The 72089-nt window shown below is 41.2% G+C and overlaps 1 long non-coding RNA gene across 1 annotated transcript; it reads left to right on the forward strand.

Annotated features, from left to right (window-relative positions):
- Positions 1-4508: 4508 nt before the first annotated feature.
- LOC309623232 lies at positions 4509-48120 on the forward strand. The gene is made up of 3 exons (XR_014241280.1): positions 4509-5020; positions 5084-7888; positions 38530-48120. It is a non-coding gene; the product is annotated as an uncharacterized lncRNA (long non-coding RNA).
- The last annotated feature ends 23969 nt before the right edge of the window (positions 48121-72089 follow it).

Raw genomic sequence — 72089 nt, forward strand, 5'->3', positions numbered from 1 at the left:
TAACAGATAAGGGATTGGAAGGTTCAGTTTCCAGTCCTTACCCTGTCATTTATTAGCCACGTGACCTTGGGCAAATGTCACTGGGAGGCTCAGTGCCTCATCTGTAGAATGGGGCCCATAATTCACACCCTGTTTACCTCACTGGGTCAGGAGGATCAAATGAGAAATAACTTTATAAAACATTACATATTAGAAGTCTTTTATAAAGAGGCAATGTTTTCCCCCTTCAATCTAATGATGGCATACTCACCCTCAGCATCCCCAGACCCAAGCACCTTTGCTCAGTGAACCAAAGGAAGCCTGGTGCATTGTAATGGCTGATGCCAAACACAGTTGTCACAAGCTGGAAGGCAGTGGTTTTCAGAATTGCCAGCTGCATGCATAAAAAGGGAAGATTCTGGAGCTCCATTCTGAATCAGAGTCTCCAGGATTGTGGGAGGGAGTCTGCCATTTTAATAATGCCAGAGATCATTTGTATTATATTAAAAGTAGGGGAGTCACTGGGCATGGTAATAATGGCAGTTGGGGGCCTGAGAGTTGAATGTGATCTTGCAGGCCTTTTCCTTACTTCCTGTGGCCCAAGAATGAACTGTGTCTCTGTGCCCTTATCCTCTCCTTTATCTCCCACCCTTCTCCTCTATCCCCCCGGCTCTTTTTACCTGGCCCCTGGCCGGTCTAGCTGCACACTGCCGCAGCCTTTGACCTCTGCTGCAGGATCATCACCCTCATCAAAACTGGTTCCCCTCCTGCCAGTTCTTAAGCTGCCTGACCCCAGGACGCTTTCCATGATGCTGTTGGTATGTTCCAGCACTCTTAAGGCTCAACTTCTGTTTTTAAACAGATTGTTTGCATTTTATCATTTTATCAAAGCATCTGTCAAGGCATTCCTAGAAAAATTCCAGTAGAGGAATATGAGTCATCAGCACCAGGTCAGCCAGGATAATATTGGGGAAAGGATCCCTGCCCCCCAGCCCGTGTAGCCATCACAAGCCAGGCCAGCAGGCCTTCATGCCGCTCAGCCTGATTCCTAGACTCCTTCACTCTCTCTCCTGTGCTCTCCCTTTACTTTTCAAAATAGGGCAACAGGGTGTTTCTGCAAGTGGAAGGTCTCCTTCCCCTGGCCTTTCGTCACTTTATTACGCAGCTCCAGAGAGTGTCGACCTCGACTCTGATCTGAGATGGCTGCCATAGATTTCCTAAATGCCGCCAGTTCCTTTTGCAGGGAGCCGGCAGCCTCCCTTCTGGGGAGGGCCTGGCCCAGGGAGCCCTGCTTTTCTGTTTACGGATTTCTGGTGTGACATGGGGCTCATCGTATCAGAATTCTCAAGGCAGATGTTTCCCTAAAGTAACATTAATGAAAACTCATTCATGCGTACTGTGTTTGATGAGGGCAGTGTGTCTTCACCCAACATTTTGAAAGATTGTTTTTGTTTGGTTTGAGGGAACGATATTTTTCTTTAACTTCCTTCTTTTAAATTGAGAGGAAAAATAAAATGGACAGTAGATCAGGAAGATAAATGGGGGTGGGCAGGGTTGAGAAAAAGACTAATGTTAGCAATCTTCAGTGGGGGATGGGAGGTGACAGACCCTCCAGTTGGTATGACAGCAAAGTCAGGCAGCTAAGGGTCAGAGAATGCTGGAAACTAGCAAAACTGAGGGGCCAGAACATAGTTACCCTTTTATGATAGCCTCTGTCTTATAGAAATACTTTCAGGAATAATCGGCTGAAAAGTCCTGCTGCATCTCGTCAACATCTTGAACAGGGGTCAACAAACTGCCATCTGCCTCCTGTTTTCGTAAATAAAGTTTTATTGGAACAGAGCCATGCCCATTCCTATTGTCTAAAGCTGCTTTTACTCTACATCAGCAGAGTCGTTAGAGCAGACCGTATGGTTCACAACACCCAAAATATGTGCTATTTGCTCCTTTGCAGAAAGTTTGCTGACCCCTGGTCTAGAATGTTGTATCCCCTAGAGGACTACTTTATAAACTTTTCACTTGGCGACAGAGTGCATTTTTGTAAAGAATGTTTTAAATGTAGACGCCCACGAGAAAGATAAGGGGTGATATGGGGAGGGATATGAGTCACGGAGTCCACGAGCTCAGCCTTTCCTGATTCCCCTCCCACAGTGGTGTCCCCAGAACCCAGGGTTCCATGGAATGGAGTTTGAAAATCACTCAGCACACATGCTTCTTGAGGGCAGGGTTCTGACTTAGTTTTTTGTGTGTCTATTTCTTTCTTTTTTTTTTTTAATTAATTTATTTTATTTTTGGCTGCGCTGGGTCTTCGTTGCTATGCACGGGCTTTTCTCTAGTTCTGGTGAGCAAGGGCTACTTTTCGTTGCGGTGTGCAGGCTTCTCATTGCCGTGGCTTCTCTTGTTGCAGAGCACAGGCTTTAGGCGCACAGGCTTCAGTAGTTGTGGCACACAGGCTCAGTAGTTGTGGCTCGCGGGCTCTAGAGCGCAGGCTTAGTAGTTGTGGCGCATGGACTTAGTTGCTATGCAGCACGTGGGATCTTCCCGGACCAGGGCTTGAACCTGTGTCCCCTGCATTGGCAGGTGGATTCTTAACCATTGCGCCACCAGGGAAGCCCTGTGTATCTGTTTCATGACTGACAAATAAAATATACTCAAGATAAGTGTGGTGAATGAGTGATGGAATTAAGTGCCTCCAACCCAGACCCCAAATCCCCATGGCCACTGTCAAATCTCTCTATGACCTCTGTTATCTAAACTACCCCCAAGAGTGATTTCTGCCCACTGTCTCTTTTTCCTATACTCTGATGTAGCTGGTTTCTGACTTCTGCCCCATCACTCTGCTGAAACTGTTGTCATTGAGGTGCCCAATGATATTCTTAATCACCATGGTCCTGGATGTTCTTCAGTTCCTATTTTCTAGTGACATGCTGGACGTTTGACAATCTGAATCTCCCTACACCCAGCTTCTTGTTATACCATAATCTCCTGGTTATTTTTGTCTCTCTCTGAACTTTGATTCCCTATGTCTGAAATGGGCTCTGTCTTCTCTGACTTTAAAAGATGGTGTACTTGTGGCGTTGACATCACCTCAATCTAAATCTAAATGTTGAGTACTCACAAGTCACCACTTCCTAAATTTCAGACATTTATCTAATCCTCTGCTGGATGGCTCCACCTGGCATCCCAAACACATCCTGTCTCAGTCTGAATTCCCTGTGGTTGTCATGAGCTGCTTCCTCTTTAGTATTCTCTCTTTCACTTGATAACACCATCACCTGCTTTTGTCAACTTCAACCCCATAACTGTGGCATTTCCAATCAAACACCAAACACCAAATAATACTCACTTCGTGATCTAAGGATTTCTTGACTCCATCCCCTTTCTCCATCTCTTATCATCCCTCCTTACTGGTCTGCCGAAGTTTATAGCATAACCCATTCTCCACCGTGCAGCTACAGGATTATGTCACTTATCCCTCCCTCAGCACTCACACACTTACATGCTCTGAATGGCTTCCCAGTGCACATGGGGTAAAGGTCAAAATCCATTAACATGGCTTACAAGGCACTACAAGGGCTGGTGCCTGTGTGTCTCTCCAGTCTCATCAGGCATACTTTTTTTCACTCACTGCCTCCTAGCCACTCTGGTCTTTCTTTTAGTCAAATATGTCGTGCTCCTTCCAACCAAAGAGCCTTTATTCATGCTATTTCCTTTGCCTGATACAGCGTTCCCTAAATAACTCCTTTTCATTCTATGAGTCTTATCTCAAACACCAGTTTCTTGGAGATGCTGCTTTCCCTGACCAAACCAAGTGCAGCCATCACAGGTTCCTAGGGCGTCACGAACATCTCCTTCCTAACTCTTGTCACAGCTGTAATTTTACACTTGTTCTTACAATTATTACTTGATGTATATCTCCACTCACTAGACCCTAACCTCCAAGAAGGCAGGAACCACGTCTGATTTTGCTCTTCCGCATATCCGGTGGCTATCCCGGTACTGCATATCTATAGCCTCTAGCACAGGGCTGGCACCTGAAATTGTTAAGTGAATGAAATTGCATCACTTCATCCAGAATTGTTTCCCTTAAATCTTACCTGAGCACATTCTACCTAAAAGACCCACCAGATCTATCCCTGCCTGCCCTTAAATGTGTCCTCATTGGCTGCAAGATAAAGTCAAGCCTCACACTGTGCAAACCCTGTCATGATCTTGACCTTTCTCTGGGCTCATCTCCTGCCCTCACTGCTGGGCATTTTATACTCCAGCAACCCTGGCCCGATTCCTGTCTTCAGCATACTGTGTCCTTCCTGGCCTATGTCATACCTACAGGCCTTTGCTCCTTGAATAGGCTTCATCAGGAATCACAGATTGTTAACATTTAAGCACATTTGAGCTCTCTCTCTCCCTCTCCCTCTCCCCCTCCCCCTCTCTCTCTCCCTCCCTCCCTCTCTCCCTCCCCTTTCCCTCTCCTTCTCCCTCCCCCTCTCCCTCTCCTTCTTCCTCTCCCTCTCCCTCTCTTTCTGTATGTGCACTTGGAGGAGCATTTGAGAGTAAGTTGAAGCCATCAATGGTACTTCACCCCTGAGTATTTTGGGAGCCACCATCTAAGAATAAGATCATTCTCCTCCATAACCACAACATAATTATCACACTTGGGAAATTTAGCATTAATATAATACTATTGTACAGGAAAAATTCATATTTCCCCAGTTTTCCCAGTAATGAACTTTACAGCTTCTTGTTTTATTTTCCCTGCTATCTCATTTCATCCCCCCACCCCCCCAATTATACATCTGGTTTGCTGACTCTACCTTCTCATTTCCACACTGATTTCAGGAAGGGTGGAGATTGCAGGCTGTACATCAAAACCTGTTTCTTTTTCCTGAGCAAATAGCTTGATCTCGTTTCTGAGTCTCCCTTGAAATTAGGTGTGTGATTATGTGGCCAAGTTCTAATGACAGTGATGGGTGCAATGTCAGGGTCAAGGTTTTTATGAAGTAGCGAGATCTCATCCATGCTCTTCTCTTTTGCTAGATGAGTGCAAACAATGAAGACAAAGCTTTAGGGAACAGTGAAGCCACAAGATAGAAGGAGTTCTGAGTCTTCAAATCACTGGATGGAAGAGCGTCTCATGACAAACAGGGATACCTGCCTTGGGTTGTTAAGTGAGCAGAAATACACGACTATTACGTTACAGCCGTTATGTAACATAATAAGCTGTGATCTATTTGTAATTAGGGTTCTATTTGTTAGAGCAGGTAGCATCATCAAATGAGGTTAATGATCCTTCTATGGAAAAGGGACTATAGCAATCTTCTTATTCAGAAACTCTTATCTCAAGAGAGAATGAGAAGTACAGGGGAAGGTTTGGACCTCACAGGCTGGAAAATAGGTGGTCTCAGGAGCTATTGCCCTGAGCCAGAGAAGCATGCAGGAGCTCAGAACATGGAGACTCGGATCCTAGATCTCTATCTTCCAACATGTGGGTGTGTGCTTATGTCTAATTATGCCTTCGTGCAATGAGGAGTCCATTGAAATCTTAAGTAGCATCAGAGAAAATAGTCAACACAGGGGCTTTTTATAAATGCAGAATAACTAACAAAATGGAAAGAGAAAATCCATGAAAGTTTGGTTTGACAATATGAAAGTAATATGACTAAATAATTACAGCCGTTATGTGAGCTTCTCATTTTGTCTAATTACTGCACAGCACAATAAAAAGATTTATCATTAAATATGTCAGATTCGCTTTTTATTGTTGATTTATCTGATCACAATTCCAAACTTTGTTCTTGAATGTACAGTCTACATCGTTTGTTCATGTTGCTGCTCACAGCTTAAAAAATTAGAGGGAAACTTTCTACTCTCCTGTCGTAAACAGCTTTATGGCTGAGTAAAATTTAAGAACATTTGTTGGTATCAAAATTTTATGGTTCTTATTAACTTGTTTTAATTTTCAGCTTTGTGAACTGGATTGGAAAGGTGCTGAGGAGTGAGAACTATTGCCGAGCCAGGGATCTGAGACTTTTGATGAATCCTCTGGTCCGGCCAAAGCCTGGCTGCTTCATGTAGCCAGTCAGACCACACTTGTGGTCACTTAGACCAGCTGGGGTTTAATCAATCTGACTTTGTTTCCAAGACATCAGCATCTCCAAACATTTAATTAATTGCATGTATTACTGTCAATATTACTTGTGTATATTAATTGCATAATAATATACCAGTGACATTAAAGTGTTCAGGCAGAGTTACTCCGTATGAGTAAAAATGGAAAATCTCACACTCAAATACCAGCTGATGCTATAAAATAATAACAGCATCTGACACTTACTGGGCAGATACTATGTGCCAGGCACTGTTCTAACTGTTTTACGTCTTAATGAATCTTTGCAACAATCCCATGAGGGAGGCAGAGTGCTTCACCACTTCCTCACCTAAACTTTGAGAGGATATGGAACTTGCCCCAAATCACAAAGCCCGGGTAACTGGGGCTGTCTTGTAGATGAGGTCAGTAAACTTGTCTACCTTTCCAGCTTCTCTCCATCACTTTTTCTCCTTGGTATATCCTGAGAGAATGCGAGTCCTGGCTTAGACAAAACTGTGAAATAGGGAAATTTGTGTTCACTGCTCCTCCACTGTGCCTTGAAGATTTGGGGCATATTGACCTTGATTTGGGTGAGGTAAGAGAGCTCTCATTACAACTATTTCAATAAATATATATTCAACAAGTATATAGTATACCCAGTGTATGTATGTATATAGAATATATATATTTTAAAAAATATATACCATGTGCGAGGTAGTGAGGACAACCCTATTTTCAAGAAGCTTATGATCTACTTGGGAAGGACTGAAGAGTGAACTAGATAATTGTAATGCAGTGGGATAAATGTTGTGATGGGAGAAGTATAGGATTTTGTGGGAGCTTCTAATCCAAATTTGGGGGGAATCAGAGAAGTCTTCCTGGAGGAAAAGGTATATATGCTGAGGTCTATAGTACAGGAGGGAATAAACCAGGAAAAGGGGGAAGGTAAGAAAAGAGGGTCCCAGGCAACAGAACCAGCAGTGCTGTGTGGGCCAGGAGAGACTGTTGCATACAGCCTGTTGATAGTACACAGGCTTCACCAGATAAGACTGAGTGATCCTTTCTAGAAAGTTTTCCCCTGTTTGCTACAGTGCCTGATTTTCTCAACGTTGTGCCATTAACAAATATTTCTATCAATAAATCAATCAGATTTATTAAGTATTTACTATAGAAGGCATTGGGTGAGGCATTGAGAAGAATTTGAAGAACTCTGAGACTCTACCTCTACCTTCAAAGAGTCTGCTGAGTGTGGAGTTGAAACATTGTCAGAGGAAAAAAGAGGAAATTTAAATAAAAATGCAGACATTTAAGTAGGAGGAAGAAAAATTTGAGGATGAAACACTCAGGCTCTGGATTCAGACCCTAACTCCACCACTTTCTAGCTGTGCAACCTTGCACAGATTACTTAACCTTTCTGAGGTTCATTTCACATCTATCAAATCAGAGTAATAAAAGGTCCCTTTCCGGACCATGCCAGGGATTAAACAAGTAATGCCTGTACAGCACTTAAATGCTGCTCAGCCCAGAGCAAGCTCTCAATAAATGTTTTAGCCATTAAAATATTGTTATAATTAATTCACTACATAAATTCTTGAGTGCCTCCTCTGTAATGCCTTTTATACTTTTCATTTCAGGCCTTCTGGCTTTGTGCCACACCAGCCATTGCCCTAGCATGACTCTCCTCGTTCCATTGGATTCTGCTCTCAAGTCAGCATCGTCTTGCCAAAGAAGCATAAACCACAAGCTCTGGGAAAGCTGGTTTGTCTGTCTCACAAGCAGGCCTCAAAGTCTCCTGGCTACCTTTCTAAATTTCCCTGGATGGTATGTCTCACCACACTGTCAGGGTGGGAGGGACCACTCTCTCCTGACCTCTCAGCTCTCTCTCTGCTTTCTTAGCCTTCTCTCCTTGCTCGCTTGGCAGCTAATTGCATACCATCCACTGACATCTTTTACCATGTTATGATATATTTTTATTTATTATTATTTCTATTAACACCTAGCATTTGTTGAGCCCTACTATGTGCTGACAGGACTTGGCAATGGCCTTGCTTAGGGGATAGAGGATTATTAAGTTGGGTTGAAACATCTAGTCCTAAACTATTATGGAGTGCATGCTCAAATAGAATCAGTAACCAAAAGCATATTTGTTTAAAAAAAAACAACACCACCAAGGTCTAATCTATTTACCCATTAAAGAACAAGTAAGGATTTGTTATGTGATGGTTTTGAAATAACAACACTAAAAGCAACTCCTATTTATTTATTTACTTATTTGATGGATGATGTTGAGGATGTCTGCTATGTTTCCCCCCCGCGCAGTGCCTGGGAAAATTGGGGCACCATTAGGAGAAACTGGGGAATGACAGGGGAGAGCAAGTTTGATGGTACTGGCAGGAAATGGTAGGTTTAGAATTGTAGGCAAGTTCATTTCAAGGCTGTGGCAGACCATGCAAATGAAAATTTTCAATCAAGCAGTTGACAGTTTTCGGAATGGAGTTGAAGGGAGAGGAAGAGGCAGAAGTAGATTTAGACATTCTTCCCAGGGGGGATGGCCACACTTTAAGTAAAAGTCTTCTGGTGTCAGAGGTCCTAGTGAGGGGACACACATTAACAATGGTGAGAAAGGCATCACCAGGACAACGTATGCTTCTTTGCCCAAGATGGAGGAAATTGACTGAGACCCAAGGGGCCTGGGGCTGCAGCCCCCAACAGGCTTACCTTTCAAGTCTCCTCTTCTGTCTTAATACATCGTGTGAATTTTCTAGTTTATTCTGCAGTATGCAAATAAGAGTTTAAATTATTTCTGAGTAAAACTGACTCTGTAGGATGACAGGGAGCGTTTAGTCTGTGGCTTCACATAGGACAAATTAACCCTGGGCACACCCACGTGGAAGGGAGCTCGCACTTTGGCTAATGCAGTAAGGAGCATTTTTTTTTTTTTAAGTTTTTGTTGTTGTTGCTTTTGTTGTTTGGGAAGAAATTTGATCATCAGATTGGCTAGTCAATTAATAGGAGAAGCCCTGGAGAGTGAGTGGGGCCTCACATAGGGATGTTTTGATGAGGGTGAGACCATCAGGAAGGGTCTGGCTGCCAAGTGGGTATATGGTGGAGGGGATTGTCTGAGGGATGTCAGGTCTTAGGGCCTTATAGGATGGAGTGAAGGACCCTGGAAAGGAGAAAGAAGGGTTGGGAAGTTGAGTCTTGGCAGGACTTTTGATCATAAGTGGAAGGAGGGGTAGAATGCCTTGGCCTGGGTGATCAGGGCACTGTTTGCTTTGGGGCTCTGTGAACTAAGGACACTCTAAAGTTCTCTGTAGGGCCACTAACAAGCTGAGATTTGTCTCCAGAGTGGAAACAGATTGCCAGAACTTCAGTCCCACAGCATATTTCACTGACAGATTGGGTGCGATTTTTCCCAAGATGGGGGTATTTCTTAAAGCAGAGGAGGAAAGGGAGGCTGAGAGGGGGGAGGTGGGTGGGGGAAGACAGCTGTCAGCTTCTTTGTGGCTTCAGGACAGCTCTTGCAGATGTGGGCAGAGCAACAATTGCCAATTCCCTGAGCCGCCTGCGATTCACCAATTCCCAGGATGCGGGAGGGTAAAGGCAATCCAGATTAGAGGGATCCCAAGAAGCTTCTGGACACAGAACCTAACCTCAGGACGGGTTCACTTTGCATGTGAAGGAACATCTCTCCCTGCACCAAATTAAATCAATTTGATCAAAATTTGTAATGCAGAAGAGCATAATTAAATTGAAGATTTTAATTAGGCACAGTTTTGATGAAACTTAACAGGAGCCAGCAGGAATACTCTTGCTGTCTATTAAACATAATCCTGCCTGGTGAAGAGCTCTTTAGTTGATGATCTTTAATGACTGCCCATCTCTCAGCTTCCTCGCTGGCATTCCAGTCAGCCTGGAGGAGGATGGGGAAGATGGGGAAGGGCATAGGGATTGGGGGGGGGGATGGAGAGGGAGGAGTGGGACATGCAACCCTCGGGTGGCATCTCTTTCAAAGCAGTGTTGGTGCTAAACTTTCAGGGTATCCAGTTATTCGCTTTTCATCTGTCAAAGTGGAGAAACAGTGAAGAGTTGTGTGGAGGGCTGTTTCAGGGTAATGAGTCAGGGTGGAGAGGGCAGGGCACCCTTCTGGTTGAGAGGCGACCCTGCTGGCCTTTTTTACTAATTGCTTTAGCCTCTCAATTTCACGTCACAAAGCTTGAATCTTGCACTGGCCTCCCAGCAGAAAAACCAGAAAGAAGGCTTCTGGGAGCAGAGATCTGGGAAGAGCCCTCAGCCTGCCATCTTGGATGTTAGTAAATGCTGCATTGCTGAAGAAATGACGGAATGAACAAAGCAATAAATGAATAAGTGATTCACCCAGGAACTCTGTTGAGAAAGGAGTTAAAAAGTACAGGCCAGACATGGCTGCTGCCTTTTTACAAAAAGTACTTGGGCTTCAAAGAGAAATTCTCCCTTCCTTCCTCAACTGTCCTTTTCTTCCTTTATCCAACCAGTGTTTACTGAGGCCGCACTGCGGCAGGCACTCTGCCAGGAACTATATATTTGATGTGGAATACATAAGAGCCTGAGCTTTCTGTCCTCATGGAGCTAAGAGACTAGTGGGAGACACAGGCAGTGGGCACATGTTTAGGACTTATGAGAAGCTCTGAGGAAGAATAGCAGAAGAGTCATACTTTGGTTTAGGTCAGGAATTAGCAAACCACAGCCGAGAGGCCAAATCTGCCTGTTCCCTTTTTTTGTAAATAAAGTTTTATTGAAACACAGTCACGCATATCATTTGCATATTGCCTATGGATGATTTGCTACAAAAACAGTTGAGTAGTCATGATAGAGACCACATGGCCTGCGTGGCTTAAGATATTTTCTATCTGGCTCCCTACAGAAAAGGTGTGCTGAATCTTAGCCTAGATGAAGAGGGCAAACCTCTTGGAATAGAGATTTAGCTCAGACTGGAGGACGAAAATTTAGCCTGGTGAGGAGTTGCATACATTGGGAGGAGCAGGAGTGATGGCTCTGCAATGGGGAGCAGTTGGGTGTGTTCAAGGACCTAGAGGAAGGTCCATTTGATTGGAGGGTAGTGATGGAAGGACACAGGGCCTGGATGAGATGGAAGAGAAAGGAAACCCTGAAAAGGGGTTTGGATATGATTCTGAGTGCACTGGAACACCACTCGGGGGTTGTAAGCAGGGGCATGAGGTGCTGTAATTTTTAAAGAGCCCTCTGGCCGCAGTGGTCAGAGTGGCTTGGAAGAGAAATTGTCCCAGCTTCTGTTAGATAAAGCAAAAGATGGTGGTGGCTCGGATCAAGGTCATAGAAGTAGAGGTGAAGAGTCATGGGCAGATTTGGAATACATTTGGGAGGTAAAATTCACAAGATTTAGAAATAGACGTGGAAGGGGGTGGTTAGGAAGAGGGAGGGATCAAAAATGATCTCCCCGAGGATTTTGGCTAGAGCCACTGGGTAAATGGTGGTACCATTTGCTGAGGTTGAGAAGATTGGAGATGGGGAAGAAAAGGTTAGGTGGAGTGATTTAAGAGTTCAGTACTTTTCAGCTTTCTTAAAATCGAGATTCATATGAGATGCCAACTAGAGGTGACAAGGAGACAGTTGGATATATGACCCTAAAGTACAGATGAGAGATTCAGGATGGAGGTAAAAATTTGTGAGTCGTCGGCATATAGATGCTATTTAAGCAACAGGACTGGATGAGTTCACCTAGGGTGGGAGGTAAAGAGAAAAAGAAATAGGACTTACATCTGAATATTTTCTGCAGACTGCTTAGCTTCAGCTTGGCCTGTTACTCATTGATATCTATCAAAACATTAGGCTGAGGGTAAACTACTGAAGAGACTAAATTAAGGAATATGCTGAAAGAAATGCAATGAGCTATTCTAAAGCATATGCAGTTACTTTGAGATGAGGCCCCCCCAAAAGTGGTATCAAATGGAGGGCCTTTTGTTTCCTTGTATAATGAAAATATTGGTAGTATATGCATTCTTGAATGTTGCATGAGAGATTTACTCTTCTGAGCATTTGTACATCCTTCTTCAAGTTGACTGATAGTTGAGTTGTTAAAAGTGGTTGTTCCCAATCACAGCTTCCCAGCAGAGTCATTTGACCAGATAGTTAAAAATATGAATTCCCTGGGCTCCCACCCAGAGTGATTTGTTAGATCTGTGGTAAGTTCCCAGGAATCTGTTTTTAATGAAGACCCCAGGGGATTCTAATATGGAAAACCCATTGTCTGGCATTTGGTAACCACTGTTTTCGTGGATATTTCAAAGGCAAACTTGAGATTGTGCTACTCAAATAACCATATCTTCTAAACTGGCAAGGATCTCAATATGTGAGGTTGGGATAAGATATAAATATTGTGCTTATACATACAATGAAATTACTGAGTTTCTTCCTCTTCCTTCCTCTTTCTCAATACCTCACCAAGCCTTGAAGATCTTAGTTCACAAAAATATTTCAACCGACACACATATATACAACACACACACAAATAATATCTCTCCTTCTCTTTCCTTCTCTCTTCTTCTTGCACATATGCATACCCACGTGCACATACACTCATATTTATCTTTGCCAACACTGCCTTGGTTCAGGTCCTCATCATTTTGCATCAGGCCATTATAATAGTTTCCTAACTGCTTGATTTGCCAGTCCAGTCAACACCAGCTCTAGTTCATCCTCCAAATTGCTGCTGGAGTTATCTTTCATAAATCTGATTCCTTCAAGCTCCTACCCTGTGAGAAAACCCTCTTAATGGCTCCTCATTGCCTATTGGGAAAAAAATCCAAATCCCCTGGTGTAATGTTCAAGGACTGCTATAGAATTACACTGATCTCCTTGTCAGCACGGCTTCCTCCATTCCTGATCCTAACTCATTCCTGCCCATCCACACATCACATCTGCACTCACCTGTGCACATCTGCCCCTCACACCTGCTTAGCCACCTCTGCCCATATTCACCTGCCTGTCCATACGTGCTCATATATATCTGTCCAAACTCCACTCCATGTCTCGGTCTGAAATTCATTCATCGCTATAACTACTTGGTCAATTCTGACTCATCCTTGTAGATTCAACTCTGTTATTCCCTTTACTCTCTTCCTAGGCTCTAAAGGCAAAGCCTGGTATTTCTTCTTTTGTTCTCAACGTAGCAGTTTGTACATATTTTTACTGAAACATTTACCATGATGCATTTTGATTATTTGTTTCTTTCTCACCAATCCCCAATTCCTAAATCAACCTGAAATTATTCATCTTTGTATCCCTAGCACCTAACTCAAAGGCAGGCTTAAAGTAGGCCCTTGACAACACATTGAGAATTTTTTCCCCCTCTATCCTTGCTGTCAGTTTCTCAATAAGTTGAGCTCTTGAGGCTGCCTGTCTATAGCAGCCCATTTTCCACTGTTTGATTTGCTGGTGGCTAGGAGAGCAGATAGTTAATCTTACTAGAATTTTGTGAAAAATAAAGAGTTAATGGGTTCCTGCAGGCACCAGAGTAACTCTTCAGCTTTAGTGCATGGTCTCCCTATAGTTTTGTATCCTCCTTCCTTTTGGGTTCTCAGTTGTGTTCTGGTAATTTAGGCTGCTACATACTAATCTTTGGACAATCCAGAAGTGTGTGTTACGTACACACACCATGCTGTTCATTTGTTCATTGTTCTCATACTGAAAATTAAAATGGAGAACAATGAAGAGGAGAGGCGATGAAAATTCATGGACAGTCGTAGGTGTCCTTATGGACATAGTAGGTATCCTTAACCTGGAGTCCACAGATGGGCTTAAAGCATTCCATGAGTCCTTGCTATGTTGTGTGTGAAATGTGTGCACGTGCATGTGGATTCTCCTGGCCATAGGTTCCATAGTTTTATAAGATTTTCAAAGGTGCCTGAGACCCGTAAGAGTTAAGACCCACCAATGTAGAATATGTTTTCATGCCTTTCTTTTTTAATGCCCATTTTAAAATTAGCACATGAATCTTAAAAGGCCTTGAGAATGTGAATGATGTCTGTACTATATGTTGACTTCCTTGTCCTCCAGTCTTGTCAAGAATCTCCAGACTTGCTCCGTGCACCCATTATTTTAGCCTCAAAGCCAAGGAGTGAGAAGGCGGAATCATTTCTAACAAGTCCTGTAAATAAACCCAGCTTCTGCTGTATTAGATCACTGTAAAACAATTCCCTGCAGCCCAAGGGATTAAATAATAGAAGAAAATGCTTTCCATGAAACCATGCAGATGATAGAAAATATTCTCGCTATGGTAATTTACACAGATTACTTCATGACAAATTGGTTGTTTGAGCTGATCATGCTGATCTCTGAAACCCTGCAGGTTTTCTCCTGAGTTTGGAAATGTTGCAAATGCATTGTGAGGCCCAGGGCCTTTGTTACTGACTCACCACCATGCAAATGAACTTTAAGAAGTACTTGGTGGTCTTATAGCCAGAGCGACCGTGTTTTGCTTACGAAACAGTGGTCTTTAGTCTTCCTTGTCAACATGTAGAAATTGCCAGGGTTCATTTAACATTTTTTCAGTGGTGCTGCCAACACAGTCTGCTGGGAAAGGGACATGTGATACCACTTGGTAGTGAATGGCCTTGGTGTCTTCATCTCTCTTCCATCTCCCACTGTCCCCAACCTGTTCTTCCCCATGTATTTACATCTCATTAAGTGATACTCATTCACCCACCTGACCAGAGAGGAAACCATGGGCACCATCTGGACTCCTCTCTCTCCTCATAGCCTACTCCTAAGTGCTGTTGAGCTTACTCCCTATCTTCTCATATCTGTCCACTTCCTTTGGTTCAGGACACCAAAATCTCTTGTCTGGATGACAGCTATGGCTCCTAACTGGTCTCCCTCACTCCAACCTGTAACACCTTAACTCCGAGAAGGTATCCTTTTCTGGCGTCTAGGTGCCACGTGCCCATAGGGTGGGATGGGTAGTATTTCACATATTTGTTCATTCCACCCCAGCCTGCATTTTATAATCCACCTGGGATAGAGCCCACTTTTCTGCTGCAAGTTATGGGCCTATGGAATCCAATTTGAGGCCATTATGTGAGGATTCAATCACTGGTTTCTGTGATTGATTGGCAAGAGGTTTAGAATACTCAATTCAAGAAAGTCCCTCTTGGATAGCAATAATTTTTTGATTGCCTATTCACAGTCTTCTTTTTTCTCTGGAGGAACTCTTTCATTCTCTGAGGCCCTGGTGTGGCTGTCAATTACGGTGTCCCAGCTCCACCATAGAAAACACCTGTGACCCAAACTGGCCAATCCACATGTCCCTGACCTCCTGGGCCACAGTGACAGGCTCATGTCTGGGCATAGAACCAGGCCAGGCCATTTAGAGTCTCCTGAGATTGACAATCGAACACAGACAAAGAGAAATCCTCTTTCCTTTGAGGATGCTATGCTCAGAGGATGTAGGTGTATGGCTGCTGGTAGCCGTTTTGCCATTGATAAGATTTTATCTGCAAAATGTAGTCAACAAAGGCAAGTGATGATGGTGGTGGCGGTGGTGGTGATGGATAACATTTACTGAGTGCCATCCATATGCCAAGAACTAATCTAAGTGCTTTACGTATATTAACTCATTTAATGTTCATAGACCTTATACTTAATGATCATTATTATCATTATTATTGCTATTATTATCCCTATTTCACAGATGAGAAAACTGTGACATTTAGGGGTTAAATAACTCCAGGTTAAAAAAAGCTCTTAAGTGGGGAAGGCACAATTTGAACCTAGGCAGTCTGGCTCCTGAGCCTGTGCTCTCAACCATTTCACTCTGTGGCCTCTAGCACTATTGACAGGGGTACAGGAGGAGGAGAGGGAGAGAGGGGAAGGGGGAGGAGGAGGGAGACATGGGTCCCTAGGACATTGCTGGAGTCCTTGGATCCTGAACCCAGGGTTCCTGGATTCCTAGTGGTAACCCAATATATTTAATTTTTTTTACTTAAGTCAGGTTGAATTAGGTTTCTGTTCCTTGCAGCTTGCCTAAAACATTCTGCCTCCCATCCTCTCTCATTCTGTCTCTTGTCTTACTGCCTTGCCTTAAATAATAATATCTTAAGAAAATAATATTCGAACATGGTAGAAATTTGGAGGATATAAAAAGATAATATAAAGAAGATATCTTAAATGAAGATGTCATAACATTTGTATGTGATACAACCAATTCAAGACTATTATTTTTGTTTTCTTCCAGTCTTTTTTCTAATCATTTATATATACATATATACACAATAAGGTTCTACATATATAAGGTTCTTTCCTTTTTCTCTTAACACTATATCAGGTGCATTCCCCCATGTTATATATTTTTGAAAGCAGGATCTTAATGGCAGCATAATGTGCATGTGTGTGTGTGGGTATGTCTTTCCACTGACTTCTCTGTGCTTCCTAGTGCTTGACATCTTTCCTGATTGAACCTTCTGCTCTGGAACCAGGAAGGATACCAAGGGCTGGGGCGGGGGGGGGGTCATGCTTGGCTTCTACCTGTATTCCTTGGCCTGTGTCTCAGTGTTCAGGGCCCTGGTGACCAGCCCTACACCCCACAGCTCAGCTTGCAGCCAGGAAGGAGACTGTGTCAGAGATGTTGGAAGCAGAGGCCATCTTGCCGATGCTCATCCCTCTGCCCATGAGCCAGGAAGGCTCTGCAGCCTGCAGAATGGGAATAAGATACACTCAGGAAAAGGTCTAAGCCTCTTCACAGATCAGCAAGCAGAAAACCAGGATGGCTTGGCAGTTCCAGGCATGATTTATTTTAAGACATGCAGAGTTACCAGTTAGCACAGTAAGAAACCTCTTGTTCCTGCCTTTTTAACTCTACACATCAATAACAATTTGCTTGGCAAAACCCTGGGTGCTGGACTTAAATATGCACACCACTGGGGGGAAACACAAGGATAACTTTGAGAAATTAGATTTAAAATACTGAATAAACTCTTTTCACCATATTCCTCTCAGTGAGTGCTGTATAAAGCCTCATAACATTTATGAGGCATTAAATGCCACATAAATGACTAGTTTTTGACGTGTAGATGAAAAAAAGAAGGTGAATGAAGGAGTAAAAATAGCACAACTGTATATAATGCATATGTCAGTCTCCTCTTTAATAAATCTCTGGATGTTACCCCAAGCCATGAGCAGTGGTGGATTAAGAAAATAGACTTTAAGCCCCCGAAAAAGGTACTGAAGTCAAAGGCTAGAGACAGAAGGGGTGTTAAGTAGTCAACAGCCAAGGAGAACATGAAGCCAGAGGAGTTCAGAACAGAACAGTCATTCCAAGTCAAGTACAATCACAAAAGCCGAAACATCTACCCATCCATCCATTCACCCATATTTCATTATCGATCAGCTGTACTATTGCTATCACAACTATTAATTGTTCAACTTCGGACTTACTATTAATTACTATCATTTATGGAGGGCTAAGTTTGTGTCAAGTATTTTACAAAGTGTTTTGCATGAATCATCTCATTTAATCCTCATAACCATCCTGTGAACTGGGTTTTTGTCTTTACCTTAAATTGATGAGAAAACTAGCTCAGAGAGCTTAAGTGATCTGTGGAAGGTCAAGCAGAGAGCATGTGTCAGACCCACAGACCCATTGATCCAATCTTCCTCTCCTCCATATTGTAGCTGTTGAGTTCCTGCCATGTATCATGCTTTGGATTAGGCATTGGGGCTACAAAGGAACCTTCAATAAGGCCCCTACAGCACTAATTCTGGGGTAGGTGAAGCTGAAATCGACTAGAAGCTTTGGAGTCAGAAACGCAGTGGTCTCAGAGGTTGTCACTGGAACACCCAAAAAACAGTGTGCAGAGGGTCATGGTGACCTCAGGAAGAGATACCTAACTTCACTTGGGTGGATTTGGTATAACAACCTGGATCTTGAAGAATAAGTCATGTTCATGAGATAGAGAAGAGGGAAACATAGTCTAGGTGGGGAAAACAGCATAGGAAGAGACAATAATAATGATAAAATACGTAGATTGAAACATTGTAGAAATTTGAAAAATAAACACACACACACAAAATCCACGAAGAAAATAAAATTTGCTGAGAAACGTGAGGAATATGGCTGTAGCAAGTGATTCAAAGACCACACAGCAGAAGTGAGCGGATTTGGGAACCAAGGCATCTCCTTTACTAAGCTGTGCATGTTGACGTACAACTTATTGCAGCTGAGAGCCTGAGGGTACAAATGTATCAGTGTCATTGTGAAGTTGACAACTGGACAACCAGACCTTCCCCCGCAACCTCTACCTAAGTCTCCACCTCTCACCCTGCACCCCAGCCCCATTGCTAGATCCCCTTATTTGCTTGACTTTTTCACAGCACTTAACACTGAAATATTATATGAAATTGTTTGCTTCTTTACCAGTTTATTGCCTTTCTTCCCACTAGAAGATAAACTTCAGGAAAGCAGAGATTATGTCCATCTTGTTCTATGCTCCTTCCTTAGTAGGTAGATTACTGTTTGGCACGTGGTATTTGTCAAGTAAATAAGTGAGCACAACAGAAAAAAAGAGCAAGATTCTTCCACTAATGAGAGGTGGGAGCAATGAAGACCTGTTATTGGCCAGGCTCCTGTCACTCACCTGGGACTCATGGTTTCTCCCTAATCACTTTTAAGTGGTTTGGAGTCAAAATCACTTCTATTGCCCTTGAATGACTTGGGGAACATCAGAAGCAATGGTCCTAGACCTGCTATCCAAATGCTTCCTTTTACCACCTTCAGATGCTGGCGGGCAAATTGCTTGCACTTGGTCAACACTTACCCCTCCTGTGCCCACAGCAGACATTGTAAATCAATCATGGCAATTTTTCTTGTAGCCTTAGAATCCTTGTCAATACCACACTCTAGCAGACGCTGCTAATCGATAGGGGGTGGCATTAGAGATGACACTTTTCATCCTGAGCATGAAAAAAACTAACAGATGTGAGAAGGGAGTAATGTAATTAGATATAAGGAGGAAGGGACAAATCTATATTCTAAGAAAATATTGTGAGCTTTATGTCTTCAGGCTTCCGCAGCAATGACAAATAGAACAGCTTAGGGACTATGTAGCACAGTGATTATGAACATGAACACTGATGTCAAGCTAGCTGGGTTGCAGTCCCTGTTTTACAGTTTTCTATCCATGTAGTTGTGAGCAAGTTACTTAACCTCTCTGAGCCTCAGTGTCATCATCTCTAAAATAGAACTAATAACCCTATCTAACTCATCAGATAGTTGCAGAGGATAACATAAAATAATCCATGAAAAGCACCTAGTCCACTGCCTAGGACACAGTAAGTGATCAATAAATATTAGTTATTGATTGTTTTCAAAATTGACAGATTTATAAGCATAAAATTAACCACGGGCTGGATCTTGAACTCTAGAAATATTTGAGCTGAAATTGGTCCCCTCCCTCTCAGGAATACAGAAGACAAGACCACTTTCCATGCAACTTCAGCAAGTTTTCTATTTCCTTTTTCCGATTTTTATTCATTCATATTTAAACCACCATTATAAAAACATTAAAGTAAATGTTTTAAACAATAGGCACTTCCACAACTCATTTCATTTTTCCCATTCTTTTCCAGCCTTTTCCCAAATGCAGGGTAATTTTTTAAAAAATGGTAATCTAGGTCTTCCTGTTTTTTTTTTTTCATTAATGCTCTGAGCCAGGAGATTTAGTTTTTGGGCCTTTCTCCACCACTTTGTTGCTCCATGCAAGTCACTTGGTCTCTCTCAGGCTTAGTGCTTCCATCTGTCGAATGAGATAATAACAGAAGCATTGCTCACCTCATAGATTTGTTGGATGGAGTAGATGAGAAAATGGATATAAAAATAAGGTTTAAGGAACAGTTGTCTTAACCACCTCAGAGGGGAATTATCTACAGGAGCAAATGAAATGATAAATGTGAAGGAACTTATATAAAATGGTTAAATTATTAAATGAGCAGGGCAGGAGGAAAAGTTGAAATGTGAAACTGAAAGGAAATTAGGAAATAATTCTGTAAATTGTGGAATAGAAGTCCTTTCAAAAATAATAGTAAATCTTATTTAAGTAATTTTCTTTGGTGATTATGGTAAATTGTTGGATTTTCTTGTTTGGTTTTATTTTTTTCTCTTTTCCACAAAACACTTTAGATTCAATGGCAGTTTTTCTTCATAAGTAATACAGTTTCCCCCAAGGTCCTCAAATATTTAGAGAACCTATTAAACAAAACGACCTATATTACACTAGGTGGAAAAGAAAAACTGTCAAACTGAAATCACAGGCAAAAGTAGATAAGCATACAAACTATGTATGAAATCCAGACATCAGCAGTTCCTTCATCTTTCTGGAGCTTCCCCAGAGGAATCCCCTCACAGCAAAGGGTTAGTGAACAATGTTGGATTAACTGAGGACCTCACAGGAGAGATGACAGAGAGAGTTTAACTACAGTGAACAAACTTGAAATCTTCATCAGTCAGGAAAATTGAGGTGATGTTGCAGTAACAAATAATCCCCACATCTCAGGGTCTTAGCACAGCCAAAGTTTATTTCTCACTCACATTGAATGCCCAAAATGGGTTGACAGGGAGATTCTGCTCAGTGTGCTTACTCAGGGAGAAAGACTGATAGAGATTCCATCTTGATATGTGCTTCCATGATCACCTCAGCAAGGGGAAAAAACAATGCCCATAAGTAACACGTGTCTCTTCTCCTCGCTTCTGCACATGTCGCGTTGACTGAAGTCAGTCGCATGTCACACCTGACTTTAAAGGATGTAGGGAAATGTGACTGTGTATGGCTGGGAAGAAAGGCAGAGATGTTTGGTACACAGTAGTAATGACCATCATTACTACTTAGATATTCTTCATCTCTGAGGTCCATTTATCTCTGTTCTTCCCAAGGAGGGTTGGGGAACAAGGGAAAATAAGGGAAGGGGTGGAGGGAATCTTTTTTTCCCTCCATTTCTTATTTGCGGTATTCAGTTTTCCTGGCTTCTCTTTCTTTCCAGATCATTCCTTGGCCTCTAAATTCCTCAACCTTTTACCATGAGGAGCAATTCCACTGTGGCTTATAGTGTTATTGCTCTCAAATTTTCATGTCAAATCCATCGCTGGCCTCAGCTAGTAAATAGAACTTCTGTTACCAGATCCCATCTTCTTCAGAAGAAAAACGTATTTTTTTCAAATACATATGTACTGGCAAGTGGATATTTCTCTGAATTTTACATTAGAAAAGTCTTAAGAGGACCAAGCAGTTCAGCTTTGAAGTCAGGAACATGGGATCTGGGGTCAGGCAGTCATGGATGCAAATTTGGCTCCTTCACTGACCAACTGTGTGACTTTAAGGAAATTTCTTAGCTTCTTTTTGAGGAAACAGCCTCAGTTTCCTAATCTGTAATATGAGGAATAATAATTCCTATTTCTACATAGAGTTGTAATGAAGAGCTAATGAGGACAGTACCTGGCACATAGTAAGCCTTCAGTAAATACTGGCTCCTGTTGTAATGCTCATCTCCTCCTACAACCAGGAATCCCTTTCTTTTTTTTTTAAATTTATTTATATTTATTTATTTATTTATTTATTTTTGGCTGCGTTGGGTCTTCGTTGCTGCGTGTGGGCTTTTCTCTAGTTGCAGCGAATGGGGGCTACTCTTCGTTGTGGTGCGCGGGCCTCTCACTGCGGAGGCTTCTCTTGCTGTGGAGCAAGAGCCTAGGCGTACGGGCTTCAGTAGTTGTGGTGCGCAGGCTCAGTAGCTGTGGTTCTAGGGCTCTAGGGTGCAGGTTCAGTAGTTGTGGTGTGCAGGCTCAGTAGTTGTGGCTCGAGGGCTCTAGAGTGCAGGTTCAGTAGTTGTGACGCATGGGTTTAGTTGCTCTGTGGCATGTGGGATCTTCCCAGACCAGGGCTTGAACCCATGTCCCCTGCACTGGCAGGCGGATTCTTAACCACTGTGCCACCAGGGAAGTCCAGGAATCCCTTTCTTAACCTTAAACTTTGTGACTAGCACAGAAAACAGTGGGACCATCACCTCCTTGAATGTGGTGTATTTACCTTTATTAAATCACAATATTAAGATTTCTTTGGTTAAAAGTGTCAGGAAACCAAACTCAAAATGTCTTAAAAGCAAAAAGAAACAAAAAGCCAGCTCATATGACTGAAAGATCAAGGATAGTAGGCTTCAGGCACAGTTGAATCCACTTGCTTAAATAATTTCATTAGAGGTCTCTCTTTTCTTTATTTTCTTCTTTTTGATTCTATTATCAGGCTGCTTTCTCCCTCATGGTGATAAAAAGACTGCCAAGCAGCTTCAGGGTCACTTCTTACTTTCCCCATAACCATGCTAAACAGAGAGATTTCCTTTTGCCCAACATTTTAAATAGAAACCTCAGAATTGCCTTTGATTCGTTCTGCTGGGAACCTGATTATGTTTGAAATAATCATTGTGGCCATGGGGATGTGATACACTGATGGGGCAAGCCTGGTATTCTCTATACCAGAACTGGGAGTAGAATCAGCGACACTGGAATCATTTGCACTGAGTGGTGGAGGGGTGTGTATCCAGAGAAAAACAGGTTTCACTTACCAGCAGAAAGGTGAATGGGTATTGGGCAAGGAAAAACAACAGGTAACTTTACACATTTTATGGATACACATCAATTTTGTCCCACTATTGACAAATAGGCAATATCTGTATCGGTGCCCTCCCATTCCTTGCCCACGGCCAACCATGGAAATCAGTCATAACCCCCTTGCCCAGTGAGCTCAGCATGTATTTCAGAATCCTGCTCAACACAGTGTTCCTGGAAGCTGGTACAAATCGACAGCAGTTTCCATGAAAGATGAAACTATTTTCTCTCTCCAGGTTATTTTCAGGTGAACTGTTAAACCATGTTATTCCTTCCTCATACATTCTAGTTGACTTTTTTTAAACTTCATAACATGATGTTTTTACTCATAACGTTTTATCTTGCCAGATTTGGCCTATCGTCCTAATCTGTTGGGATCTTATTCAGTCTTGGTTCTCTCATTCAAGTTTCTGTTATACTTCAAGTTTCATGCCATCCATAAGGGCAAGCCATGTCTGTTTTGATCAATGAAAAATGGAAGGGCCAAGAACTGAGTCCTTGGTATATCTCAAAACGTCACTCTCTAGTTGATTCCAGTTGTGAACAACAAAACTGATTCTGGAATGGGAAAATACCAAGTGCAATATAGTTACACACACATATACATTCAAGTGCTATTACATCTCCATTCTCTTTCTTTCTGTTTTTGATTGACCTGGTAAAATAAACCAGTCATACCTAAATTGATTGAACCTGCAGGGTTCAATCAGGACAAAAAGCAATTCTCTAACAAAGAAGAGAAAGAACTTTGATCTGTCTTAGCTAAGTCCATCATAGCTCCAAAATAAAATACTTTTCTTTTCCCAACATGACAAGTTGCAGGAAGCACCATGCCCTGGCCCTGGAAAACAATGTGCTTGGGTGAAGCAGAATCAGTTTGGCTTATGTCAACAGTTTGTTTAGCTTGATGTAGGAAGAATTTAGGGGCAAACATGGAGTGGGAGAGCTGTGTCCTGCGTCCCATGGGAATCCAGATCTGCAGGGTGGGAATATAACTCTACATGAGAATACAACCTCCTCCTGGTATTTGGGAATCTGCCTCTTGTGGCTTAACACGGACTCTGTTCTCACACCCCAGCCTGGAAGGTTCAACTGGGATGCCAAGGGACAAGGCCTCCATGGAACATTTGATTCCTATCGTAGAAGTTTAACCAAGAAAGGTCATTGGGTTTTGTTTTTTGTTTTAGTAATGGAAGAGCACACGGAACCAAGGGCTGGGCTGGTTGTTTGTACAATACAGACCCCATCAGTCTTTTTCTTTGGCCCCCTGCTGTTTGAAGAGGTCTTCCAGAGTATCATTGCTGGGACTCAAGAAGCCAGAAGCAGAAGTAACATCGCTTCTTGTTAGTTGGGCTTAAAGTATCCCTGTATCCCCCAGCTGATCCTGTAGTCTTGTTTCTTGAGCTAAGACTCTTTCTTACTTTTTCAACAACGTTATGTACCTTCTAGCCCTCTCCCTCATTTCTACCACTGAGATCGTCCTTTCCTACAGTGTGCAGAGGCCTCCAATATTGGAGAAGCTGTCCTAAGCACTTTACATCTATTATAGCTTATATAATATTCACTCGGGCCCTAAGAGAGAAGCAGTATTATGGATTTATTTTGCAAACGAGGACACTGAGGCTCAGAAATACCAAGGTCTGGGTGCACAGGAACAGAAGTGTGAATCTAAGCCAGGCCTTGCCTCAGAGCTAACTGGTACTCAAACGTTCGGCAGCCTTCCCTCCTAGTGGGTAATTCAACCATTGTTGAGTGAGCACCTACTGTAGCGTGCTGGCCTTGTGGGGATATCATGAGAGATATGCCTCTGTCAAGTCCTTCAAGAAGCTGTCTGTCATCACTTCAAGCACTGATCCAGAGCAAGCAGTGTGTAGCCAATTGGAAATTGTTTCATGGTCAAAAGTAAAGCTCCACCCCTGAGTGGGATCCAGAGACAGCCTTAGATGTGCGTGAATGCTGGTCACCACACACCTCCGAACTCCTCTCCAAAGGCCTGATGATCCTCTATTAGAGATATGGTCCTTCAGCCAAAGATGCCTGTGACAGCACTAGGCACAGGGCCTTGGGGAGGGCCTCTGGTTGCCTGAGTCAAGTCCAGAGATGCAAAGACTGTGTCTACACACTTGACATGATTGAGGGTTTGCAAGTAGGCTTGAAGAAGACACTAGTGAACCCTGGCTGTTATTTGGGTGGGGCTGGGCAACAGAAAGCCCCTATTAAAAGTATTGCCTCTGAGGAGGGCGGAATGGGAAGTGACTGTTTAATGGGTATAGAGTCTCCTTTGGGGTGATGAAAAAGTTTGCAGCTAGATTGAGCTGATAGTTGTATAGCATGGTGAATGTACTGAATACCACTAAATGTGTACTGTAAAGTGGTTAATTTTATATTACGTGAGTTTCTCCTCTATAAAAATAGTAAGAAAAGTAAAAAAATATTGCCTCTGCCAAGTGCCATAGTGCCTACAGTACTGTTGTTCATGGTAGGGCTAACCATCCTCTACCACCACCTTCCTCCAGCCCCTGTTCCCACCTCGACCCATTAAACAGGACCTTCTGCTTGTCTGAAGCATCGAGGAGGTAGCTTCCAGAACTTTTTTTCTCTCTTATTTTCTCTTCCCTGTGAGAAGAGGTGTGCCTTCCCAGATTGGTGGGGTTAGGGAAGGGAAGTAAATTGTCTCATGTCTTTGTCTTAAGGTTATCCACAGACCTAGTTAGCAGCTCCGGGTTTATAGTGTTACCAGTTTTACTGCACATACACAAAAGGACCTGAGGCCTTTCCAGTGCTGCCCAGAGCCACCTCCTTCCTCACCAGCTGCTCCCTGAGTCACTGCCGATCACCAGGTCAAAGTGTACCTCTCCATCTGTGTTCACGCTCTCGTCTGCAGGAATACATTGGCTTCATTTCTCTGGGAAGAGTTTTTCTATAGGGAACATCTTACCTGCTTTCTCATCTACCTTGAAGTTCTCAGTGTTCAACGACAACCACCAAAAAGTGACACGAAGCTATTTGTGTAGTAAAAAATGTAGTTACTGATTTCCTTTACATCAGTTTGCATTTTAAATTCAAGTCAAAGGGCCCTTTTCACAGTCAATCACCAGCTGCTTCAGTTCCATTTGCCCTTCTAGGCCGATAGACACGTGACTGAAGGTTTAGAAGGACAAGTTATCTCATTTTTGTGAAATCTGTCATGTTCAGAAATCTGGAACTTCAAAGGAAAACAAAAGGATCTTTTCATCCCTTTCCTTAGTTTGAGTTGCTTTTTCTTTGGAAGCTAATTTCTAACTGTAATCACAAGAGAAAGGAGGTTTGAGTAATTATGCTGTGAATCTGATCTACAGAGGCAGCCCACTGGGATGCTGTTTTCCTCAGGAGCTATAATTTTGGCCAAAATCATCTGGGAAACTTTCCTCTTCTTCTAATTTATTCTGCCTATGGAGACATTGTTAACCATGCCAAAAATGCTTCACATTTGTATAGCCACTTTAGATTTTTTTCGAAACCCTTTTCACATTAATCATCTCACTTGATCTTTACAAATCTCTTGAGAGGTGGATAGAGAAGGGATTGGGATTCATATATTACAGATGAGGAAAGTGAATCCCAGAGAGGTTAAGCAACTTGCCCAAGGTTACACAGCTTTCAGTCAGAGAGCACCAAGTCTAGAGACCATATTTCCAACCCTCCAGCTTTACGCGTAGAGTGAATCACAGACATGGATTGCTGCCCTGTTGGCCTACCTCAGAAACCCAACTGTAAAAGTTCTAAGAGGTGAAATTCCATCCTTGGACATATTTGGTTCTCCTTCCTCATTAATATCTGACTTGGGCATCACAGTTCTTCTTTCGGAGTTACGTTTATCATGAGGTGACGTGTTGTTCTCTTTGCTGTCTGCCTGATGCTTGCAGAACTCAGAGGGTGGGGGGAGTGATTTGGGTAAATCTTCCTTTGATCTGTTTTAAATGAAATCCTATTTACAAGATACACTTCACTTCTTTTGATGTGCAGCTCACTAATTAGCTCACATCTGAGAGCAGGTTCCCTGGGAGAAAAAAAAAAAATTAATTAGTTCATTCCATCTCGAAAAGACACAATTCTTGAACTAATTATGGTATCTGAATGATTAATCTCCTTTAAATACACGTATGTTCAGGAATTTTACAGTTAGGAGGAATGTGTAATGAGAAAGAAGACAGAAAGCAAAGGGGAAAGGAACAAGGTAGAGATTCAAGGCAAAAGTCCTATTGAGGGCCAGGGAGAAAGTTTGGGTATCGTTTATTATTCAGGTGGAATACAATTAATTTGCAAAATGATGCAGTAAGCAATATTTGTTCCAAAACCTTCTCAGGTCTCTAATTTTTTCTTCTTTACCAGCCCCTGGAGGCCAGCATCTTTAAGGTCAATCAAACTACTGTGAACCTGCTATCAGGGAGAAAAAAAAAAGAGAGAGTTATTTAACTTATACTGAATTGTTAATGGCTGATATCACTTTCCATCTAGCTTTACTCCTCCCACAATTATTTACTCTTTAATAAGAAGCTGAAATTGTATCACGATGACTGATCCTCTATTTGTGGATGTTAGGAGATGGCATATATTCCTTTTTGATAGTCAGTGGCTGTCTGATTCATGTCATATCCTGTATACAATAGGGTTGTGAAAAATAATGCTATGATACATTGTGATATCTGCCATGGGCACAGAAATTGGGAGTGGCCATATATAAATCATGTATATACCCTCCTGATTATAGCTCGTAGGAGAAAGCAGTATTATTTAGTGTAGCAGGGAGACTTCTTCACAGTTCATGATATCACATTGTAAAGGGTATCACCTACTCCACTCAACAGGCTGGCTGCCTCTATATATTTCCGGTGGGTAAGTGATTTTCTTCACTTTAACATTTATATTGTAAATTCCTTGAGAATAGAAACTATTTCTTTTTGTATTTCAAGGTTATGGCTCTTAGTTGGCCCTAAATAAATATTTGTTGAAAAAAGCACAAAGGAAGTAACAGTGAGTGTGGAAAGAAATGTGCTAGTAAATAAAAGTTGGGTGAGACTGAAGGAAGGGTATAATGTAATAGACCTATAGTAGTCAGGGTTCTCCAGAAAAACAGAAGCAATAGGATATATATATCCTACTTGACTCATTCAATTATGAAAGCTAAAAAGTCCCAAGATCTGCCACCTGCAAGCTGGAGACTCAGGAAAGCCGATGGTGTAGTTCAGTCCAAATCTAAAGGCCTGAGAACCAGGGCAACTGATGGTGTAAGTCTCAGTCCGAGGGCAGGAGACTGATGTCCCAGCCAACAAGGAACAAATTCTCCCTTCCTCCATCTTTTGTTCTATTCGGATTGGATTGTGCCCACACACATGGGGGAGGGCAATCTGCTTTACTGAGTCCACTGATTTCAAATGCTAATTTCATCTGGAAGCACTCTCATAGACACACCCAGATATAATGTTTAGCCAAATATCTAGACATGCCATGCACCAGTCAATTTGACACATAAAATTAACCATCACAAGACCCCTTGGATGAGCTAGTAACTGAAATTAAGCAGGTTTAGCTCCAGTCATCCTGGGAGCCCACACAAAATGAGCAACATATTGAGTTGTAGAATTCTCATTCTATTATTTAAAAACCTATGTGAGTCCATCTGGAGGGACAACATATTTCCTTTCTCTAAGTCCTAGGAGAAATATGTCATGTGGTTTATCCTTATTAAAGACCATTGAGTAATATAAGGGTCAGAGCTTTGAAAAGGGTTTTGTAAATAATTCAGCAATATTTTTTAAATGGAGTGGGATTTTTTTTTTTTTTTTTGGTATCAACTCTCTAAGATGTAGTGGAAATAGCAGTAAACTGTGACCCAGTGAAGATATTTCTGAAATAATATGAAACAAAGTAGTTGTATGGTAGGAGAGTTAGCCTTGGAACTCCCACCAGCCCCACAACCCCAAGGTGGGCTCTAGCCTTCTCTGTGAGCCTTTTCCTTGTGCCTTGCTTTTTTGTTCAGGGCCCTTCTGTGCCCTGGGATGGAACTGAGTCTCTCACTGTGAAGTGGAGGCTGAGTTCATCCTCCTACGCGGAATAACTTCCTCCACCTCAGCCCCATCAAGTAAGCTGAGGCACAGTGTAATGCAAGGAGGAGGAACAGGTGCAGCCCTGCCACTGCCTCACGTGTTCACGGGCCGTTGGGTTAGTCATTTTCTCTTTCTGGGCTTTGCTTTCTCCCTTGGAAAATATAGAGTTGGATTATCAGGACTCTGCAAATTTTTTCTATAAGGATCCAAATAATAAATATTTTAAGCTTTGCAGCCCGTACAGTCCCTTTGCAACAACTCAAATCTTATAGTATGAAAACACTCATACAGACGATATGCAAAGAAATGGCGTAACTGTGTTCCACTGTAACTTTATTGACAAAAACAGATAGTGGGCTGGATCCTGGCCCACAGGCCATAGTTTGCTGACCATTGAATTAGATCATCAAAAGACAGAGCTATGCAACTGCACTAGAATGCAAGCCACAAATACGAGCCATATATGTGATTTTAAATGTTCTGATAGCCACTGTTTTTTAAAGTTCTTTTTTTTAAAGTAAAATTAATATCAATAATATATTTTATTTAACTTAGTATATCCAAACATGACCATTTCAGCATATAATCAACATGAAAACTTATCCATGAGATAGTTTCCCTTCTTTTTTTTATACTAGTTCTTCAGAATCTAGGCTGTACTTTACATGCCAGCCCATCTAAGTTGGACTGGCCACATTACAAAGGGCTCAGCAGCCACGTGTGGTTAGAGACTACCATGCTGGACAGCACAGTTCTAAGAGGTTTTTTTCCTACTCTGTACCTGTTTCCCATATTCTGTCAAAAAACACAAAGCAACAGCCTATTGTTCTGTTTCCTCATCCCTGATAATTTAATATACAAGTCTGCAAAAAATGTGATAATGAATGTCGGTAGGCCAGTGCAGCTTCTGGGTGACTTGATTACTATCTCCACTACAATTAGTAAATAGCTGATAATGTCTTCATGCAGAGCTGCAAGGAGTGCCTCCTCCCACCCACCCTTAGCACCTAATAGGAGAGATGTGTGAACATTCATTCCTGGAGGTGGTGGAGAGTGGAGGTGGGCTGGAGGCTTTGCCTGCAAAAGCCACCACAAGTGAGACATTTCTTTGAAGTCTCAGGTTATACTTTAATGTGCATTCAACTTTGCTTTCTACTCCACAATATAATCTGGTTTAATTTTTAATTTGTATTTCTTAGCAGGTAAAGCAGTCAAACCCCTACCCTGCATAGCCCTCCTCCCTTCCCACCACAAATCTGTGACTAATATTTGTGCTCTGAGAAGACACACCACATTTACCATGGTGCCCTTGGGGATAGGTTTATGTAACAATGTGTTAAACTAGAAGTTTTAACTGAGACCTCAAATGCTACAGTCAGTTGAGGCAGATCATAATGCAGAAATTTTCTTTGGGAATTGGTTAGGTGACTCTTAAATCCCATAGTGAGGGTATAAAAGTGCTGGGAGAGAGGATTTGTGGTGAGCATTTTTTTGGAGAAAGCTGAGCTGCGAGTCTTTACTCTTCAGTCCACTTCCCTCTAACCTGAGGCCTTTACCTGGAGCTTGAAAGGTAGCCGGGGGCTTGACGGCACACAGGGACTGAATCTGAAGGGTGAGAGAAGGACTGGTTAGAACCATGGGTAAGCTGAGGAGAGATGGCTGTGCTGGGATCGTCTGGAACTCCCAGAATTTTCCAGAGTCAGGGATCCCTGTGGACCAGACATGGGCCATGAGTGAGGAAAACCAGGTGGGCGGTGGGGAAGATGGAGAAAGAAAGACACTGGTCCCTCTCCCACACCCCCAACCTAGTTGAGGGTGGTGACAAATACTAGTGAATGTCGGAGCTTTGATCTGTTGACCTTCTTAGGACCAAGTAAGACTGCACTCCAGGAGTTAAAGTCATCAGGGCACTTTGTATTGTCTAAGAGTAATCAGAAAAGCACTCCTCCCCCAATAAAAGAAAGAAAATAGAAAAAACATGACTGTGTAATGCAGGAATTAAGATTCTTGGCCTTAGGATACTATAGACTCTTAGATAATATATTTATATTAAGTGACAAACAGGTAATGGAGGAAGTTTCCTGCCCATTGGATTAACTCCAAAGATGGGAATTTCAGGCCCCATTCACCTGGCTGGTCAGGGAGTTATTTGGTGGGGGTGGGGGTGGTTTTTCTGGTTCCTCAAATTATACCAAATTATCACCTATAACAATAGTAGTGTCTGTGATGTGTAGCTAGCACTCAGTCTTAGAAAAGCAGGAAGATCCAATCTAGAGGAAGGGATAATCATAATAATAACAGGTAATAATTTACTAAGAGATCAGTCAGTATGTTTTATGCACTGCACTTTTCTTACAACAAAATAATATTTTTATATCTTTTTTTTTTTCTTTTTGGCTGTGTTGGGTCTTTGTTGCTGCATGCAGGCTTTCTCTAGTTGCGTTGAGCAGGGGCTACTCTTCGTTGTGGTGCACGGGCTTCTCATTGCGGTGGCTTCTATTGTTGTGGAGCACGGGCTCTAGGCACATGGGCTTCAGTAGTTGTGGCGCACAGGCTTAGTTGCTCCACAGCAAATGGGATCTTCCCGGACCAGGACTTGAACCCGTGTCCCCTGCATTGGCAGGCGGATTCTTAACCTCTGTGCCACCAGGGAGTCCCTTTTATATCATTTCATAGAAGAGGAAAGTGAAACTAAGCAACTTCCTCTAAGTCCCACAGGCAGGAAGGAACAGTGCTGGAATTTGAATGAGGTTTTGTTTACCTTAACCACTACCCCTTGCTGATGCTCTTTCCCAGCCCAACCATGGCCTTGGGGCTTTTACTTTGTTGGCTCTGTTCTCTTCTTCCTTCATCCTCCTCCCTCTCTCCCATGTGATGAGATTTCGTTCTCAGCTAAACACAAGTCCCTCTAATTTCCCCTCACCGGGACACTTGAAATGAACAGACTGGACAACATTGAGCCAGCAAATTCTCTGGCTCCAGGGAGTACACCAGGAATCTTAACCCAATCCTGCAAAATGCTGGCCAGGCAAGAAAACAAAGATGGAGAGAAGCAAGTTCTCACTACTTGGTAGAATCAGGTCAGAGTTCTGTTGATGTGGGATTGGGTTAAGGATGAAGAGGGATCTATCTGAGGATTCCAAGAAAATATCACAGTTGGAGCTTGTAGGATAAAAGCAAAAATGCCACCATCTCATTAATTTGTCCGCCCCTGCTGGCTATCCTGAGAAAGCATCTGTTTGGTGTCTCCCACAGTAAAGCGATTTGCCCTTGGAAAATGGGTCAGTAGTTTGGCCCTAGTGTCTTCCTTCCTTCTTTCAGGGCAATGCTAGAACACACCCATTCAAAACTGCAGGAGCACCCCACGGCAGTTGCTAGACACTCTCAGAATAGCTGAGCCCCATTAAAATTGTCTATGTGGGCATTGTCTCTTGCTTGCTCTTCCCTGACTCTGCTGAGTTATTTTTCTTAGGCTTCCCATAGTAGAACTGTAAAAGCTAGTTTTCAGACAGCCAATATAATCAACATTTCAGTAGGCCTCATGCTAAAGCAGCACTAGATTCAAATGATATTTTTTGACGGGTAGCATCAGATTTGAGATTTACATGGGACTCTTCCCAGAATGAGCTTCTTGACGTGGGAGGAAGCCAGAGGAGCATTTTTTGCCTGGGTCTTCTTGTGAACTCTGCCCTTGGATGTACATTTGAAAGAAGAGAATAGAAATTCCAGTCTGCAAGGAGCTGATCTGATCCCTGATTAAAATATGTTCAACTCTGAAATTAGTAGAGATCAGTGAAAAGAAGTGAATGATGGCTTGATCCCAAATGCTTTAGCTTCTTGACTGGGAAGGGACAAGACCCAGAGCAGGAAGAGGTAACAATTAATCATTGCTGAAACAGAACCAGGCAAGGAAGATGCAGAGAGATTCATCTGCAAAGTCTTTCATGGATCCACTGATTTTAAAACAAAAAGTTTATTTAGCACCTAGTAGGTTTGACATTGCTTAAAATAAGAAGATGGATGATAACAAAAACAGAAAATAGTTTCTGAGCATATATATACATCTCAGGCAATTTGGGCTGCTGTAATGAAATACCATAGACAGTGGCTTAAACAGCATTTATTTCTCTTGGTTTTGAAGGCTGGCAATCTGAGATCAGGGTACCAGCATGGTTAGGTTCTTGGTGAAGGCTCTCTTCGGGGTTATATTCTTATATGGCCTTTCCTTGGTGCATGCACAAGATCTCGTGTCTCTCCCTCTTTTTAAAAGAGAGCTCTTGTCTCTTTCTCTCTTTACTAATCCCATGATTCCCATTAAATTAAATGAAATATAAGCTCACAATTTAAAAAATCACCAAAAACACAAGAGATAAGCCACCATGAGGAAAAAGTAATCAAAATCACCAAATTTTATTTTAATTAGATTCCCAAGGACTTCAGATTTTGAAATTACCAAATATAGGTTATAAAATAACTATGTGTAAAATATATTTTAAATGAAATATTTTTATTTGATGAATTAGCTATCAGTGTGACCAAGCCATTATGAAAAAAGTGAACATTTTAGAGATTATAATTGCTATTAAGCCTGTGTTAGGGCTAAATAGCATAGTAAGTATAGCTTGAAAGACAATAAGTAAACTTATCTTACAGACGATGGAGCTGAAGAAATTACCTAGAATACACTGTAAAGAGACAAGGAGGGACTTCCCTGGTGGTCCAGTGGTAAAGAATCTGCTTTCCAATGCTGGGCACGCAGGTTCGATCCCTGGTCGGGGAACTAAGATCCCATGTGCCGTGGCGCAACTAAGCCCACGTACCACAACTACTGAGCCCGCAAGCCTTAACGAGAGAGCCCATGTGCTACAAACTACAGAGCCCACGTGCTCTGGAACCTGTGTGCCACAACTATGGAGCCCACGAGCCCTGGAGCCTGTGCTCCACTAGAGAGGGAAAACCCGCACGCCACAACTAGAGAGAAGCCCACACACTGCAACAAAGAGCCTGTGTGCCGCAATGAAGATCCTGTGAGCCACAACTAAGACCTGATGCAGCCAAAAATAAAATAAAAATAAATAAATAAATAAAATGGGACAAGGAGATGGGAAATATAAGTGATTAAGAGAAACGGAAAATAGAAAGAGAAAGTATCATTGCTTGCATTGTCTAACAGAGACCCAGGACAAGAGAATAGAGGAGGGGATTATTCATAGAGATAATGGCTGAGAATTTCCGAGAATTGATAACCAACCTGAGTCTACAGATGCAGGAAGCACAGTGTATAATAAGTAGGATAAATAAAAAGAAACCCATATCTACATGTACTACGGTGAAGCTGAAGAAAAATCAAAGACAAAGAAAAAATCTTAAAAATGGCCAGAGAGAGAAAATATGTGCCCCCCATAAAGACTGATGTTGATTTCTTAATAGTAACAGTGGGTATCAAATCACAGAGGAAAACAGTTTTCAAAGTGCTGAGAGTAAATACTATCAGACTAAAATTTTGTGCTAGTTAAAAACTATCTTTCAAGAATGAGGGATAAACAAAAAATATTTTCAGATAAACTGGGGAAATTTACCTCCAGCACATCCTCATCACAGAACTTCTGTTGTCTTTCAGGGGGGAAGAAAAATGACCCCATTCATAATAAAAACTTTCAGCATATGAGAGATAGAAGGGAATTCCCTTAAGCAATAAAGGATACCTCTCAAAACCCCTACTGCAATCTTATTCTTCGTGGTGATATACTAACATTCTCTTGCAAGTGAGGACCCAGGTGAGGAAGCTGTCACAGGCTGTGTTCCACAGGAAGCAGAACCTGAGAGAGAGATCAGCCTACAAAATGCTTGTTGAAGAGTTCTCCTGAGATCGATATATGTGGAAGGGAGAGGAAGAAAGCTGGCTTAGGCAGAGGGACAAATTGAGCTAGGAAACATTTCTAATGAAGACCTCAACCAAACTCACAGAGTTCTGGAGCCAGGATGGCCCTTTAGAAGTGTACCCAATTGGGACAAAGAGGCTAGGCCTTTATACCATCTTGTCAGTCAGTCATTGGATGAGGGTTGGTCCTAGGAGGAACCGTACCTTGAGTGTGACAGGTTTCTTCAACCAAGGCGGTCCCCAGAAAGGACTCACAACTGAGGGCCATTTTCCAGCAGCACTCCCAGCAGCTGTGAAAATGAATCTTTGATTCTCAAAGGGTTGTCTGGATAGTACATTACATCATCCACCACAGTCTACCTATTAACACAGTTTCTATTCAATATTGTCTGGAATTGTTCCAAAGAAGATATACAGATGGCCAATAGGCACATGAAAAAATGTTCAACATCTCTAATTATTAGTGAAAAACAAAACAACAAGATATCCTTATCTTACGCCCATGAGAATGGCTATTATCCAAAAGACAAGAAATAGCAAGTGTTGGTGAGGATGTGGAGAAAAAGGACCCCTCATACACTGTTGGTGGGAATGTACATTAGAGCAGCCACTATGGAAAACAGTATTAAGATTCCTCAAAAAATTAAGAATAGAACTACCATATGATTCAGGTATTCCACATCTTGGTATTTCCCTGGAGAATATGAAACACTAATTCGAAAAGATATATGCACCCTTATGTTCATCACAACATTACTTACAATAGCCAAGATATGAAAACAATATAAATGCCCATCAATAGATGAATGGATAAAGAAGATGTGGTATATACATATATAATATTCCTCAGCCATAAATAAGAATAAAATCTTGCTGTTTGCAACAACATGGTTGGACCCAGAGGGTATTATGCTAAGTGAAATAAGTCAGATGGAAAATGACAAATACCATATGATTTCATTTATATGTAAATTATAAAAAATAAACCAACCAAAAATAAATAAATAAATAAACAAACCAAACCAAACAAACAAACACATAGATACAGAGAACAGAGTAGTTGTTACCAGTGGGGAAGGGCGGCGGAGGGCAAAATGGGTAAAAGGGGTCAACTGCATGCTGATGGGTGAAAACTAAATTTTTGGTGGTGCACACGCTGTAGTGTATACAGAAGTTGAAATATAATGTTTTACACATGAAACTTACATATTCTATACATCTAAGCAAAGCCATAAGACATGAAGAAAACAGAGTTATAGGAAGATAATAACAAGTAAATAAGAAAGTGGCCGGACATGAGATTAAAATGTAAAAATCAATTGCATTCCTAAACACCAGCCAAAACAGAGAGAATTCTTACATCAGGTGGTAGGTTCATGGACTTTTTTTTTATAATTATGCTTTACAAGTTGCACATATATTACAAGTACTCTTTTTTGTATGTGTCAAACATTTTGAAATTTAAAAAATCTTTTTAAAGAAAGAAAATCCTGCATCATGAGAGATACTGGATAAGTGCTACAGTGGAAAGACTGGAAAGAGCTTCATGGAGAAGGTGGATGAGAACCTGGCCTTGAATTACAAATAGGATTTGAAGAACAATGAAACTAATCTGAGTAGCAAGTGACTGAAGGGGAGGTAGAGTCCCTCCTACCACCCAGTGTAGTGACAAGGCAGTACTTAAAACTTTCTTAGGGCAAATGTGCAACCTTTTCCAGAATGAGAGAAACCTGCCCTTGTTTCTGCCTGTGGGGGCTTTATGAAGCGCTGGCCGGAGGTGCAAAAGGAGGAACAATGGAGAGGCTGCCCAGGATGACAGTATTAATACATTACACCTGGGCCCAAGTTCCGGTACCAAGAGAAATTCTAAACTTCTAGAATTTGACCAGAACAAAGCTTCTAACTGCTGCTATATACAGCATGACCACAAGGCCAATTCTTTGGGAATATTGTGGTGTTGCATAGATACAAGTTTAGTGAGTGGACATCTAATGTTTTTGCCTGCTTGGTGATACCCATCCACTTTTCTTCAAGACACCATACCTGAAGTTTGCTTAGGAGAATATCCCCTCCGAATTTTTAGCCCCTGCAATTTGGAAGCGTTTTTCTCCCATTGCCTCCAGGGATGCACAGTTGACCCAGGTCTGGACAATCAAGTCATTTCTTTTCAGTTGGCGATAGTGATGCTTCAGAGGTAGGGACTCTGGAAGCCAGGCCAAAAAGACACAATCCCAGGTTTTTACTAAGACCAAGGAGAGAGAGAATCATTTCTCCTATTGGGGTTGCTGAAGGCATAGGATCTAGGTCTGGGCTGATGGTGGCCATCTTGCCACCATGAAGGGACAGATTGCCTAAGAATAGAGTGAAAGCAGAGCCAATAGATGAAGAAGAACAGTTTCCTGATACTGAATATTCTGTTATTTACACTGAACGAGACTTGACTAATGCACCTGAGGTGGTTTGAGAAAGTTCTTCGGTGTTGAATTGGGAGAGTCAGTGTGGTGTGATGGAAGAAGTCAGAGAGACCTGACTCAGATTTCCCTCTATAACAAAAACACTATAGCACCCTAGAAAAATTCATTAACACCCTGTGCCTAAATTTCCTCCTCTGTAAAATGGAGATTAATGATGGTACATATCTCCTAGGTTGTCAAGATTAAATGTGATAATGCAGCGCTTGACACACAGAAAGCATACAATAAATATTATGTATTATTCTTCCTATTAGCATTCTTACATACTGACTTTTCTACCCTCTGCTGCTCTGCCATTTGCCTTACTTTTCTTCATATAAAATTATTTCAGATCTACAAGCAGGGAGAGAGAGAGAGAGAGAGAGAGAGAGATTGAGATGATTGATCTAGTTTCCAGGACAAATACAAGCAATTTAAGGCTGAAACCAGACGAGAAAATGTAGTTTCTTGCCAAGGAAGATGCTAGCATTGACTGCTTAACAGGTGACAGCCCTGTGGGTTTTCTTTGACTCTGTCAGTCAAGCTTCACTTGAGCTTAATCTGATTGTTACGACTCCAGAGAACTTGTCTGGGAGTCGGGGAGGGTTAATAAACCATACTTCATGGCCCCTGCAGTTGTGTGGACACCTAACACTTGTCATGTTGGATGTGTCCAGATACAGTCCAGGTTGCCTAAATGCTACCATGTCATGGAGAAGCTGAGCTTTGGGATAGCAGTGTCACATAAATGCTCCTATTTTCCAAAAGAGATGAGAACTTCTAGAATCCCCACAACACAGAATGCTTGAATGGAGAGGACTAGGCAATTCTCCATTTACAAATCAGAGCCCAAAGTAAGGAACTTGCCCAAGGTCCCTTATTTAGTTGAAATTACAACCCTGTTTGTAGTACTTTTCTTTGCCAGGATAAGGAGGAAATTTGAGCCCAGGATGGCAAATAGATCTCAGCTGACATTCCAACTCCAAACAGTTGTTGGCGTTTGGAGCAGCACTGTGTTGTGAAAGATTCCCAGTCTGGTTTTAGGAGAAAATAGTACTGTAATCAATTAGCAGTGTCTGCCATGGACAACAGGCAGAGGAAGTTTGCTGACCTTGAAGACTGGGCCAACAGGTAGTTGCAGCAGCGGTAGGGGTGGGAAGGTCCAGTGTTAAGTTGGACCTATTGTACTTTCTCTCCTTCTTCCTAGACAGGCCCTGTATTTCTGTTTATTCCATGGTGTATTTGATTTTGCACATGGTCAGAATGACTGTGAATCATCACTCCAGATTACTCCCCATCCTACCTGTGATAAGAAGATAAGCTGCAAAGTCAGGTCCTGGGCTAGCCAGATAACATCTTTGTGTTTGTTTTTCCTCTTCCAGAGGGGTGATCACCTGGTCAAACAGATATCTCTCCAGTGCACGAGACCAGACTGCTGCAGAAGTCTATTGTTGCCTTTTCTTTGACTTCTTTGAGGTAAAGATATCATAGATTCTAGAACATAAGAGAGGCTTCTGGGATCATCTGGTGAAATCAGATTTTACAGATGAGGAAACTGAGGCCCAAAGGAGGGAAATGGCTTGTCCAAAGTTACAGAGGGAAAAGCAGGCTGCCAGTCTTTCCACAGCGCCATCCGTATTCATTTGCTTTATTCTTTCTCCAACCTTATCTCCCCAGTTATGGTCATCAAATTTCCCACATGGGAATCTTTTGAAAAATAACAAATAAATTAATGGCATGTGACATACTGCAACTTTAGCAGAGAAGAAGCAACGTAAATACAAAGTGACCATGACTAACTTATATTTCAAAGGCAAGTAGCAGAAAGTGACAGAAGACTTGAAATGGTGGTGATAGTATTATTCTACTAAGGAGTGTGTCCCATTTCCTAAGTCACATCAGAAATTTTTTCTAAGACAGAATGTAAAACATTCCTTTATTTGTAATATCTGCTAAAGACAATATATGAATATATTAATAATTGTACATTTTGGTAATTTTGAAAGTTTTGATAGTTTTCCATTTGAACAAAAAATGAGCCCCTGCTCTGTGCCAAGAATGTTGCTGAGTGTTAGGAAGACAGAGATGAATAAAGCACAGTCCCAGATTTGCAAAGCTCGTGGTCTGGTTGGGAAGACAAGTGGACCAAAAAAAAAAAAGTACAGTGCAATATGAAGGAAATTATAAATGTGTTCAGAGGGTAAAATAATGGCACAGAGGAGGGACAGATTAACTTTGGGAGGCAGCAGGAAGTTTTTACAGAGACAACATCTGAGCTAGGCTTTGAAGGATAAACAGGAGTTCTTTAGTAGCTCTTGTGCACTGATCCACTCAATAAACTTAATAGCTCAGGGCATGCCAATTACTGTGTTCGGCATTGGAGGGTGAGATACGTAAGAGAGAGTCCCTGGCCTCTCAGAACTCATAGACTAGACAAGAGGTAAATATATAAACAAAGAATTACATTGCAATATGTTGAGAGCAAGAGTCATTGAGAGAACCCAAGAGGGTCATAAGGAAAGGCCATGTTGAGGAAAGGACTCAGGGGGTGTTTTCTCTCTATGTTTGTAATGCTCCTTTTCAGCAAGTACTTATGGGTCATCATGACAGCAATGCAATATCCACAGGAAAATAACTATTTATAAGATAATTAATGAGAAGATAAGGAAACTGAAAAAGTGATAGAAACCTAGCTAACAACATCCATTTAACAAAAAAAATTTTAAGCCTCTACCATGTGTTAAGCACCATACTAATTTGTGGGCATACAAGAGAGAGAAATACCAGGTGGGCATAAAATCAAGGGGTTAATGGCATGGGTGATGGAGTCAGCCTGCCTGGGTTCAAATCCCAGTTTCCCAACCTGTTAGCTATGAGATTTTTGGACTAGTTGTTGAACCTCTCCGTACTTTAGTTTCCTCATCTGCAAAAAGTGGATGACAAAATAACTCTGGTTATTGTGTTATTAAAAACAATAAAGCAGGCAAAGGGCTCAACTTAGTGCTGGACACATGGTAAGTGTTCAATAAAAGTGTTACCATGAAGAAGATGATGAGGAGGAGGATGATAAACAGATGCTGAATATGAAGAGCGTTGTGATGAATTTGGACTTCCTCTTCAACTACCAAAGCCAATAAAAGGTTTTAATCAAAGAAGTGACATGATCAGGTTAAATTTTAAAAATATTTTTATTAAATAAATTTAAAATATACACAAAAGCAGAGAGCATACTTTAATATACTCTCATATACATACCACTTAGATTCCATAAATATCTAGATTTTGCCACATTTGCCTCATCTATCAATTTTTTCTCTGCTTAAGAATTTTAAAGTATTATAAAACAATCACAGACATAACTGAATCTTTACATGCCTATGAATGCATCTTGTAAAAATATGGATATTTTCTTAACAAGACTACCATGACATTATCATTCTTACCATTACTGATCCCTTGGTGTTATCTAACACTCACTCTATATTCAGATTTCTATAGTTGTCTCAAATGTCTTCTTAGTTGGTTGAAATCAGGACCTAAAAAATGCCTACATATTACATTCAATTTTAAGCCTCTTGGTCTTTTTAATCCTTTTTTTTTTCATACCACAGGTTTTCTGAAAAGAATTAGATTTGTCTTTTTGCTTATTTATGGTGTCATTTAACTTGTTCCTCTATACCACAGTTTTCCTATAAATTGGAATGTAACTCTAAAATTTTGATTAGATTTGGGTTCAGCAGATTTTGGCAGGAATATTTCATAGTAGTGTGCCAATTATAAGCACTTTTCACCAAAAATGTTCAGGTCTCCTTCCCGGTGTATGGTAGAATAGCACTTCCTTGCCACATTAAAATTAACTATGATCATGTGACTTGTTTTGGTTAATTAAATGAGTGGAAGCAAAACGTGTATGTTCCTGGGAAGAGCTCTAAGAGCCAGTATATGATTTGCCTTTTTCCTTTTCCTCTGCCAGTGTGATCATGGGAGGGCATGTTGAGATGCTCTTCTATCAGCCTGGGCCCTGATTAGGTAAGTAATCACTGAAATTTAGGTATATTTGTTATTGCAGCATAACCTTGTCCATTTTGACTAACATATTGCATCAGATCATAAGGTGCATAATGTCTAGTTGTCCCACTTGTAGTAATTGGTTGGTATATTCATGCTTTTCAAGCATACATGGAACATTCTCCAGAATAGATCATATACTAGGCCATAAAATGTCTCAATAAATTTAAAATAATTGAAATAACAGGAAGTATGTTCTCCAACCACAACAGAATTAAATTAGAAATCAACAGTGGAAGGAAATTTGAGAAACCACGAATGTTTGGAAATTAAACAACACATTTCTAAATAATTCATGGATCAAAGAAGAAACCACAAGGGAAATTTGAATTGATTTAAAATGAAAGCAAAATATATCAAAATTTATGGGATGCAACTAAAGCAGTGCTAAGAGGGAAATATATAGCTTTAAATACCTATGTTAAACAAAAATAATCTCAAATCAGTAACCAAATCTTCCACCTTAAGAATCTAGAAAGTGAAGAGCAAAGTAAACACAAAGTAAGGAGAAGAAAGTAAATAATAAAGATTAGAGGGCAAGTCAATGAAATACACAACAAAAAGTTAAGGAAATCAATGAAATCATAAGTTGAATGTCTGAAAAGATGATCAAAATTGACCAAACCTTTAGCTAGAGTAAGGAAAAGACACATATCATCAAATCAGGAATGAAATAGAGGATATCACCATTAACTCTACAGAAATTAAAAAGATAAGGGAAAACCATGAATAGCTTTATACCAAAAAATAGACCAAATGAAAAAATTTTAAATTCTTAGAAAGACACAAATTACCAAAACTGACCCAAGAAGAAATAAAAAATCTGAATAGATCTATAACAAGTAAAGAAATTGAATTAGTAATTAAAAATCTTCCTGGAAAATAAGCCTAAGCCTAGGTGGCTTCATTGGTGAATCCTATCAAACATTTAAAGATATAATAGCAATCCTTCACAAATTCTTCCAGAACATACTGGAGGAAGGAACACTTCCCAACTCACTTTATGAAACCAGTATTACTCGGATACCAAAGCCAAAGGCATAACACAAATAAAAAATTTAGGCCAATGTCCTCAATATAGACATAAAAATCCTCAAAATATTAGCAAACCAAGTCCAATGTCATAAAAGGTTAGACATTATGATCAAGTGAGAATTATCCCAGGAAAGCAAAATTGGTTTAACATTCAAGGGGGTAAAAGCCTACATCCCTCCATTGTAAATTTCCTCATCAATCTTTAATCCAATGATTTCATCCACTGATGATCATTGTCTGAATCAATTATTTCATTAAGAATTGCAGAATGATGAATTTCTAATGCTATCCTTCCTAACACATTTGTTAGTTAGAATCCCTCTGTAAAAGATAAAAAAATTTCCCGCATCAACTAGGACTATTATGCTACTCTGGAATACACTTCCTCCAGGAAAGGCAGGATATATATTTGTTTCTTTCCCTTTAATTGCAAGTTTGCAGAGTAAGGTGTTGGTGACCTAGTTACTGCTAATTGTGTCCAATGATGTCTTTTTCTCCTTCTTTCCTTTTTTATCCCCTTCCTTTTCTTTTCACTTTCTCTTTTTTTGAGTATCATTTTGAATGTATGGTTTTTATATATTCAATGTGTTTTAATCAATTTTAGTCATAATTCTATTGAGGCATAAAATGTCTTGTTTTAGCCAGTGCGAAGTCCCTCATGTCAGATCTTTGTTTTTTTAACTGGACCTCATTACTCTTTGATAGTTTCCTTGCTTCCTTATACAATAACATATCCCCAACTCAGTTGTTCTATTTCCTGCCATTTCTACATGCATTTCTGCTTCCTTTTAGTGGGAAGGTATTTAGAGCCCACAATCTGGGTCCTGGGCTTACTCATTATTCCTGGGTCACCATTGCTTCTAGGCCTTTTTAGTGGACAATTAGGAATAAGTATTTTTGAAAAAGAATCATGAGTTCACACTGATATTTGCAATTTATTTTTAGAGCATTATGATAAGTGAGATAGAAAGAGAAAGACAGGTACTGTATGCTATCACTTACATGTGCAACCTAAAAAAGTTGAATGTGTAAAAACAGAGTAGAATGATGGTTACCAGGGGTTGGGGGGTGGGGAAATTGGGAGATGTCATTTAAGGGTACAAATTTGCAACTAGTAGACAAGTAGGTTCTGGAGATCTAATGCACAGCGTAGTGATTGTAGTCAACAGTGCTTAGTGTAAACTTCAATATTGCTAATTAGACTAGATTTTTACTGTTCTCAGCACAAAGAAGAGATGATGATTACTATGTCACTGTAGTAATCATATTGCAATATATAAATGTACCAAACCAACACGTTGTACACCTCAAACTTACATAATGTTATATGTCAATTATATCTCTAAAAATTAAGGTATTTATTAACTTCTAAAATAATAGTTGTCTTATTTTGCTAAAAATCTTTGTTCTAACAACATTAATATGATTAATAATTTGTTTTATCCTACAATATATACAAAATATTTCTAAAAGTAATACCAATATTGCTATAACTTATACTATATTTAGAATATATTTATATGAATTATATTACATGTAAAATATGTTAGATTTATAGTGTAAAATAATATTACTATATTTATAATAACATATTAGTATATTTGCAATATAAGAAATTGTCATTTTATAGGTCAAAAATGGTAAAATATTGGCAATTTCATATGGTTCAACCTAATACTAACAATAAGACTACTGAATGAAGTTTAAGATTTATTTGCAACTTTTCTTGGTTCTTAAAATATATTTTATAAGAATGTAAAGTCAAAATACTTTTATGAAACTTACTTGAAATAATTATTTTCTTCGTGTGGTTAATAAACAGTTGTTTTTATTTTTTTCATTTTAATTTTTAGAAATCTCTTATTTTATTTTACTTTTACTTAATGTTATTTTTTGAATATGTAAACATTTACATGATTCCAAAGTCAAGATTTATAAGAGGACACATTCAGAGAAGTTTTGCTGCCAACCTGTGTCCTCAATTGTGCACTTCCTTCTCTTGTATTTTTATAAGTTTTTGGTTTATCTTCCAGAATTTACCTTTGCAAATATAAACAAATAGTATATACATATGTGTGTGTAGGCATGTATGTGGTTTCCCCTTTCTTACACAAAGTTATGTGTACTGTTCTGCATCTTGCTTGTTTCTCATGAGAATATCAGAGTAGCATTTTGAAAAGATCACTCCACCTCCTGTAGGCAGAAGAGATTGGAAACGGACATCCTACTGGAAATAGGGAGGCAAATTTGGAGGCCACAGCAGTTGTCTAAACAAGCAATGTTGGTGGTGGTCAGGACTAGGGTAGTGGCAGTGGAGACGGAGAGAAGTGGACAGATTGGAGATAAATTTTGGAGGTTGGAGGTACAGGACCTAGAGGTTGTTTGGATGTAGGTGGAACCCACAACTTTGTGCAGAAAATCCAGGCCATCACCCTGGTCACATTTATATTCCCAGTGGGATGCAATTTTCTATGGAATAGAATCCTAGACCATATCTATACTCTTTTCTTTTTTAAAAAAAGTTATAATAGAAAATTTCAAACATACATAAACTAGAAGAGTATACTGAACTCCAACATACTAATCACAGAGATCCAACAATGATCAACCTATGGCCTACCTAATTTTATCTATACTCCCAGCTACTCTTATCACCCTCCCCCACCCCTAACAATATTTTGAAGCAAATACTGGGAATCTTGTCATTTTATCTCTCTGTTCAGTATTTTCCAGCACCTTGGGGAGACATTGTTATCCAAATCCCTCTGTTCCTTTCTCTGATACCTGCCACTCTAACTGACTCATTAAAGTTCATTGCTTTATTGTAAGGCTTTGATCCCTTAAAAAATTCAACACAGCTTGTGTTTCACAGAGATACCCAATGCACAGTTTGACTTAAAAATGGAATCCCTTTGCTTGCTGGATGGTAGTAGTGGAGAAAAAGCTCAGGTATAAAGGTGACTTATTCATCCAGAAACGCTCCTCCTGACTTCCCCATGAAAACACTGCAGTGTGGTTGGCAGTAGAAGCCATAACCAAGTGCCCTTGTGCCGCAGGGCACGTGGCATGTCGTTTCTCCTAGAGAAGCTCCCTGACTCGTGGCAACCAGTCAGCCTCTCCTTTTTGACTTCCCACTGAGCTGTGACTCAGATATAACTTTCTGCTCATGCCACCAAATACTTGGACTGAGTGTGTTACAGCCTATTTACTTGCTGAAGTGGAAGGCCTTTCTTCCCACTTGGAGTCTTCATTGTCATTACTTGCAGCCTGAAGCTATCCTGACTTATCTCAATGTCCTTTGCACCAATATCTGTTTTATTGTACAAGCGTGTCTGTAGGAGTTACCATGCAATGCTCAGTTACTGGCAATTTTCCTAACCTCTCTCAGAACTCCATTTTCCCAGCTCTAAAATAGAGCCCATTTTACCACATACTTTCTAGCCTTGATGTGATGATTAAAGATGGTACCTAAAGATACCTAGCACTATGTCTCAGACACACTTGTTACTGCATTAACTCATCTCATGGATGCCAATTTTGTCTTCCACATTTACCCCGTGCTCTGAACCCTCTTTCCTGTCTGCTTTGGTTATTATTATTATAGGGAGTAGAACTGTCTGACAAAGGAAAGATTCTTGATCATTGTGAGTCTCAATATTCTCAGGTGTAAAATGGGATTTTAATATGTGTAAAACGTTTTGTGGGTTAAACCAAAAAATGGATATAAAAGTGACCAGCACTGTGCCTGGCACATAATAAGTATTTGACAAAGACTTGGGGGATTGTCAGAGCCTGGGCTGGGTCACCGATTGGGATGGTGTATGTCTCTCTGACAGATTCTTCTCCTCAGGTTGAAAAGATTTAGGTGTCATTCCTCAGGTGGGCAGAGAGAAACAAGCTTTTCCTGCCAGTCTAATAAGTCTCATGTCAGAGGGCTATAAACAGTAGTTGTTCTCCTTGGAAACTATTTGGGCCCCAAAGCAAGCTCAGCTCCAAACATAAAATTATTTGAACTAACCTGAATTGTTTAATAAATGCCACAAATTTCCAGAGTTCTACAGGTATCTTAAAATGAGCTTGTTTCATTATTTATCAGTTCTCTCCACATTATCAACTGTATGTAGTCAACTAATTTATCTTGTCCTAGAGCTAAGAAATCAGTCCATTTTAGGTAGATTATGACTATAGTTCTGGAACTCAGTAGCCTTTGTGCTACTAAACTCAGTTGAACAGGCCCCCAGGGATGAGGGGGTGGGAAGGAGACAGCACCATAGTGGAAAAAGTGGTTTTAATTTTAACTTTTATTCGGTATTAACCATTTTCCCACACTGCTTTGTAAATCATAGAGAGGGAAAAGAACAAAGCAATAAAAGCAAAATATGTTCAAATAAAGCCCCACAGTGTAGCATAGTAGTAGGTGGTGAAGCCCTTGGGGGCTTAATTTTTTTTAAATGCTTCATTTGCTTCTGAATTTGAAATTTCAGAAGGCAGAAGAAAACCTCAGTTTTGACTTTTTAAAAAAATAGCTTAGATTGCTTTTGAATCAAGACCAAAAAATGCCCCCTCAAAGCTCTCTTCCAGGACACGATTCTTGATTATTATCTCACCCAATTTTTTATTTTATTTTTTAAAAATTATTTGTTTATTTATTTTTTGGCTGCATTGGGTCTTTGTTGCTGCATGCAGGCTTTCTCTAGTTGTGGTGAGCTGGGGCTACTCTTCGTTGCGGTGCACGGGCTTCTCATTACAGTAGCTTCTCGTTGCAGAGCACGGGTTCTAGGTGCGCGGTCTTAAGTAGTTGCAGCACGCAGGCTCAGTAGTTGTGGCACGTGGGCTCAGTAGTTGCGGCACGCAGGCCCTAGAGTGTGCGGGCTTCAGTAGTTGTGGCGTGCAGGCTCAGTAGTTGTGGCTCGTGGACTCTAGAGTGCAGGCTCAGTAGTTGTGGCGCACGGGCTTAGTTGCTCTGCGGCATGTGGGATCTTCCCAGACTGGGGATCAAACCCGTGTCCCCTGCATTGGCAGGCGGATTCTTAACCACTGCGCCACCAGGGAAGTCCCTCACCAATTTTGTTTAACAAGGGGGATACTAGCCTCCTACTTCTAAGGTTTGTGTAGGGCTGTTTTATTGTTTAGGTCATTGTATTAGTCCATCTCTGGTGTACAGTGGAGTTGCATCAAATACACATTAAACTCTGTGAATTCAGCTGCCTGCATTTGGCAAAAGAGGAGAGAAGCAGACAGGATTTGAAAAGTGTGAGCAAGTCCACCCTCTATTCCATTGGCCCGTGAGCAAATGATTATTGGTTTCATGGGATGCACTAATTGCAAAAGTTCTTCTCCAGACTAAGTGTGAGTTTAGTTCTGGAAACTCAAATTTTTTTATAGTGTGGTCTTAAAACTTCTTTATTTGGTAATAAAAAGAAGAAAAAGCAATATCTTCCACTCCTAGAAAGAAACGTAATGGACTTTGAAGGGTAGTTACAGCTTTATGCACCAACTTCAAACCAACCCCCACAAAGGTGGGACTCTACTGCAAGCCAGATGTAGGAGACATGAATCAGTGTGGCTGCCCAGATTGTAGCAGTTTCCTCAGTAGCACCTTCTGTCCCGTCTTCCCTGGCTGAATAATCCTGGGGCAAAGACATGGCCTAAGCAAGGACAACCAGACTCACCATCCCAGGAACCTGAAATCTGAGTGAAGAGATGCAGACAGAGACATCTCCACAGCAGAGTTATTTGAGTGGCAGCTTCAGTGACTCCCAGGGGTGAAATCCCCCAAGCTGCCCTCGTCCCCGCTCCTTTCAAAGCCTAAGTGTTTGGCAACTCTTAGGATTCTGTGGGTTTTCCTAATATCTTAAAGGAAGTTAGCCAGAGTTGCTTTTTGTGTTTGCAACCAAAAGAACTTTAATTAATACACCAAGTTATCATCCCATTAATTAAAAGCTTCTTGGAATTAGAACTGAATCATTAACAAAAGCTCAAAGGGCCTGGAGGGTGCCCGCTACACAAACAGCTCTGGATGATGCAAAATGAAGATGCCAAAGGACAGAACCATTGCAGTTCAAGGCTGTAGGCCAGTATTTCTTAAACTGGGTTCCGTGGGACCCTAATCCAGCAAAATGATTTCTGATTTAAAAGATTCCATGGTCAAATCAGTTGGAGAAATGCAGTATACTCTATTCCTTACCTAGAAAGTCATGCAAATAAGCCCCTCAAACTCACTTAAAAGCCCAGCAGTAAAGGCATTTAATTTGCTTAAGCAGAATTTCTAAAATGTATTAAATAGCATCCAATCTTCTCCACCTCCATCCCTCTACCCACCTCTCAAAACACCTATTAACACATATTAATAGAAACTATGGGGAGACAACTGCTAGTGAGATGTTTCCTGGGAACTTTGACTTTACACTCACACCTCTCTGGTAAAGAGATCTGGCCTCTCCATCATTCCTCAGGTGTTTACTGAGAACTGTAATGTGCCCAGCCCTGTGCTGGGTGTTCTAGAGGCAGCCATGGTATGGTGGAAGGAGGCTTGTAGGAGGAGTGAGAAGACCTGGTTAGAGCCCCAGCTCTGATCTGGAACTCAGAACTGGCTTTGTTCACATGGGTAATCCTTGACCTCATTCTGAATCAATTTCTTTGTCTCCCAAATGGGGCTAGTAATATGGACCTCACCTTACAACTGGATTGTTAAAAAGATCTAATAGGGTAATGGATGTGAGGGCACTTTGTGAATTGCAAGGCATTATATGAATATTAGCTTTTAGAAGGAATAAATAACTTAGAAAATGATGTCAGATGTTTAGGAGAGAGAGCACGCAAGCCATAGGATCACAGGCTTATAGCCGTGATTTTTGGATACCATAAATATTTTAATATCACAGTTGAACATTAAGTGTGTCAAGACAATTTACTAATCTGATGAAATATGAATTTTTCATTTGTACCTGTATTTGTTATTTTATATAACAAATTACCCCAAAACCCAGTGGCATACAATAATCAATATTTATTTCTTGTTTGTGTGTCTGAAGATTGCCTGCGATTCAGCTGATCTGGGCTGGACTTGGCTGGGTTTGGCTCTAAGCTGTGAGTTGTTCCAGGTCTGCTCTACATGTCTCTTATCCTCCTTGGACACGTGACATTGATAATGGCAGAGTACAAAAGAGCACACCTAACCACACAAGTACATTTCAAGGCTAGCTTGGTCAAGTCCATTAACATCCCACTGGATGAAGCAAGTCACATGACAAATCCCAACATCAATGGGTAAGGGAAGAAGACTCCTCCAGTGGAGGTGGAATAGAGGTAGGGGAAGAGAATATTCACTGGGCAATAACCCATCTTGGACAGTCTCCATGTTCTTACCTTCTTCTATTTCAAGCAGGTATTCAGCCCCATAAGGGATTACTTCCTCAGGGATTATTTTGTGTCTAAGAGGCAGCAGGAGTAGAAATACTTGAAGACAGAAACTTTTCCTGTTCGTCATAAAAGCCTAAAAATTACTGAAGCAACTATATATATATGTTTGAGGTCAACCGGAAGTGAGAGAATGCCTTTGAAGTTAACCAGAGGAAAAAGGAAGAGAGTTCACAGAATTTAAGTAGAAGTCAGTGAGGATGGAAAAATCATTGGCCAAAACGTGGCTCCTAAGTACAGAGATGCTGTGCCTCAAAAAAAAAAAAAAAGTTCCCCTAGCCCCACAGGGAGCTCACAATAGAGCCCCCATACCTAAAGTGACCACTGAGCGACTGGACACCATGATAGCCTGGAGTTTGGAACACTACCCCTACTCTTTGGACACCACCTGAGGTTCTGGATTGACATGGGGCCCTGGAAAGGTGCAGGGTCCATAATGACTGAGGCTGAATTTCCTGCTGGCTTGGGCACTTGGAAGAAGAAAAGGTTGCTCTTTAAAAGATGAAAAAGATTATATAAGTTGCACAACTGTTTTTACAGCCTAAGATTCTTACCTACCACATGGGTTATTTTATTTGCTGTTATAAATGATGTTATGAACTTTTGGGGTGATTTGAAGTTTGTTGCCAGATTTAGTAAATCAAAATACAGATACCCAACTAAATTTGTGTTTCAGATGAACAACAAATAATTGTTTTTAGTATTAGTATATCCTAGGCAATATTTGAGACATACTAAAAATTATTCTTTATTTCTCTAAAGTACAAATATAATTGGGTGTGCTATATTTTATTCAATACCAGTATGTAGGGCTCTGTAAGCATAAAGCATATTTGGACCAGTAAAGGGTGACTTTTGGATGACCTGGCCATTTCTGACCTGTTGTACAGCCATCCAACATACTCTTTGAGAGCTGGGGTTACTCTGAAGTAGAAGGTGGGCTTCCCACTGGGGACACTCAAAGGGTGCTGAGCTCTCCTGTCCCTGATATATCGAGTGCTTTGCCCACGACTTGCCTCTCTATTCGGAAGACATGTCAGGCAAGAGCAGCAGGAATTCTCACATCCAGCCTGCTTCTTCCCTGCCCTTACTAATTTAGGATGGTTTCCACAATTTTGTGGACATAACTGTGTAATCTAATAAAGGTAGATTAAATTACAGTTGAGTATTTTCAGATCTGAACGTGGGAAAAATGTATCCTGTTTCAAAAAAATGATCAACTGCCCCGCACTTGTTTTGTTTTTCTTTTATCTGGGAACTGGGCAAGCAGGAACTATCTTGGGTTATTGTATGTGAAAGTCTTGAAGCTGTGTTGGTTTTGTAACAAAAAAAACAACAACAAGAAAACCCTCAAATCCACAAAATTTTGTTCTACCACATACCAAAGATAGGAGGAACCTGAACTACAGCTTTGGAAATAGATATTTCACGTTAAGAAAAATAAAAGCACTCATCCTGGTCACGACCACATAGCACACACACACACACGCATGCACGCACCATTTCTGAAGACTCTTCAAGTGAGAAATGCTGGCTACTAAATCACTTTGGTAATTCTGTGAGCAGAAAAAAGAACATGAATTTGAACCAGATGAAATATTGGCTCTGTTCAGGTTCAGCTGGCAGCATATTTAGATACAGAGATTTTGATCTGGTTCAATAGGTTTAGAGTGTTAGGGTGGTGAACTCTGGTTTTTGGTTCACAGTGGAGGTTGAGTCCCAAGAGAGAGAAAATGATGTTCTCCCCCACTTCACATCTTTAAAAAAAGACCTCTTGTTTCCATTGATTGATTGACTGATTGTTTGGCACTGGTAGCTTTGCCCTGTGGTCTAATGCATAATAGCACATCTCCAGTGAAGTAGAGTTTGTTTGCTAAAAACTTATGGGTGTTTCTTGGCCATTTCCTCATTAGTAGAGTGTGATGGGCAGGAACCACAGCAAGTCAAAAAGGCTAGCGTTGAACATAAGACCACTGGAAATGCAGTCTAATTCTATTTTGGATACCCTCCAAGCAATTTTTTCTTCTTCTTGCCTCAGCAAATGGATTTGGAGCTTTCCAGAACTCAGAAGATTCAACATGAGATGCTCAAAGCTCCAGAAAGAATAAGAAGCTTTCCTTAATTCATGCAGTACACATATATAATCTGTTGGCTGAGGTTGACCTCTCCATGTTTTTAAGGATAAAATATCTGAAAACAAAGTGAGAATGTATGCAAAAAAAACCCCCAAACAAAAACTCTTTGGAGGGATAAAATTAAAGTGTCCAGGGGGCTTCCCTGGTGGCGCAGTGGTTGAGAATCTGCCTGCCAATGCAGGGGACACGGGTTCGAGCCCTGGTCTGGGAAGATCCCACGTGCCGCGGAGCAACTAGGCCCGTGAGCCACAACTACTGAGCCTGCGCGTCTGGAGCCTGTGCTCCGCAACAAGAGAGGCAGCGACAGTGAGAGGCCCGCGCACCGCGATGAAGAGGGGCCCCCGCTCGCCGCAACTAGAGAAAGCCCTCGCACAGAAACGAAGACCCAACACAGCCAAAAAATTAATTAATTAATTAATTTTTTTAAAAAAAGGAACGTTTAAAGTGTCCAAGAGAGCAAATATTTTAACACCGTAAAACTCTTTAGAAACACCTAAATATTCAGTGTACAAATTACAAACAATTCTTAGTTGTTTATTTTAATTTTTTAAATGAAATATAGTTGACTTACAATGTTGTGTTATTTTGCTGTTGTACAGCAAAGTGATTCAGTTATGCATATATATACATATTCTTTTCCGTTATGGTTTATTACAGGATATTGAATATACTTCCTCATGCTATACAGTAGCACCTTGTTGTTTATCTATTTTATACATAGTAGTTTATATCTGCTACTCCCAAACTCATAATTTATCCCTCCCCACCCCCTTTCCCTTTTGGTAACCACAAGTTTGTTTTCTATGTCTGTGACTCTGTTTACGTTTTGTAAATAAATTCATTTGTGTCATATATTAGATTCCACATATAAGTGATATCATATGGTATTTGTCTTTTTAAAAAATTTTTATTCTATTTATTTTTTATACAGCAGGTTCTTATTAGTAAAATAGATATATTATTTTACTAATTAGTAAAAATATATTTGTATATTAGTAAAAATAGATATATTTTATACATATTAGTGTATATATGTCAATCCCAATCTCCCAATTCATCCCACCACCACCACCACCTCCACCCCACTTTCCCCCCTTGGTGTCCATACGTTTGTTCTCTATATATGGGTCTCTATTTCTGCCTTGCAAACTGGTTCATCTGTACCATTTGTCTAGGTTCCACATATATGCGTTAATATATGATATCTGTTTTTCTCTTTCTGACTTCCTTCACTCTGTATGACAGTCTCTAGGTCCATCCACGTCTCTAAAAATGACCCAATTTCGTTCCTTTTCATAGCTGAGTAATATTCCATTGTATATATATACCACATCTTCTTGATCCATTTGTCTGTTGATGGGCATCTAGGTTGCGTCCATGACCTGGCTATTGTAAATAGTGCTGCAGTGAACATTGGGGTGCATGTATCTTTTCGAATTATGGTTTTCTCTGGGTATACGCCCAGTAGTGGGATTCCTGAGTCACATGGTAATTCTATTTTTAGTTTTTTAAGGAACCTCCATACTGTTCTCCATAGTGGCTGTATCAGTTTACATTCCCACCAACAGTGCAAGAGGGTTCCCTTTTCTCCACACCCTCTTCCAGCATTTGTCATTTATAGATTTTCGGGTGGTGCCCATTCTAACTGGTGTGAGGTGATACTTCATTGTAGTTTTGATTTGCATTTCTCTAATAATTAGTGATGTTGAGCAGCTTTTCATGTGCTTCTTGGCCATCTGTATGTCTTCTTTGGAGAAATGTCTATTTAGATCTTCTGCCCATTTTTGGATTGGGTTGTTTGTTTTTTTACTATTGAGCTGCATGAGCTGTTTATATATTTTGGAGATTAATCCTTTGTCCGTTGATTCGTTTCAAACATTTTCTCCCATTCTGAGGGTTGTGTTTCATCTTGTTTATGGTTTCCTTTGCTGTGCAACAGATTTTAAGTTTCATTAGGTGCCATTTGTTTATTTTTGTTTTTATTTCCATTACTCTAGGAGGTGAGTCAAAAAGGATCTTGCTGTGATTTATGTCATAGAGTGTTCTGCCTATGTTTTCCTGTAAGAGTTCTATAGTGTGTGGCCTTACATTTAGGTCTTTAATCCATTTTGAGTTTATTTTTTGTGTATGGTGTTAGGGAGTGTTCTAATTTCATTCTTTTACATGTAGCTGTCCAGTTTTCCCAGGACCACTTATTGAAGACACTGTCTTTTCTCCATTGTATATCCTTGCCTCCTTTGTCATAGATTAGTTGACCATAGGAGCATGCGTTTATCTCTGGGCTTTCTCTCCTGTTCCATTGATCTATGTTTCTGTTTTTGTGCCAGTACCATACTGTCTTGATTACTGTAGCTTTGTAGTATAGTCTGAAGTCAGGGAGCCTGATTCATCCAGCTCTGTTTTTTTCCCTCAAGATTGCATTGGCTGTTCGGCGTCTTTGGTGTCTCCATACAAATTTTAAGATTTCTTCTTCTAGTTCTGTAAAAAATGCCACTGGTAATATGATAGGGATTACATTGAATCTGTAGATTCCTTTGGGTAGTATAGTCATTTTCACAATATTGATTCTTCCAGTCCAAGAACATGGTATATCTCTCCATCTGTTTGTGTCATCTTTGATTTCTTTCATCAGTGTCTTATAGTTTTCTGAGTACAGCTCTTTTACCTCATTAGGTAGGTTTATTCCTAGGTATTTTAGTCTTTTTGTTGCAATGGTGAATGAGATTGCTTCCTTAATTTCTCTTTCTGATCTTTCATTGTTAGTGTATAGGAATGCAAGAGATTTCTGTGCATTAATTCTGTATCCTGCTACTTTACCAAATTCATTGATTAGCTCTAGTAGTTTTCTGGTGGCATCTTTAGGATTCTCTATGTATAGTATCATGTCATCTGCAAACAGTGACAGTTTTACTTCTTTTCCAATTTGTACTCCTTTTATTTCTTTTTCTTCTCTGATTACTGTGGCTAGGACTTAGAGAACTATGTTGAATGATAGTGGCGAGAGTGGACATCCTTGTCTTGTTCCTGATCTTAGAGGAAATGCTTTCAGTTTTTCACCATTGAGAATGATTTTTGCTGTGGGTTTGTCGTATATGGCCTTTATTATGTTGAGGTAGGTTTCCTCTGTGCCTACTTTCTGGAGAGTTTTTATCATAAATTGGTGTTGAATTTTGTCAGAAGCTTTTTCTGCATCTATTGAGATGATCATATGGTTTTTATTCAGTTTGTTAATATGGTGTATCACATTGATTGATTTGTGTATATTGAAGAATCCTTGCATCCCTGGGATAAATCCCACTTGATTATGGTGTATGATCCTTTTAATGTGTTGTTGGATTCTGTTTCCTAGTATTTTGTTGAGGATTTTTGCATTTATATTCATCAGTGATATAGGTCTGTAATTTTCTTTTTTTGTAATAGCTTTGTCTGGTTTTGGAATTGGGATGATGGTGGCCTCGTAGAATGAGTTTGGGAGTGTTCCTTCCTCCGCAACTTTTTGGAAGAGTTTGAGAAGGATGGGTGTTAGCTCTTCTCTAAACATTTGATAGAATTCGCCTGTGAAGCCATCTAGTCCTCGCCTTTTGTTTGTTGGAAGATTTTTAATCACAGTTTCTATTTCATTACTTGTGATTGGTCTGTTCATATTTTCTATTTCTTCCTGGTTCAGTCTTGGAAGTTTCTACCTTTCTAAGAGTTTGTCCATTTCTTCCAGGTTGTCCATTTTATTGGCATAGAGTTGCTTGTAGTAGTCTCTTAGGATGCTTTGTATTTCTGCAGTGTCCATTGTAACTTCTTTTTCATTTCTAATTTTATTGATTTGAGTCCTCTCCCTCTTTTCCTTGATGAGTCTGGCTAAAGGTTTATCAATTTTGTTTATCTTCTCAAAGAACCAGCTTTTAGTTTCATTGATCTTTGCTATTGTTTTCTTTGTTTCTATTTTATTTATCTCTGCTCTGATCTTTATGATTTCTTTCCTTCTGCTAACTTTGGGTTTTGTTTGTTCTTCTTTCTCTAGTTCCTTTAGGTGCAAGGTTAGATTCTTTATTTGAGGTTTTTCTTGTTTCTTGAGGTAGGATTGTGTTGCTATAAACTTCCGTCTTAGAATTGCTTTTGCTGCATCCCATAGGTTTTGGATCATCGTGTTTTCATTGTAATTTGTCTCTAGGTATATTTTGATTTCCGCTTTGGCTTCTTCAGTGGTCTCTTGGTTATTTAGTAACGTATTGTTTAGCCTCCATGTGTTTGTGTTTTTTACGTTTTTTTCCCTGTAATTGATTTCTAATCTCATAGCATTGTGGTCGGAAAAGATGCTTGATATGATTTCAGTTTTCCTAAATTTACTGGGGCTTGATTTGTGATCCAAGATGTGGTCTATCCTGGACAGTGTTCCATGTGCACTTGAGAAGAAAGTGTAATCTGTTTTTGGATGGCATGTCCTATAAATATCAATTAAATCTATCTGGTCTATTGTGTCATTTAAAGCTTGTGTTTCCTTATTAGTTTTCTGTTTGGATCATCTGTCCATTGGTGTACGTGAGGTGTTAAACTCCCCCACTATTATTGTGTTACTGTCGATTTCCTCTTTTATAGCTGTTAGCAGTTGTGTTATGTATTGAGGTGCTCCTATGTTGGGTGCATATATATTTATAATTGTTATATGTTCTTCTTGGATTGATCCCTTGATCATTATGTAGTGTCCTTCCTTGTGCCTTGTAACATATTTTATTTTAAAGTCTATTTTATCTGATATGAGTATTGCTACTCCAGCTTTCTTTTGATTTCCATTTACATGGAATATCTTTTTCCATCCCCTGACTTTCAGTCTGTATGTGTCCCTAGGTCTGAAGTGGGTCTCTTGTAGACAGCACAAAGATGGGTCTTGTTTTTGTGTCCCTTCAGCGAGCCTGTGTCTTTTGGTTGTAGCATTTAATCCATTCACGCTTAAGGTAATTATAGACATGTATGTTCCTATTCCCATTTTCTTAATTGTTTTGGGTTTGTTTTTGTAGGTCTTTTTCTTCTCTTGTGTTTCCCACTTAGGGAAGTTCCTTTAGCATTTGTTGTAGAGCTGGTTTGGTGGTGCTGAATTCTCTTAGCTTTTGCTTGTCTGTAAAGCTTTTGATTTCTCCATCAAGTCTAAATGAGATCCTTGCCGGCTGGAGTAATATTGGTTGTAGGTACTTCCTTTTCATCACTTTAAGTATATTATGCCACTCCCTTCTGGCTTGTGGAGTTTCTGCTGACAAATCAGCTGTTAACCTTATGGGAGTTCCCTTGTATGTTATTTGTCATTTTTCCCTTGCTGCTTTCAATAATTTTTCTTTGTCTTTAATTTTTGCCAATTTGATAACTGTGTGTCTCGGCGTGTTTCCCCTTGGGTTTATCCTGTATGGGACTCTCTGTGCTTCCTGGACTTGGGTGGCTATTTCCTTTCCCACGTTAGGGAAGTTTTCGACTATAATCTCTTCAAATATTTTCTCTGGTCCTTTCTCTCTCTCTCCTCCTTCTGCGACCCCTATGATGTGAATGCTCATGCATTTAATGTTGTCCCAGAGGTCTCCTAAGCTGTCTTCATTTCTTTTCATTCCTTTTTCCTTATTTTGTTCTGTGGCAGTGAATTCCACCATTCTGTCTTCCAGGTCCCTTATCCGTTCTTCTGCCTCAGTTATTCTGCTATTGATTGCTTTTAGTGTAGTTTTCATTTCAGTTATTGTATTGTTCATCTCTGTTTGTTCTTTAATTCTTCTAGGTATTTGTTCTTTAATTCTTCTAGATCTTTGTTAAACATTTCTTGCATCTTCTCGATCTTTACCTCCATTCTTTTTCTGAGGTCCTGGATGATCTTCATTATCATTACTCTGAATTCTTTTTCTGGGCGGTTGCCTATCTCCACTTCATTTAGTTGTTTTTCTGGGGCTTTGTCTTGTTCCTTCATCTGGTACATAGTCCTCTGCCTTTTCATTTTGTCTATCTTTCTGTGAATGTGGTTTTCATTCCACAGGCTTCAGGATTGTAGTTGTTCTTGCTTCTGCTGTCTGCCCTCTGGTGGATGAGGCTATCTGAGAGGCTTGTGCAAGCTTCCTGATGGAAGGGACTGGCAGTGGGTAGAGCTGGGTGTTGCTCTGGTGGCCAGAGCTTAGTAAAAGTTTAATGTGCTTGTCTGCTGATGGGTGGGGCTGAGTTTCCTCCCTGTTGGTTGTTTGGCCTGAGGCAACCCTGCACTGGAGCCTGCAGACTCCTTGGGCTCTGGAAGGGCTCACAACAAGGAGCACTTCCCAGAACCTATGCTGCCAGTGTCCTTGTCCCCACTGTGAGCTTCAGCCACCCCCCGCCTCTGCAGAAGACCCTGTAACTCTAGCAGGTAGGTCTGCTTCAGTCTCCTCTGGGGTCACTGCTCCTTCCCCCTGGGTCCTGATGCACACACCACTTTGTGTGTGCCTTCCAATAGTGGAGTCTCTGTTCCCCCAAGTCCTGTCGAAGTCCTTCAATCAAATCCCAGTAGCCATTAAAGTCTGATTCTCTGGGAATTCCTCCTCTCGTTGCTGAACCCCCAGGTTGGGAAGCCTGACATGGGGCTCAGAACCTTCACTCCAGTGGGCGGACTTCTGTGGTATAATTGTTCTCCAGTTTGTGAGTCATCCACCCAACGGTTATGGGGTTTGATTTTATTGTGATTGTGCCCCTCCTACCATCTCATTGCGGTTTCTCCTTTGTCTTTGGATGTCGGGTATCTTTTTTGGTGAGTTCCAGTGTCTTCCTGTTGATGATTGTTCAGCAGTTAGTTGTGATTCCAGTGCTCTTGCAAGAGGGAGTGATCATACATCCTTCTACTCTGCCATCTTGAACCAATCTCCTTGTTTTTCTTTCTGACTTACTGCACTGAGTATGATAATCTCTAAGTCCATCCATGTTACTGCAAATGGCCTTATTTCATTCTTTTTTATGCTTAAGTGGTATTCCATTGTATATACGTACCACATCTTCTTTATCCTTTTATTTGTCAATGGACATTTAGGTTACTTCCATGTCTTGGCTATTGTAAATAGTACTGCTGTGAACCTTGGGGTGCATATATCTTTTCAAATTATAGTTTCCTCAGGAGTGAGATTGCTAGATCATATGGTAGTTCTATTTTTCATTTTTAGGCATCCTTGATACTGTTTTCCGTAGTGGTTGTAGCAATATACATTCCCACCAACAGTGTAGGAGGGAATTCCTCTCCGTCTCCTGCATTTGTTATTTGTAGGCTTTTTAATGATGGCCATTCTGACCAGTATGAGGTGGTAACTCATTGCAGTTTTGATTTGCATTTCTCTAATAATTAGTGATGTTGAGTATCTTTTCATGTGCCTCTTGGTTATCTGTATGTTGCCTTTGGAGAAAAGTCTATTTCGGTCTTCTGCCCATTTTTTGATTGGGTTGTTTGTTTGTTTTTGTTTTGTTTTGTTTTTTATTGAGTTGTATGAGCTATTTGTATGTTTTAGAAATTAAGGCCTTGTTTGTCACACTGTTTGCAAATATTTACTCCCAGTCCGTAGGTTGTTTTTTTGTTTTGTTTATGGTTTCCTTTGCTGTGCAAAAGCTTGTAAGCTTGATTAGATCCCATTTGTCTATTTTTGCTTTTATTTCTATTGCCTTGGGAGAGTGACCTAAGAAAACATTGGTATGATTTATGTCAGAGAATATTTTGCCTGCGTTCTCTTTCCAGGAGTTTTATGGTGTCTTAATATTTAAGTCTTTATGCCATTTTGAGTTTATTTATGTGTACAGTTTGTAGGTGTGTTCTAACTTCATTGATTTACATTTGGCTGTCCAGCTTTTCCAACACCACTTGCTGAAGAGACTGTCTTTTCTCCATTGTATATTCTTGCCTCCTTTGTCAAAGATAAATTGACTCTAGGTGTGTGGGTTTATTTCTGGGCTCTCTATTCTGTTCCATTGATCCATATGTCTGTTTTTGTGCCAATACCATGCCATTTTGATTGCTGTAACTTTGTAGTACTGTCTGAAATCTGGGAGGGTTATGCCTCCAGCTTTCTTTTTCCTCAGTATTGCTTGGCAATTCTGGGTCTTTTATGCTTTCACATAAATTTTAGGATTATTTGTTCTAGATCCGTGAAAAATGTCGTGGGTAATTTGATAGGGATCACATTAAATCTGTAGATTGCTTTGGGTAGTATGGCCATTTCAACAGTATTAATTCTCCCAGTCTAAGAGCATGGGATATCTTTCCATTTCTTTGAATCATCTTTAGTTTCCTTTATCAATGTTTTATAGTTCTCAGCATATGTCTTTCACCTCCTTGGTCAAGTTTATTCCTAAGTATTTTATTTTATTTTATGTGATTTTAAAAGGGTTTTTCTTAAACTTTCCCTTTGTGATATTTCATTGTTAGTATAAAGAAATGCAACAGGTTTCTGTATGTTAATCTTGTATCCTGCTACCTTGCTGAATTGATCAGTTCTAGTAGTTTTTGTGTGGAGTCGTTAGGGTTTTCTATATATAGTATCATGGCATCTGCATACAATGACAGTTTTACCTCTTCTCTTCCAGTTTGGATACCTTTTATTTCTTTTTCTTGTTTGATTGCTGTGGCTAGGTCTTCCAGTACTCTGTTGAATAGAAGTGGTGAGAGTGGACATCCTTGTCTTGTTCCAGATTTTATCAGGAAGTCTTTCAGCTTTTCAGTGTTGAGTATTATGTTTGTCATAAATACCTTTTATTATATTGACATATGTTCCCTCTATACCCACTTTGGTAAGAGTTCTTATCATGAATGGATGCTGAATTTTATCAAATGATTTTTCTGCATCTAGAGATGATCACATGATTTTTGGTTTTTTCTTTTGTTAATATGGTTATCACATTGATTGATTTGCATATGTTGAACCATCCTTGTGACCGTGGGATGAATCCAACTTGATCATGGTGTATGATCTTTTTTATGTGTTGTTGGCTTCATTTTGATAACATTTTATTGAGAATTTTTGCATCTATATTCATCAAAGATATTGGCCTGTAGTTTTCTTTTTTGGTATTGTCTAGTTTTGGTATCAGGACGATGGTGGATTTAGAGAATGACTTTGGGAGTGTTCCCTTCTCTTACATCTTTTGGAAGAGTTTGAGAGATACTTAGTTGTTTATTTTTAATGATTCCCCAAAATCTTTAAGAAGAAAGAGATAAATGCCCTCCCACCACCGCCACTCCACAAATATACATCTCACAGCTAAAATACATTTTAAAAGCCTGAGAGGTGTCTGTCCTGGTTTGATTTCATACTTAGCCCAGTATTCTAAAATTGCTGTAAGTGCAGACTTTTAAAGTCAGGAACATAGAAATTTCAAGCTCTCCAGAGCATAATACCTTGATTTTTCAGATGAGTAAACTGAGGTTCAGAAAGGTGAAGTGATTTACCCAAGGTCACATGATTCATGCTTTATGGAGCCAGAACCAAAACTTGAATCTCCTGTTCTCAGGTCAGAGCATAAAAAGAATTAATATTCACAGTACTGTTCCCAAAGCCTCACAACAGCTCAGATCATCCCAGAATGACTGTCCTGGAATGACTGACCTTTAGCCATTCTGCAGTCCTTACTAGGTAAGAAAGAGAACATGGACATTCTGGAAAGATGTTGAACTATCCCAGGATTGGAGCAAAAGGATTTTTTACCTCACCCTTAATTACACACAAAAGTTCCCAAACAACCCAATTTCCATAAGCATTCATTGCTGTTTTGCATCACTGGGGGGCCCTTACATTCTCTGTATCCCCTTTTGCCCTATCAAAAAAAAAAAAAAAAAAAAAAGTCTTTGCTAACTCAGGCTTAAGCCACAGGATTTTCTAAGCTGTCCTAAGAGGGTCCTGCATGCCTAAAACTTGTTTTTCCTTAAGGACCTAGGGTCTTGACTTGTAGGATGCTGCTATTTGTTAAGCATCATGGGATGATTAATCAGTATTTTGCCATCTCTCTTTTCAACTCCATGAGGAGGACATAGTTGTTTAGCTTCCATTCTTCCTTTATGGCAACACCTGCAAACTGTGACTCTTGGTTGACAAAGAAGAAAAAATTTGTAAACATCCTGGGATTAATTACTACTGGGATCTCTCTGCCCATCCATGCTAGTAAAGTATGAGACTTCCCTCTATTTATCATCTTTATTTCCTCAGAGACACCAGAGAACAGCCCTCCCTAACAGAGTGGAATGAATCTGATTAACGCAGGATCCCAGCATCCCCAATCCTTCATCACACCATTAGAAATAAAAAAGGTGTTTGGGGGGTGGGGGGAGGCATACATTACAGAGTATCTATGTGACCTTTTGTCTCCTGTAGACCAGTGTCACCAGCCAGATTAGCATCTGAGGCAGGTAGTGGAAAGGCCTAATGTTCAGCCCTGTGTTTTTGCTGAAACTAATTTCCTTTCTAGCATTTGAGGCCTTGGCCACCGAGTCTTCCTGACAGATCTGGCTTTTTTTTGCCAAAGAACAAATGTCAGGGACTTTCTTGTCTTAGAAGGGAATGTGCTGTCTCACTGGCCTGCAGCAGGTTCCTGAGACACCAGATGCCAGGTCAGAGCCTTGTATGTGCTGGTTGTTGACTAGTTGCAATGAAGATTGGCCTGAAGCTATGCCAAGGCCCTCAGCATGGTACCCCTTTAGTCAGGCCTTCCCATTCTTTTGAAAGAAAAGAGGATAGCATGGTTAGGGGAACCGGGTGCTTGGAAAGGAGAAAGGCAGAAGTCAACACAAAGAAGTCATAAAATCAGGAAAATGTTAGATACCTAAGGACTCTTTACATGTCCTTCAAGGCCCTGCATAGTTGACCTCTAATTCTTCAGCTTCCTCTCCCTTCACACCCCCTCACACCCTGTTCCCTAGACACACTTGCCTTATTTCAGGGCCAAGTTCCCTCCCTCCACAGGGCCTTTTGCACAAGCTGTCTTAGCTCCTGGAACATCCCACACCGCACCTCTGGTACAACCTGCCCTTTATCTATCTAACTGCACTTAACACTCAGCTCTTAGTTCTAAAGTCACAGACTCAGGTTGCCATGCCTGGGCTTTTGGGCAAGGCAGGGCCCACCTATGTAAGGACTCAGAACACCTGCTTTCACTGTAATTTTATACTTATTTGTGGGATCATTTGAATAGTATCTATTCCTTTCCCATGATGGTAATCTCCATGAAGCCAGCTTCTCTACACTGGTTCCCTGCTATCTGCAGCCCCCAGCACACTTCATGGCAGAAGGAGACATCTGTGGAATGGATGCAGTCTAGTTAGACTAAGCAGGTATCATGAGCAGCATTTTTCCCCATAAAGTAACTAAGCCCTTAGAGAGGTTAAGCACCTCACCCAAGGTCATGAGCTAGTTAACGGCAGAGCAGAGACTAGAAACTAGGCCACTTAACTTCTAATACAGCATACTTACTATACTTATATGTATGTAGTTCAGAGGACCTGGGTTTTAATCTTGACTCTTCCATTTCCTTGCCTTGTAACCTTGATGAAGTAACATAACTTTTCTAAGCCTCATTTTCTTCATTTGCAAAATGGAGTTAATAATGTACCCACATTGTAAATCGATATAACTAATATAATAACTATCAACTATTACCACTCTAGGAATGCCTCAAAAATTCTAGACTTTATGAATTAAAAATTTGTGATAGTTCAGGTAAAAACTATGAAGAACTCTAAGCTCTTAAGAGCTCTTCAGAACTTATTTGAGGGGAAGAGGGAAAGAAGAGACAAAAGATTTAGAATGCAAATGGAAGGTCTTAACAACATTTGGGAAACAGTGTGTTTAAATTACTTAAAAGGACAAATTGTTTTTAAAATGTCAAATTAGGCGTTTTTAGAAGCATTTATTTACAGACAGCCCTGTTATGATAATTGCAAACACTTCTTCTCTATTCATTAAAGTAGGTTCCCTAAGGGGTTTCTATGGTACAGTTATTTATTAGCCTGCTTCCAAATAGTATTGGTGCTTAAAAGTAACAACACTGCATGTCCCTTAAAATATTTTGTGGGGCTTCCCTGGTGGCGCAGTGGTTGAGAATCTGCCTGCTAATGCAGGGGACGCGGGTTCGAGCCCTGGTCTGGGAAGATCCCACATGCCGCGGAGCAACTAGGCCTGTGAGCCACAACTACTGAGCCTGCGCGTCTGGAGCCTGTGTTCCGCAACAAGAGAGGCCACGATAGTGAGAGGCCCGCGCACGGCGATGAAGAGTGGCCCCCGCTTGCTGCAACTAGAGAAAGCCCTCACACAGAAACGAAGACCCGACACAGCCAAAAATAAATAAATTAATTAATTAAAAAAAAATTTTGTAATTGATATTCTCACTGGTTCCAGCAAGCCCATGTCGCCCAGCTCCGGTGCTGCCATTTCTTTGCACAGAGCAAGCTCTTCCATGCCTCCAGACCTTTGCATTTGCTGTTCCCATTGCCAGGAGCACCCTCCCCCAGATCTTCACAGAGAAGTTTCCTTCTCATTACTGGTGCCAGGGCACGTTCATTCCTCAGTGTGCACCTTGCTAAAAGAGCCCTCTCCCCTCACACTACCTCACTCGGCTTGGTTTAAACTACTTCATTCCCAACCCCCATTGGGAATTAATCTGGACCTGTGTGGGTGTATTTAATGCCTGTCTCCACCTTCTAGGCTGGAGGCTTCATGAGAGGAAGGCCTCTCCTGCTTTGTTCCAGCATCTGGAACAATGCCTGGTATGTAGCTGGTGCTCAGGAGTTATTCAGTGAATCAATGAAATGTGCGGTGTCTAGACCAACTTGGTGTCTGGGTTAGGAAAAGCCGATCAGAGTTAATACTGATAGATGCAAACAAATAAACAGGAAGTCCTTAAATCTCTCTAGCATAAGAGCTCTTTCTTTCAGAAATAACATACAATTTCAGCATTTTTACAGCAAATCAGCTGCAGTATTGGTAAACACCGGTAGTCAGGGAGATGAGAGCTGTTTAAAGGGTGGTTAAGATCGATGCTTTAATGAAACAACATACAATAACCTTCACCTTTCTCTCTCTCCTTACCCCACCCACACAACTCGACCACCCTTTTGAAAGCTTTAACCTAGAAATGCTTGAGACCAAGTGCCTTGTTTTGTGAAATTAATGCAAGCTGGAAGAAGGTAGTAATGGTAACATTTATACGGGTGCACAAATTCTAGGCTTGATAAATATTAAATCAATCATCCAGGGAAGCCAATATAAACAGTGTATTATCGTTGATTAATTTATTTAAGAATCACCATCTGATTTACTCTCAGAGGAGCTCCATGGAAATTTCATTATTTGATGATGAACATGGTGATGCAACCTTGTACTAATGAGGAGAGTTACTGACCCACAAAGATTACATGCCTTGTTTAAGGAAATCCAGGGAGCCAGTGGGGATGGATGAGAAAGCAGAATTCTGACTCCTCCCTCTCTCTCCATTTGTCAAACCTTCCTCTCCTCATCCTGGATTTTTTTCCTTTCCCACTTGCAAATTTTCTCTCCCTTTTCAGCTGTACTCCCCATCTCCACCCTTCTCTACTCTGCCTTTCAAAACCATCTTTCACTTATTGCCTTTGCCCTCAGGTCTGTATTTTGGGGGTAGCTGGGTAAGAAGGAGGTGGTTTCACCAACTGGTACTAAAAAATGATACATAAAAACTAAGACTCCCAAACTCAGGGACTTAGATAATTTAAGTAAGTGAACCAGGCTGAATGCCACACAATAGAGAGTGGTGGAGACTATGGCAAATAGGGCTGGCATGTGCCCCTTCTAGAGGAGAGAGTGACTCCACAGCTCCAGTCCATTGTTGCCATGAAATGTGAACCCTGCATGACCAGGTTCTTCAAGCTGGATATTTGGGTTTTTATGGGAAATTTTTCAAATTTTAAAGCCCCCAACTTTTTTAGGGCTGGATTCAGCCCACAGGCTGGCTATTTGCAAACTTGATGTTAAGTGTACTTGGCTCAGAGTCCTTATCGATGGCTGAACCCACTCCACCTCCTGGGACCTCATCTTCCTGTCTTACTCTCCTCCTCAGTTCCCACCCCCCCGCCCCCCAAACACACACACAGCCCAGCATGTACTCCTTTTTTTTTTTTTTTAGTTTAGTTTCTCTCTCTTTTGCTCTCTCTGTGCTCTGATGTTTACAGAGTTGCGTTCCCTCACAAGGCAGAGTTAGTAGAGAGAAGAAAGGTGGGGCAAGGAAGAGTGGGGACCCGGTTACCAGGCTCAGACTGGGGGCTTGTGGTGGAAGGCAACAGAGTGCAGTGAGGGAACTTGGCTTGGCTGTAGCCCCTGAGTACTTATGAAGATCCAGCTTAGAAAAATGTGGCAAATAAACACCAAGGCAGGGGCCCCAGCAACCCCCATGCTCTTCTCTTATTTTCCTCTCAGCTTCTCCCTCATCAGTTCTCCAGTCTCATGATAACATTGTCCGAAGTTTCCAGAGAGCTTTCCACACGATCTGAGAACAATAAGTAAACAACCAAAGAAAGAATTTCTAATGCCTTCCAAAGCAAAATTCTGGGCTAAAGTTGTGAGGCCAGAGTGGACACCAGTCCACATTCTGTCTTGGTGGGAAACTGTCTGCTAGTGGTCAGGGTCCAGGATGGCGACCTTGAGAAGGAGCTGACATTAGTCACAGCTCTGTCCCCACATCCCAAGGTACCATTTAAATAGCCTGTCTCCCAGAAATATAGAACAGGCCACAGTACATAGAAATAACAGTCCCTATGGAAAGACTCTAATGCTTTACAGGTATTATCCATTAATTCTTCCTCTATAGGGTAGGTACTATTAATTTCATTTTATAGATGGGGGAACTAAGGCAAAGAAAGGTTAAATATTTTACCCAAGGTCACAAATACACCTTTCCCAAGAATACTTTGAAAACTAAATGGGATTCTTCATGTGCTACATTAATAAGATGCAAAGTACTGAAGAAGTGTTCATTTTAATTTTAAACTAATTTGCACAAAGCTATTAGCAGCAGATAATATGTTAATATATTACCCTTCCCAGGGGACTCATTCACTCAATAAATATTGATTGAGCATTCACTATTTCACCCTGGATGTAGGGATGCATGTAGGAAGTTCTAGAACCTCCAAGACTCAGTCCAAAGTGGGGTCATGAGAGATGAAGAGTGCCCCCTCCTCCTACCACATGGCCCTAGACTAGGCACACCACTTGGCTTTGTTCTTAAGCTAGGTGGTTCTTTCCAGAGAATGCACAGTTCAGTGGTAAGAGCCTGCCCTGAGGGCCCCCATGCTTTGCAGGACTGCTGAGGTCCTCTGCTCAATCTGTTGTCTGCCTGTGAGTGGATGATAAATTCTCAAGCCGTTGTGTCACTCAGCACCACCTTTGCTGCCTTTGCCTGCTCTGCACTAAGGCCCCTTCCCAGACTCTCTTTCCTCCTCACATTCCTGTTCCTGGGTCCAGGGGCAAGTCCATGACAGGTCACCTTGACATGATTATAAATGGCAAGTTCTAGGAGAGGGCCTGGATGAACCTGCTTCCCTTCTCTTCTCACAGGACAAACTCTTTCCTCCTACTTTGGGGCATTTCAAGGACATCCAGAAAGACCAGTGATGTGATGGCCCAATAGTGTGTATGGGAAGGTACTGGGATTCAGGCCAGCTGGTGCTTGTCAGCTGGGAGAGTGACTTCCCTCTGGGGAGTCCCATTTTCTCCATGAGTGAACTGGGAAGGCTGGTCAAGATGTTCTCTGGGTTTCCTTACTGTTATCACTATCATATTCAAAAGATCTTCTTAGACACTAAGACAGATGGAAGGGGATACAGGGTCACTCTAGGCAAAGCCAGGATTTCTTACAAGCAGGATAGACATCTACCTCTATGGTGTAATTCCAGGAATGGGAGGCCCTTCCACCTTCCTGATGACAGAAACTCTCCCAAATTATAATCATTTAGGAAGGCTGAATCCATGTTAAAATGCAGTATCATTACAGAATCTTAGCTTTAAGTATCCTTAGCTCTAAAGAGGAATGCATCTTGGGATTGCATTAAAAAACTTTCACTGTGGTGTGAAGCTGGCAGTTGCCAAGGGGAATAAATAAGGGCTTTTGGGAACTAGCAGGGAGAAAACATTAGATGAAGTATCTGGGGAGGAGAAACAGCATTTGTCTTTTCACTGCTATATTCCTGGTATATCCACGGTCCTCTTCTATCTTTAAGCCCATCTTTATTTGACAGAGAAGTGAATGAACAGTCCTTAGCTTTGGATGAAGGAAGGTAGAAGTCCTGGGAAGAGCTTCATGCTTTCTGGCAGAGGGTGAACAGAACCAACCCAAGATAAGTTGAGTGAGCAGAGACAATTCAGAGCTGCTTAGAGTTGGAGGTCCCATCCACAGGCCACAGAAGGAGGAAACCTGGAGGGGGACAGGAGGGCAGGGCAGCGGAGCCCATCACCAGCGTCAGCTTCCATTCTTTGGACATTGTTCACATTGGGTGGGGCTCCTGCTAAGAGAGGCAGTCTACTTAATGGCTTTGAGTACAGGCTTTGGAATCAGAGAGACTTGACCTTGAACACTGATCCTGTCACCTACTGGTTGTGTGACACCAAAAACATTACTTCATTTCTCTGTGTCTCAGATTCCAGTATGTTAAATCAGGATGCTAATAGTAACTAGTGCATAGGAGTATAATAAGGGTTAAAGGTGAGACTGTCTACAAAACACCTAGCCTGGGGCTGGCCCTGAGCAATGCTCAATAAATGGTATGGTGAAGATGATGAAGTGCAGTTAATTCTAAGGAACTGGGTTTATAAATGTCAATGTCACTTGGGTTGTGGGTCAGGGAATGAATCACATCACGTTATCTGATACCAAGGGTCAGGACTCTGGGAAAGTCCCTGACCCCCTCTGTGCCTCATTTTCACCTTCTGCAGAAGGAGTATAATAATTATATCTATCCCATGGGATTTAGGAGAGGATTCATTTATTCAGCAAATATTTATTAAGCAACTGTTATGTGCCAGGAGCTGCCCTGTGCACTTGGGATACATCTGTGAATGAAATAGGTCGAGATACCTGTGCTAGGAGCCAACATGCAGGCTTTCTAGAGGAGTTCCTGGCACTTAATAAGCCCTCAGGGAAAGAAATGAAGAGAGTGTCAGTGACAGAAGAAGACCACCTACAACCTAATACAGCTTCATAGACTCAAAACCCATATTTGCCATTTTCCCAGCTTTGTGACATTGGACAAGTTCTTAACCTCTCTGGGTGTCAGTCTTTCTCATCTGTAAAAAAGTGGTAACAACTCCCTTCTTGAGGGTCCTGTAGTACCAAAGTAAAGTGCCTGGTACATGTTAGGCCATCTCTGCAAGTTGGCTACTGTATTAGTTGCCTAGGGCTGCCATAACAAACTTGGTGGCTTAAAATAGCAAAAATGTATTCTCTCGTAGTTCTAAAGGTCAGAAGTCCAAAATCAAGGTGTTGGCAGAAATGGTTCCTTCTAGAGGCTCAGAGGGAAAATCTGTTCCCTGCCCCTGGTTCTGGCTTCTGAATGAGAACTAGTTGTAGGCAACGCTTGGCATTCTTTGGCTTCTAGCCACATCCCTCTGATCTCTGCCCCCATTTCCACCTGTTCTACTCCATGTGTCTGCATGTCCTCTCCTCTTTTTTTTTTTTTAAGCCAGTAATTTTTATTTTATTTCATTTTAATTAATTAATTAATTATTCTTGGCTGTGTTGGGTCTTCGTTGCTGTTTGCGGGCTTTCTCTAGTTGCGGTGAGCGGGAGCTACTCTTTGTTGTGGTGCGTGGGCTTCTCATTGTGGTGGCTTCTCTCATTGCGGAGCAGCACAGGCTCTAGGTGCACGGGCTTCAGTGGTTGTGGCATGTGGGCTCAGTAGTTGTGGCTCACGGGCTCTAGAGCACAGGCTCAATAGTTGTGGCACACGGGCTTAGTTGCTCCACAGCATGTGGGATCTTCCTGGACCAGGGCTCGAACCCATGTCCCCTGCATCGGCAGGCAGACTCTCGACCACTGCGCCACCAGGGAAATCCCTCCTCTCCTCTTCTTATAAGGACACCAGTCATTGGATTTAGAGCCCATCCTAATCCAGTATGTCCTCATCTTAATTATATCAGCTAAGACCCTTTTTTCAAGTAAGGTCACATTCCAAGCTTCCAGGTGGACATGAATTTGGGAGGGACGCTATTCAACTCACTACAGTTCCTTCCTAACCTCTCTCCTCCATTGCAGGGTTTCTGAGCAAAGATTTTTGAGTGAGATATAGCAGGCTTCATAGTCAGAACCTGGAGAGCATTGCATCCCCCTTGTTTCACCTGTATCACCTCTAGAACCAGAAAGGTCATGCTGCCTCTCTGTAAATAGCTATTGAATCATCACAAGGAATGCGCTAGAAGCCTACAACCACTTGGGAATCATTTTGCTGGTGAAGGAGGCAGGTTTGAGAGTTTCCTCACCTGTGTCCACCACCAAGAAATGAGGCATTGCTTACCTTGGAAAATGAGTCCATTCTTTCCAGACCAGTGGTGATTTAACTCCAGTGGTTGAGTAACTAATAACCTGAGGTATTAATGAATCAATCCATTACATTTCTAGCTATTATATCTACATTTCAGCAGAGACCTTCTGGAGGCAAGGTTTTAAATCAAGGGAGTGACTCTAACGGTGGAACTTTCACATATTTTGGTAGGCTGCTGTGGGAAGCTGTTTGGAGAAAGGTAGAACTGTGGCCATTCAGCTTAAGTCTGCTAACATTTCTTGAGCAGCTCCCACATGCAGGGCACTGATCTAAATGCCCAAGTGGAACTCACTAAGAGAAATCCCAGTTCCTGCCTGTCAGGGATTCATGATAAAGTAACTGCACACAAATAACAGTAAAGCAAGGGAAGTGCACTATGAAATGGATATGAAGGATGTACATGGGAAAGGCAGGGATTAATTTTGATGGCAATGAGACGATAGGGTAAATTGAAAAACCTCGAGGAATAGGCAGCTTTTAAAGGGTGAACCTACATGTGGAGGTCACGAGGGATGGCATTCCAGACAGAGGACCCAGCATAAGCAAAGGCATGGTGTTGGGGAAAGGCAGAGTATGCCCAGCAGCTACGTGTTATCTGGCCTGGTGGTTGGAACATGCTGTGAGGCCACGTGGGAATTTAAGACTCGAGAACTAAACCCAGTCTTGGTGGTGGAGGGCCTGGACTGCCAGCTTGAGGCTGTGAGGGTTGATCCTGAAGGCCGCGGCTGATGCAGGAGAGCAGCATGCTTAGGGGCACCGGTCTGCCTGGCCTCATGCTGCTGTCCTTGCTCAGGGCATCACTGAAATTACTTCCCAGAACCACAGTCTCCTGGTCTATAAAATGTAGGTGGCACTTGTCCTATTTCACAGCCTCCTTGTAAAATTTTCATAAAGTAATGCATATAACTGCTTAGAACAGCGCTGGGCACACACTAAGCAGTTAATAAATGCTCATTATTAACTATAAATGTTCTGGTAAGGGAAGTGATTAAGTTGAGGGGTGCTTGGTTTGTTGGTGGGTTGGTTTTTTTCAGGGTACAGCTTGTGGCTACCCAGACACGCTGCCTGGCTGAGTGAAGGAAACTGAGGGAGTGGAAGGCAGGGTGGCTGCATTCTGGCATAAGGAGGTGCTGGTCCAGAATTTGGGGTAGGCTGAGGGGAAGGATGGGGGCAAGTCTGCAGGTGGGGTTGGGCCTACAGGCAGCACTGCACTGGGGAGCCTGAAGGGAAGCTGAACTTTGTCGGCAGCCAAGGGAGGAATAGTTTGCTTTAGTTGTCTCAGGGAAGCAGTTCCTCTTCTCAAGAGAGGGTAGAGAGGACCTCAGAGCTTCCAGAGTATCCCTCGGGAGCTTCTTAACTGAAGGGGACAAGGGTGGAGGAAAGAGCACAGACAAAGGTCCAGAGGTAGGATGCAGTGCATGCAATAGCCAAGTGGGTAGCGGGCAATTGCACTTGTCTTGCAACGCCCTGGTCCCTGCTCAGAGGTGCCCAGAATGTGAGACTGGCACCAGTGTAGTGCATTTGTCTCATTTATACCGGAGCCTGCATGCCCTCCCTTCTCGCCTGGTTGTGTGGAGCCTATTTGTCCTCCATGGCCCTGTTCAAGCTCATGCCCTGCTTGGAACCTTTTCCAGCAACTCCAGCCTATGCTGATCTCTCCCTTCTCTGAATTCAGGTTGTGCTAGAGACAGACTCAAACTGTTTAGCACTGAAGTTATTCTTTACTCTGCCAACCAGGGAGGATGACTGCTCTAAAGTTTTTCAT

This window comes from Balaenoptera borealis, assembly GCF_965194805.1.
Source record: "Balaenoptera borealis genome assembly, chromosome: 2".
Taxonomy (NCBI): Eukaryota; Metazoa; Chordata; class Mammalia; order Artiodactyla; family Balaenopteridae; genus Balaenoptera; species Balaenoptera borealis.